We start from the raw sequence: 72089 nt of genomic DNA, 5'->3' as shown, positions 1-72089 counted from the left end.
TGTTTCCAACCTCAATGTGAAACTGCAATATATAAAAAATAAAACAATCAGAAACATTTTAGGGAAATGGGAAAAATAAAAAACTTACAATAACCTGGTCACATAAGTGTGCACACCCCTAAACTAATACAATTTTAACAGGGGTGTGTAGACTTTTTATATCCACTGAACAACTTCCTTTCTCAGTGATTTTTATTAATAAATGTGTATTACATGTACAAAATACCTGAATAACAGATACCTGTAAAAAAATATTTTGGTAATAATCAGATCAATGTGTTTACAAGCACTTCAGAAATCTGATAATAAGTCTGCACTTGTTTTATTTATTTACTCACAACAATAGCACACAGTTAGACCAAATCCCAAATGCCTTCTTATTTACTACATAATGCTCTGCACATAGTGAAATACTTCATAGAATGATACTTAGGCTTCAACCATTTTAGAAACTAGGAAATACTAGATAAATCTGACTATATTCAAGATATTTTTATTGCTAAGATGTTACTTTTGCAGGGTACATTTTCCACTAATGAAGTGGAGCACAGCCACTTTTTAAATCAAGTAGCTTGTAAGTAGAACGTAGATTAGTTTTTAGTTTCTAGTTTTTAGTCTCCCGCTCAAGGTTTCTGAACATGTGCAGAGGTAGAAATCCCAAAAAAAAGCTTTTATCTGATTTACGTTATGGAAGTATACTGTTGACATGTCCACTTAATCTGATAATTGATGCAATCCAGATTATTACTGTTCATGAAAATGCACTCAGCTCTTCATATAAAGCCAACCAACATGTTTATTAGGAATCTGTTCCTGTAGGAACGCTCATGCAGAGTGGGGTGCACCAAAGTGAGGCCAGTTAAACAACCAACACTTCCCACAAATTACCATTACAATAAAGCTAGAAGACTTCCACATGCTTCCACAATGCTATCACATGTCATGCACATAGCACTTGAAGGCTCTACTTCTGAAATGGCTCAACCACAAATGAGGAACATGAAGGTTTCTGAGGAACACAGAGAGTCAAATAGTTCAGCTTCTTTATGAACATATGGACTCTTTTCTTTTGTATAATTTGTGTGGCAGCCTGGGAAAACCCATCAGATGTCGTGGGTGAATCTGGGAGATTTAAAAAAATGGGTTGTGAGCAGGTTTTTTTCCCATGTGATGCTCATACTCAAGATTCTATTAATACAATTAGCAATTTTTGAATCTATAGTATAACGTTATAGAAGAGAAATCATTTATATCTGTGTCACCCAGATGAGTCTGGTTCCTCTCAACGTTTCTTCCTCATGTCTTCTCAGGGAGTTTCTCCTTGCCACTGTTGCCTCTAGCTTGCTCATTAGGGATAAATTTCATATTTTAATATTAAAAATTTTAAAAGCTCTATTTTTCCAGAATTTAGTTTTCCAGGTCGTCTTTCAATAAGTCTGGTTCAAAGCCATCGTCAACTAGATTCTTTTATAAAACAAATATTTATAAGATGAGATGTTAAGAAGATATTTTAGCGAGTGGAAATATCTTAGAAGACATCTCATATATATACATATATATCTATATCTATCTATCTATCTATCTATATATTCCTCATTTCAAACTTGAAATAGTCTTGTTCTATTAGCAGATAATTTTGCTAATTTTAAGATTAGGAAATACTAGATAAATTTGACTATGTTCAAGATATCTTCACTTGATAAGATGTCATTGTTTTTTGCAGTGCAGATTAATCATTAGACACCTTCTGCTGCCTTGGCTCTTCTCTGAGTGCTCCACATCAAAATCAACTACCTCTGTGAATCAAAATGCCCCAAACTTATTAGACAATAGTTAACTCGACCCAGCAAAAGGGCCCCTGTCTTGTTTTAGTGCTTCCATATCGACAGAATCTGGAGCCTGTCTAAATGCACTGCCATTATCAGGAACAGGCCTGTCAACCTTAATGCCCCTGAGGTAAAGTATGTGCTAATGTTGTGTTTTCAGTCTGTTGACTGCCGAACTATGAACCATGAAGAATGATCTTACATCATACTGTAGCTGTTATGGTGTTTCTGATGCCTAGTGAGCAGTGCATAATAGCGTGATTGATGGGACTGCTGGTGTGTATGTGTGTGTGTGTGTGTGTGTGTGTGTGTGTGTGTGTGTGTGTGGGCTGAGTTGTGCTCAGGCCCCTTTGTGGGCCTCTTCAGCCTTGAGGCCCTGCTAATCTCCATTGTTCCTCTAGTGGCTTCTCTCAAACAGAGCCATCCATACAAGCACCTTGTTTCCCGTAAGGCAATAAACAACACATACACTGCAAGGACATAGTTCCATCCCACAAAAGATACACTCTTAGGCACATTAGATATCTCTGCAGTCTTTCACAAGACACAAAAATTAGCATTAGTGGAAAAACAAGTAATAGTGCACTCTGTTTGCTCAATGTTGTGATCATCCTTCCTTCTTTCTCCTCTCCTAACATGTAGGCAACTTTTTTTGCACTGCAGAGGTTGACATCCACCTTTGGTTGCCTAGTTTTACAGGGACACTTGAGTCATTGTAGAATGAAAAACCTGTTGAATTTGGCATCAGTGTGTTTATTAGTCAGAGATTAGTCTCCATTTATTGGCAGGCTGCCAATGACAGCATGATTGCTACTGGACTTTGTGCAGTTAATGATTATGCTCTCTTCAGGTCAAAATGGCTCAATAACCAATAACAGCACTTGAAATGATTTGTCCAAAATAAAGCTTTATTTCTCTAATTGACAAAATCACAAAAATGAGTTCAAAAGTCAAAGATTACATTCAGGTCACCCGAGGGAAACATGGCAAAACTAGTATGTTTTAGTCTCACATTTCTCCATTTCTCACATCATCATGTAAAAGGTTTTCATGTGTGTATGTGTGTGTGTGTTTTTTTTAAATGTTACTTATATTACTAACAATTGAGGTAATAATATAATACACTATATGGCCAAAAGTATGTGTTCACCTGACCATGACACCCATATGTGCTTGTTGAACTTTCCATTCCAAATTTATTCCCCTTTGCTGTTATAATGAGCTCCACTCTTCTGGGAAGCTTTCCACTAGATGTTGGAGCGTGGCTGTGGGGATTTGTGTTCATTCAGCTACAAGAGCATTAGTGAGGTCAGGCGCTGATGTTGGTGAGGAGGTCTGGGGTTCAGTCGGTGTTCCAGTTCATCCCAAAGGTGTTCAGTGGGGTTGAGGTCAGGGCTCTGTGCAGGACACTCGAGTTCTTCCACTCCAACCTTCACACACCATGTCTTCATGGAGCTCGCTTTGTGCACAGGGGCATTGTCATGCTGGAACAGGTTTGGGCCTCTTAGTTCCAGTGAAGGGAAATTGTAATGCTACAGCATACAGAGACATTCTATACAATTGTGTGCTTCCAATTTTGTGGCAAGAGTTTGAGGAAGAACCATATATAGGTGTGATGGTCAGGGGTGCACATACTTTTGGCCATATAGTGTATATTGAATATATTATAATATATCATACAACTGGATTGCCATAAAATCAAAAAGAGATGGCCTGGGCCAATGGGGCATGCATTGCTAGATAGTGACCAGAACACGAGGTTTAAATTCTTTAATAGTGTTTTCATAGATTTATCTGTGAAGAATCAATTATATGTACATGTATGTATGAGTGAGAGAAAAAGAGAGTATTTGGGGAAAAAATGGAGGGTGCTTTTAATATCATGAGGTCATTGTTGAGGTGGGGCCCATATGGAGAGGGGCTGAGATAAATTATTAAAGACTGTCTGTTGTTAAACCTCATCCATAACACGCTCTCCCTATGCCAAGAACATGGTTCACAACTGAAGCACTACAACATTGTTGGCAGCTGATACAGACAGCAATATCAAGACACACACTACAAAAACATGCATTGCACCAATCTGGACAGCTGACATCTTACAGATGTTATGTAAGCCTTCCCTTGGCTTCCTGTTTCCTTTTCATCCAACATACCATTTTGCAGCCTCGTATTGCCAATGGGTTTCTTTGTGCCTAAAGAAATTAAGCAGAGCTGAGCTCTGACAGCAGTGATCAACAGAAATTTGCCCATTAGAGTAGCTACATAATAGAGAGTAGTTAGAGGTTTCAGTATCGCAGCTGTACAGGAGTGGGTGACACAGAAGTCCTGTTTCAGAGCGAGAACAATGGCCAGACCCTGGCCTCCAGCCCTCATGGAGCATCAGATAAGACCAAACAGTAAGCTGACTATTCTAGCACAGTTGCATGTAGGGAAGAGTTTAAATGTCAGTCGCCTCTACAGTTTGGACTGTGGTGCTGCTGGTACTAATGGTTGCATGCTGTTTATTAAATCAGAGAAGGCCTCAGTCAGCTTTCTGGCTCTAAATTGTTCACACTGGCACGGAAGTCGATTAAAGTCACATAATCAAGGTAGGTGGCACACTACAGCATGGATTTTTGTAGGCATTACTACAGCTTTTCTCCCCATAAGGTGCAAATGTCATCCACAACATTTAGCAATTCATAAGAGATAATGGTTTGGAAAAATCACCCAGCAACAATTAAACTCTTTTGTCCATTTATATAGTGATATAAAATATAAAAATCCAGCAAAAGTGCAATGAAGAGCAATAAAAAGGTATAATAAAAACTGATATGGGAATGTATTAGTGGACATTCATGCAGCTGATAGCATAATAATTGTTTTATTGTTTAAATAACACAAGCTTTTATGTGTATACAGGGTCAATCTGTGAAGGTGTCCTTTGCTGCAGGCCTGTTCTAGGAAACACCAGAGTGTTGACAGTCATATCCCATCATCTAGCAACAGACTATCATAACTACAACAAAACAGCATTTAAGTCAAGTAGGCCTTGTTATTTCTCTCATCAGAGACAGATGTTAGAAGTATATATACAGTATATACAGTCCCCTCTGAAAGTACTGGAACAGCAAGGTCAATTCTTCTGTTTTTGCTATACACTGAAGACATTTGGGTTTGAGATCAAAAGATGAATATGAGATGATAGATCAGAATTTCAGCTTTCATTTCCTGATATTTACATCTAGATGTGTTAAACAACTTAGAGCATGGCAAATTTTGTTTGAACCCACCCATTTTTCAAGTGATCAAAAATATTGGAACATGTGACTGACAGGTGTTTCTTGTTGCCCAGGTGTGCCCCTACTTGTTTAAACAAGTAATAACTCTGAATATCTCTGTCTTTGGGAGAAAAGCATGCCTTTTTGAAGCTGAGAAAAAAGGGGAAATCGATCAGAGCCATTGTACAAGCATTGAGCATAGCCAATATACCAATGTGGAATGTCCTGAAAAAGAAAGGAACTGTTGGTGTACTAACAACCAGACATCAAACAGGTCAGCCAAGGAAAACAACAGCAGCTAATGAGAGAAACATTGTGAGAGCTGTGAACCCAAAAACAACAGTCAGTGACATCACCAACAACCTCCACAGGGCAGGGTGAAGGTATCACAATCCACCATTCAAAGAAGACTTCGAGAGCAGAAATATAGAGGCCATACCACAAGATGCAAACCTCTCATCAGCAGTAAGAGTCAGAGGACCAGGTTGGAATTCGCAAAGAAATACAGAGATGATCCACAAAACTTCTGGAACCAAGATTAACCTCCACCAAAGTGATGGAAAGGCCAAAGTGTGGAGAAAGAAAGCATCTACTGATGATCCAAAACATACGAGCTCATGGGTCAAGCATGGTGGAGGTAGTGTCATGGCTTGGGCTTGCATGGCTGCTTCTGGAATGGGCTCACTAGTCTTTATTGATTGACTGCGTGTGTGTGTGTGTGTGTGTGTGGTGCCCTGCAGTGGACTGGTGTCCCGTCTGGAATGTGTTTTCCCCCTGGCCTAGTATTCCTGGGGTGGCCTCAGGTCCGCTTTGACCCTGAATGAATCTCTAAAATGTATTCTTCTTTGCATCATCTACTTTTTTCATCCAGGATGTTTTGTGTCAGAAACCCAAGAGTTGCATCATCTTGGGTTTCTTGTGCATCCCCAATCTTGTGCATCCCCATTCTCTTAACCCCTTTAGTAATCAGAGGAAAACTATTTCTGTTTGTGTGTGTGTGTGTGTGTGTGTGTGTGTGTGTGTGTGTGTGTGTGTGGTGGGCACAGACAGTTTCAGTCAGACTTTACTCAGCCTTCTTTGCTGGAAGCCATTTGGTAATGTTTACACCTGTGGCAGTGAAGCTACACATTGATGGTCATGAGTGTTGTCACAAAGTACAAAGTACAGAGCTCACTTATCATACTCTCCTAAGGCTCTAAGAATAATTTTGAGAGTATAAAGTATCGTATTTTGTTTTGCAGCTCATTGGTTGTTATTAATTGTTTCAGGCTGTCCGTTCACATGAAAGTCAGACCAACTCGACAGCCTATTTGCATTTATGTTTTTATCGTACAGCTGGAAAGCCTGTAGCCTTGGAGGTAGATGTTTCTTTTTCTAAAAGAATGCTGCTAAATGAACACTGATGAGTATGTGCGCCTGCTTTACCCTTCATGCCCTCTCTTCAAAGAAACAGGCGAGAAACAGAATTTTCAAAGAAACAGGCTTTGCTTTAATGTCTATTTTTCTAGGAAAACTTGCTGAAGGCTTACAGAAATGGCTCTGGGGGAAAAAATCACTGTTTCTGTGATGATCATGTGTATTCCAGGAAATCCGCCTGTAAGAATGCATCATCCAATGTGTGACGTAATGACCTAGAACTGCCGTCCACATGTACATATTACAAAATAAAGTTAGTAATCAATTTCTTCATACGTTATTTATACAGTAAAATTCTATGCTTACATGTATCTGTTCCTTAATGTAGGGAATGTATTAAATATAGTCATATTCATTAGGGATAAATTCACATATTTATATATTTTTTGAATCCATTTATTTCTTTAAAGCTGCTTTGTGACAATGTCCATTGTTAAAAGTGCTATACAAATAAAATTGAATTGAATTGAATATTATATGCCATAATATAATTTGTACTATGTTATTAAATTTCGGTCAAAACTAGATTTTTAGTCTGGTTTCCAGAAATCGGAGTTTTGCTGCCACACATGCAGTATTTATTACATTTTAAACTAATTGGATATAGAACAAAAGAGGTGTAAAAGAGGTGTCACTTCATCTTCACAGGACAATGACCATAAGAAAGCTGCCCAAGCTACACTGGAGTGGTTCAATACCAAGAACCTGAATGTGTTAGAATGGCGCAGTCAAAGACCAGACCTCAGATTAATTGAGAATTTGTGGCAGAACATTAACATTTCTGTTCACCAGCGGTCTCCAAAACAATCCGACACAGCTTGAGTAATCTTGCCAAGAAAAATGGACAAAAATATCAGGATCCAGTTGTGCAAAGCTGATAGAAACATTTTCCAGAAGACTTGCAGCTGTAATTGGTTGTAAAATAGTTTTTTTTTTCCCCAGGTATTGACCCATGCACTAATGTTAACCTTTGTGTCACAAAAGATATTTTTCACCTTGTAAATGTTAGACATAGTGAGTAAATCAAATGGTAAAATCTCAGTTAAGTTCATTTCAATTCCAATTTGTAATACTACAAGATGTGGAAAAGTTCAAGGGTGAAGGGGGTGAATATTTATGCAAGGCAATGTATATTCCCTCTCAATATATCTTGTATATCTGTATTAATGTCAGCATCAGCATCTATTCATGTGCCTTGGTGTACTGTGTTCTTGTGATGAGGAGTATCATATTTCGTCATGCGGTAAACAAAAGATAGAAAGACAAAACCGTGAAGATAATGAAAAAAATAGTAGGATACAGGGACAAGAAGGCTCCTATGGAGCGAAAAAAGGGGAGCGAAAGAGATTTAACCAGAACACAGAGGGGGAAGGAGAGATTTTGTAAGGGTGTGATGAGACTCTGCAGGGTGCCCAGCCTGATAGTCTGCTTGCAGGCATCACAATCCAGATGCTCTCCCAGCTGTGTTCTCCTTTCCAAACAAATATCCCCCTCGGAATTAAAGCCAGAGGGATAAGCTTTATCCGCGCACACACAGACACACAGACACACACATCAACCTATTATGCATGTGTGGTGTATACGGGGCATGTGATGAATCTCCCTTTTCCGTGAGTAGTTTTCAGACTGCACTACAGGAGTGTAACAGGATCCTGTTAAGCACAAAATGACAATAAATACTGCAAGCCTGGGAGCTGCAGCTGAGTGATTTCTAATTTTCCCTTATTTTTGGCCTGTGGTGATGTGAGTATTATGATTACATGAGTGGAGGTTCTATGCAAGGGGGTTTCGGTTCTGTAGAGGTTTTCTGGGCTGAAGAATGTTACGCAAGGTTTCCTTAAATAAAATGAACACAGAAAATAAGAAAACACACATGACTGCATTGTTTATATATATCTCATATATATACGCACTTAAAAAAACATGATAAGGCATGGTTTGTAAATGTGTGTTCAACATGGAAAATGTTCTCCATTCTCAGTAGGAGATGAGAAAGCTGAGCATGATCATTACTGAAACATTGTGTTTCTGTGTGTTTTGAGAGAATGCTGAAATAACATTTGGACAGCTGCTCCACTTTCCTCAGAAGTCTTCCACTTGCTCCTTCCAGCAACGCTGGTTGCATCAATGCCCCCTGGAGGCCAGCTGGAAAAGGGCAGTTTAGAGGTGACACTGCCATCTGGCTTTTGGAAGTAAAAGCAGATCTCTTCTGCTGAAATGTGCATCTAGGGTGGTTTATTTATTTATTTATTTTTGGTCTTGCAGCATCTAATATCTGAATCAGACCCTTGTGCACTTGCATTGTACTCGCAAGTCAGTGAAAACAGGGATTTTTTTCGTTTAACATAATTCTGAAGTTTTCATACTTGAGCATTCTCCTCAAGAACATTCCCATAGTTTCATGCAGTGGTCCAGGCAGGAGTCATCAGGGTCAGGGGAAGAAATGAAAGAAAGCTTTTCTGAGCCTATGCCTCACACAGCAGGAGGTTTTACAGTGCATTGTTTATGGTGTTTGTAATAAGGTTGCAGAGGATTGCTCAGATACACTTATGCTCTCTGTTGCTTGGCTACTGTGCCTGCTCCATTCAGTTAAACGTTATTGCATATAACAGGCATAAACTAGAGCAAGCCCAGTCCTTAATATATGGTTAGTTTAATTGTTTTTTTTTTTTCATTTTAAGTAAAATTCAATGACAAATGAAACAAAACACACTCCAAATCAAATATCAAATACACAAATTCAATAAGTACCGAAGGAAAAAGTAGACACTGATGCACATTTAAACCCAAGAACTACGACTCTGCTGTGTTAAAATATAATCAAATTAGACCCAAATATTTAATAGTGGCTATCACAGTGGTCTCTGGATTGTGCAGTTTTCTCCCAAAAATTGTAGTTATGTGTTTATTGTAGTTATGTATTATTGTGTGTATGTTAATTGGCTATTTTAAATTTCCTCCAGGTGTATCCCAACCAGTGTATTCCCACCTCACACCCAGTGCTCCTGGGATAGGTTCCAGATCCACCACCACCCACAAGTCTTCTTCTAAAGGCAAATTAATGAATAAAAAATTACCGTTATGTTACTTAGACATACAGTATGTGCAGAGTTTTCCGTACAATTTTTATTTGCTTTTTCATGTTAAGAAACAACAAATCTCTCACTGCATTCATAATGCTAATTCTTTAATTCTTTCTGTTTGTTCTGTTTAATTTATAACCTTTAGGTTTTTATTTGGTTTTGACAGCATTTAACGTTTAACCAATAAAGCACACCTTGAACTTGATTCGAAAAACTGCAACCTAATATGCATCATGCAAATGATTTCTTCCTGTTAAGCTAGTAAACTTGGTTAAAAAAAAAAGAAACGTGCCTTGTAGCATATTGATTGCCTCCTCTGTTTAAGTGTCTTGGGTGGTGTGGGCTGCTGAGGCTCTATAATGTTATATAAGGTTTCATAAGCTCCACCTGTTTATTTTTATATTATTGTAAAATTAAAAAACATGGGCTGAATATTTGCCTGTGCCTCATGCCGCTGTGTGAGTGCCTCTCACGTGTACCTCCTGACTCTCTGCTAACCAACGGCCACTTAAATTATTAATGTAATCTGCACAGTGCGCAAAACAAAAAAAAGAAAAGAAAGGAAAATAAAAGAAATGCACTTACTTTACTTGCTTTCAGATTTAAAGCAAACATTTCTAACCTAATTAGAATGGTTTTGAAGCTAACCGTGTAAACGTCTAATGCTTTCGCTTGATGAGTCCAGCCTTAGTGGAGGACGTCTGCTGACCTCAGCGTGAACCAGGAAGCTGCAGCCTTGGTGACCAAATTACATTCTTCTTCTTTCTGTGGTGGTGTTCATGGAGACCTTTCTGGATGCACCAAACATCAAAGGGAAGAAGCTGTGGATCTTTAGGGGCTCTGTGACTGACCACTTGACCCACAAATGCCCTCCTTGTGGATAACCAGGACAGGAAATTAATTCAAGATTACAGCATTACAAAAAAGGGTTTCTATGTACAAACTCTTCAGAAGACAGGTGGCGGATGGGGGTGGATGCTGGGACGCAATACAAGAGTGGTAGTCCTGCGGATTCAATTAAGCCTCAAGTGGCCCTTAGAACGGCAGATTAACGATTATTGAGTACATTTTTTGGAGTTAAGTTTAAAAAAAATGGGCAAAATGTCTCACCTGTTTATCATAAATTCAGTTTTGGGCCCACAATTTCAATAAACATCAGTGAATTAAATGTATTACTGTATTATTACCAAAAATATGGCCCAGATATGATGTGCTTTCCTGCCCATTTTAATAAGTGACACTAGTATAATTAGAGATAAAACACTCAGTTCTGGCATCTAGCACACTCACAAGGCCTCACGTTCCTGAAGAGGTTAAACCATTTAAAGCAGAACTTTTCAGTTCAGCAGTTAAAGTCCTGAATGCTGCTTAGTGGAGCAGAAGAACAAGCATGAGCGCATGATAAGGGAGGCAGAGTGGACTGGACTGTATTACTGTAAGCATTCATGTTCCTGATCCTCACAACAATATGTGTGGCAACCACCTTTGGCTCATCCTCTCACTCCACCTGGCAGAATATTAGAGTAGTTGGCTCAGACTTTACAGAGTGAGTTACTCTTGCTTTTTTTCTGTGCTTACTTTTCTCATTTGGTGGCTTCTGTTTCTTATACGAATCTTTTTCCAAAAAAAGTGGCTCATCTGATCTGATTAAAGAGAGTTCGCTGTTTACAGCTAAAAGGTTACACAACCTGAGTGCTCATGAGCCAGTGAACAGTCACACCACCTGGCTTATCCCATTTCAGTGCCAACTGTGAAAGAAATCATAAGGAACTTATGTGATTCTCCGTAAGAGTTATAGATGGGTTATGGATAAAATTTAGTCTCCTGCTCCAGACCTCATGACCCTCATACACACATGCAGGCTGTTAGAAAATGTGCTGCAACAAAGTACAGAAAATTACCATTTATTGTTCATTAAAACAATTTTTACTTGGACTGACAACATTAAAACCATGATTGCTTTCCACTGGTCTTAATTTGTGCCTGTTAGGTCATTTTATTAGAGCAGACTGATGTTACCTGAATTATATGTTACTGATGTTGTCTGTGGTATGAATGGTCATTAAAAATACAGTGCTGTGTTCCTGATTTCTTCTATTTTGACATATTTGTCCCTCTTAATTGTTTCAGCTAAAACAGTATAAAACAAAAAACAAAGACATTTATTAAACGCAAAACAGTTTTTAAACAATCATTTTATTTCTTCTTCTTCTATCGGCTGCTCCTGTTAGGGGTTACCACAGTGGATCATAGGTCCACATATTTGATTTGGAACAATGTTTAGGCCCGATGCCCTTCCTGACGCAACCCTCCCCAATTTTATCCGGCTTGGGACCGGCACTGGGAGTGCACTGTCTTGTGAAACCCCAGTTGCTGGTGTCGGTGCCCTGGCTGGGAATCGAACCCAGGCCGCGGCGGTTGAGAGCACTGAGGCCTAACCACTAGTCCTCCAGGGACAAAAGATCATTTTATTTATTGAAGGAAAAAAAATTATCCAACACCAACTGGCCCTGTGTTAAAAGATTAGTCATCCAATCAAACAATTAACCAAATTTAATTAATAATTGGGTTTAATTAGACTAGACACACCCAGGCTTGCTTACCGCCAGCCCTGCTGAATCTGAACTTCAGAGATGAGAGTGAAGCACTTCAGCAAACCAGAGTGAGAGCCATTATCTCCAAATAGAGAAAATGTGGAATGGTGTTGAATTTTTCCAGAAATGGCTAGCCTGGGAAAATTCCTACAAGAGCACACAAAGACGTCACAAATGATCCCAGATAAAGTCAGCATTCACGATTCCACCATCAGAAAGAGACTGGGCAAAATGGTGTCTATAGCAGCCTGGCTGATTAAACAATTTTGTTTAACTTCTCACTGATGATTGTGATTATCTTCCTTTATTACTCTTTCACATATAGTGAATCCATAATACACCTAGAGATAAAACAAATAAAATACAAAATGGTATTTACTGCATAGAAATATTCAAAATAAAACAAAACACAAAAATAAACAATTAGATAGCAGCACTAGGTATTCTCCAACAGAATTAGCCTAATTAGCAAGAAACTAATATAACAGCAAAGACATTTAAAATATAAGCACATTAAACAAACATTACTGACCTTGTGCCCTTATCAACCAGGTACTAAAGCAAAACATTCATTATTTTCCTCTTGAGGCTGCTGCAACAGAGCAGCTCCACGTGCTGTTCACTACTGCCTTCTCCTTCACTCAGAGTTTGTAGGCTTCTGTCACCTGGAGAGATCGTGCTTCAAAATAAGATTCCTCATAGGGAATTTAATGAACAAATAGCCAAATAATCAGAGGGCAAACACAAAAGCATATATTTTAAGAATTTAGATACAAAATAAATAAGGACAGAATTAAAGGTTATTTATCGTATCCATGGGAAAGTCACAAATAGAAAACCACTGCTAACCAAGAGGAACATAAAGGTTCATTTCACATTCGCCAAAAAACACCTCAAAGCCTTTGGGAAAATATTCTGTGGACTGGTGAGTCGAAAGTGGAGCTTTTTGGAAGAATTGCATCCCATTACATCTGAATTTCAAGTGCTCAGAGACCGAGCTCCAATATCTAAGGGAGGAAAAACCTCTCAATCCCTGACTGAGCCTGATGAGTTCTGTTTTTCAAACTGTTTTGTCTTTACAAAACACTTATGTTCACTTTTCACTGCATCTAGGAACACAAAGAGTGATGCTCTTTCACATCAGTATTGCAGGTCCTGTTAATGTCATTGTGGGCCTGGCATGCCTGGTAATGGAGGAGGCTGTCCTTCAGGTTCATGAAACCGACTCCGTCCCCTTCCGTGCCCAGGTCTTACATTAGCAGCATTATGTTCTTTTAGTGGGACATCGAGGGGTAGAAAAGACCATGAAGTACATCTCCTATTGTTTCTGGTGGCGCCTCAGATACACCAGGATATCAATGAGTACATATGTACATGCCCCACCTCAGCAACTCCAAAGGCATCCAACTTACCTCTGGCTGACCAACGTACCCCTAAAAACCCTCTTCTCACATCACTGTGGGTTTCATTACTGGCTTAGTAGTAGTAGACTGTTTCTCCAAAGCTGCACACTTAGTTCCACTGACTAAACTTCCTTCCAAGGAGATGATTGTAGTAGTCCAGGAGGTGATCTGGTACCATGGCATTCAGGCAGACATTGTATCCAACTGGAAACCTCAGTTCACTGCACATTTCCAGAAAACATTTTAACATGACTATCAGTCTATCCTCAGGTCATCATCTCCAATCTAAGAGGTGGCAGCTAAGAAGTACACGAGAGCCTGGAGGAGAATTCTCTTCCCTTACAGTGCGTGATAGACTGACTGCAGATTTGTGTTACGTTTTTCAAACATCCAGAGATTGGCACAGTTGCTTTAAATTATTAATTTCATCAGTTAAAAAATGTTTTAAATACTTGAGTACATTTAAAAGTAATAACTTTTGACTTTTACTGAGTACATTTTTGGCTGGATACTTCCACTTTTAACTGAGTAAGATTTTGACACTTTATTTATACTTTCACTTAGGGATAATTTCTCGGTACTTTTTCTATCCCTGGGAGAGATTGTATATACAAAGTCAGCTAGAAGAAGGTGGAGTTTCATGGTCTTTCTACCAAACTGCAGCTATTTCCCAACTTCATTTCTAACCACCATCTGCATTCAATAGCATAATTGGGTTACTAACTTTTCTTCCTTATAAAAGGCTAACCCTCTCTCGCTGTCACTTTTAATGACAGTGGCTTTGAGCTGCTCTCTGTAAAGAAGCCGGGGGGTTTCCAGTAAGAAAAGTCCAACTTCCACCAAGCGAGTTTCAACATGGCCTAAGCAAAGCAGCCTTGCAGTTAATGACAGCTCAGCGAGCATAAATCTCCAGAGTAAACACATCTGCTGCGATATCATGACTATAATCCTGTGCTTGAGGGTTGATACAGGTAAGAAAAGAGCAGCCCTCGTTCACTGCAGGAATAATCCCATAGAGGAAAGAAAAGCAGGACCAAGCTGCGTCACAAACAGCCTCTTTCAGTGTTAGATGTCTGTAGGAGGATTAGATTTGCTTCAGAGCAGAAGAAGTGCTGGAGGATCAGAGTTAAAAGCAGGAGCCACCCCTGAGCAGGGCGCTCTGCCAACGTTCCTCCTTCTCCCTCGTCTTACCTTAGACAGACCAATTTCTCCACACTCACTGTCATATCCCCATGTTGCCTTTCCAACGAATGAGAGGAAAAGATCTCCAAATACAAAAATATTTAAAGTATTAATTAGAAAGTAAAAGCCTGCAAGTTTGAGTTCCAGAGAAAGACAAATGAAATTTAGAGAAAACTGGGCTGTTTTACTTCTTGTTAAAAGATAAAATATGTGCCTGATTACACCCCACCCAGTCTTTAGAGACACTGATTCTCAGTACTGATATCATGAAAGTGGAATATTTGGTTTGGTATATACAGTGGGGTCCAAAAGTCTGAGAGCACTAGTGAAAATGCTTCTGTTTGGCATACTTTTTCAATTTAACACAAGTGATATTGTCAGCAATAACTTGACTGGAAAGTAGAATCTTAGAAATATTTACATGAATTTCAGAGGTTCTTAGTATTTGGTATGTCTCCTTTCTGATGCAGACTCCACAAGCACAACCTGATGATCCATGCTAGATCAAATCCATCGGTGTATCGTCTGAACACAGGCTTCAATGGAAGGGATAAGACTCACAGAAAATCTGAACTTTTGTACAGAGGAGCTGTAACATGGTCAATATCACAAATTTCCTTAAACAAATCTCAGATTTTCAATGTGATCTTAGACTTTTGGACCTCACTGTACATTCATGTGAGAAACAGGAAACATTCCTTTACATCAAGGCATGTCTCATTCTCGTTCACGCTTATTTACTCTATCTGAATGCTGATCTTCATTCATATTTCTCTGCACTTTGTCCTGGTCTCTGCAGAGAACTTAGTCAGAGACAATCAGCCTGAGCCCTGCATACCGGAGTTTCTTTACAGCACCCATACAGTCCCAGGAGGCATTATGCCTCTTTTCCCTCATCCTAAAAACACTCCTTCAGAAAGCCCTTTGCACTTGTATGTTTTATTACATAACAGGCCCTGGCCTGCTCCTACATATGTCTTAAGGTGTACCATATGTTGAGAGTGATCCTTCACTGCTATGATCCAGGGTGAAAATGCAATCCTAGCTTGTCATAGCTCCTCCTCAGCCAAACAGAATACGAGTATTAAAACCATGACATCTTAAAACAGAGACCGCAGGCTGTTGGTCATAGTGACAGTGTGTGTAAGCAGGCAAGGAGCCGTGTGGTGTCCTGGAAGGCCCACACACCACTTGTAATGCTTAGCAGGGCCTGACCACCAGCAGGAGCTACTTAGAACTTAATAGCCCATAGCTCGCTTTATGAGCTGCTCCCAGTCAGCACAGAAAACATGTAAAATCATGTAAAGAGAGTCTCGACAAACCATATTCCTCAGACATGCCTGCTTCAGAATGTACCACACTGGACCAGCCCCGAGTTTACAAATGATGAGAGATGAGCTGGAAGATTTTGAAAAAATTTCCAAGGCATGTCAGCAGTGGGTTCCAAGTAATTCAAAAAATTACACATTTCCCCACTGGTCACTACATGCTACACTAGTTTCTGCGTTTGTGCAAATCTAACATTAAAGGGTGGATTGCAAGTGTGTGACGAGAGACTGGTCATTGTGTAGCGAATGATAAACTCAACATTACAAATATACAGTATAATTATGATATTTTTTCAACATACATTATGTCCTGAAATAATGTGGCTGACAATATTACTGCATCGAACACCATAATATAAGCATTTGGACAGAACACAAACTCTCAAGCTGATATTCTGATCCTCCTGCCTTCTTATGATCATAAGCCACTGCTTACCCTCGCTAGCAAGTGTAGTAGGAAATCAGTAGGAAAAAAGGATGACCATAGTTCTGTCATATCCACAAAACTTGATAAGCAAAAATAACAAACAGAAGTACAAGTCACAAATATCACACTAACTAGCTACCTAAAAAAAAAAAAACAATAAATGATTAACACTGACGTATAACTAACTGGTTAACATTAGTTAGCTAGCTAAAACAACTTGGTAACATTGGGTACAAATTCAACAGCAAGGGCAGGTTGATTGGCTCACATTTTGGTAGCTATGTAGCTAACTGGAAAATAAATAAAATGTTCCGCAACACTCTTAAATCTTTGAATCTTCTCCTCCTACAGTCATTTTGCTTGCTTGGCTCTGTAGCTAATAATAATCTACTAGGCTGCTGGGAGGAAAATGTGATGCAAACAACAAAATGTCTGCAATTTAGTTTTGCCTTGGAGGGACATTAAAAGATATTTCAGAGGTTGTGATAGTTTGTCGTGTATTAGATTATTCAGAATTCCAAAATTATAGGAATGAATCATTAACCTTCGTTTTCACCATGGTATGCTTATCAACAACGTGATTTGAAAATAATTCTCACAAGAAAAATATTTATTTTATTAAAAGGATGGCTGGTGGTCATCAGTAGTTAATTAAAACCGTGTAGAAATAACATTCTCTTGATTTCGCTTTTGTATGTTTGTTTTTTAAAAGGTTGAGAGCTCTGTCTTTAATTCAGTTCTGTAATGTAGCTTGTTGTGTGCGCTGCTCCTGTAAATAATATTTTTTAAGTTTTTGCCACTAAGAAATAACTAACAAACTGCAGTCTTTGTGGTTTGGTGTGGATGTGTATTATGCAGTATATGATGCTGTTTTGATTTATTTTTCTGCTTTAATTGTCATTCAGTGGAAAACACCAGCAAAAGGGAACACCCGAATCTACACTGGAACTAAATTTCAGAGCCTGGTTAAATGGTGTGTGGTAAATAAGCACATCTCATTATTGTGTTGATATGTAGAGTCACAAAATTGGTGGCCAAATTGGGGGTAATAACTGGGTGTCTGCTCTGTCTTAATGTGTTTTCATAATTGCAATGCTGCTATGCACGTCTCACACAGAATGCTGCTTTACTTTCCAGTTGCGATGAAACGGTTTGCTGGAAAAAAAGAGAAAAATGTCAGACTAGAAAGTTTTTAAATGTTGTATTGTATAAGACAGTAAACAATAGTTATACACAGTTACTGTAAATCCAGGAGGCTTGTGTTACTGGAATACACCGTTGTTCTACTTCTAAATACGCCACCTAGTTTCCAGCAAAAGAAATAGGTGCTAGTCATTTCTGGCCCTTTGGGGACACCTGGTGGTGATTCCAGTTATAATTCTCATGCTTTGCAATGTGATCATTTTGCACTCGGACCACTTAATGCACTTAGGGGGAAATTACATTAACAGCACCTATAACAAATAAGCATTTTGTTTGGCCTATATCATTCTATCAAACATATTTATGTTAATACTGATAGTCATAATCAATCCAATATGTATGTACTTTTAGAACAGATATTTTTGGATATGGTATAATTTCAAACAAGGAATTAGATGTTGGGGTTTGAGACAAGCATGACCTGTTCGGCAGTGTTCATGTTCACACAGTCCTGAAGATTTTTGATAAAAGATATCATATGTGAGTAACTGCTTCAGTCAAAAGGCTGCGGATGCCTCAGCTGGTACAGTGCAGCCACTGTCAGCTCTCCTGAAGACCACATTTCTCAGAGTCTGACCTGGAGGGAGACTGTACACAGTAGAACTGGGAACTCTCCATCTCCACCTGAGCCCTCATAACGTTCCTCATTTACAACAGATTTCTCTAGAAGCCTTGTCGGTTGTTGTTTTTTTTTTTTTTTTCTTACTTTTTATTGAATACACGCACACATGCGCACACATAGTACAGCATTAGTCATATCACAAGGGACACATTGAAGTGCCGACACTTTCAAGTACTACCAAACGTGTTAAGCAGTGGTGCTGACGTGTGGTGAAAGCATATCTTTGCCCTTTATTTGATAGCAGTGGTGGACTTCCAGGCTTATTTGTGTCTTCACTGTATGGAAGGGAAAGCATGCTTAGGAAAAAGGAAACTGTAGAGGGAAAACAGGGATGGAGTGAGAAAACCTCCAAAACAAGAGCTTTGGTATTTGGAGTGAAGGGTTGGGGGGATATCGGTATAATAGTCTGACGGTATATCATGGAAAGGAAATCTAAAATCGTTTCATTGTCAATATTGTGCTACTGTTATCACAATAACATAATAAACCAGGAGGTTACGTTATACCTTCATGGTTCAATGAATGAGTAGAATACCACTAGGGCTGGAATGTTTAGTGAGGCATTCCCATTTGCTGGTTTCCTTGGTGAGTACAAATAGCAAAGCCATCACCCCATGACCCCACTTGGGTAGCTTATAAAAGGTCTGTCAAAGGTATGTCACGTCTAACCTCTGGCCATTCTCTGTGATCCAGGTGTCCACCCAGTCATAGAACCACGGTTATAACCTTCCACTGTACTTCCTTTCTGACACAGTCTTAACTGAGAATTATAATAATTGCAAATGTTGATACTGTTCTCCATTGAAGACAGAAATGATCAGAGTGCTAATACTGGTAGCTATTGAAGATAACAGTCACGCAACATTCTGATACTGCTGTCTTTGGAGCATGAGAATCACTCACTTACTACAGAGCACATGGGCTGCATCATTAAATTAATTCTATAAAATCTGGCAAAAGCAGACAGTAGAGATTGATATCTCTGCTTCACAAATGTCTGCAAGTAACACTAATATTAGTGCTGCCTAGGAAGCAGCCATAATGAGCGTCAGACTGCATTTAATAAAAGAAGGTGCTCTTGACCTGCATTGCAGTATGCTAGGTTTGGTCAGTCATGCACCAAAGCATCCTGGCCCAAAGTGTTTGTCCCTGCACAATAATGTTCCACATTAGCTGATCTACCTTCATGCCAAATTTACCATGGTACAGGACTGCTACAAGATGTGTAGCGTGTGCACTCGCTGACAACATCAGGCCAATAGGTAGGCAGGTCTTAATTCAGAATATGAGCATCTGTTCACTTCCAGAGCTTGCTTGCCCAACCTTGACATTGTCTGCAATTTTGGTGGTTTCCATGCAGCAACAATAGTATCTGGTGCCTCCTGGGCCTGTGCACTAAAGACCTTTTCAGGTACCAGTGGCAGGTGACACAGTGTGCTCTTATCAGGCTTTGGGCAATGGTGTTTGGACCAACTGATTTGTCTTCTCATCTGCATGAACAATCCGAGTAGTCTAGTACAATTCACTGCTATGTCTTCCACTGCTTGGTTAGGATTGCCTTTAGGATTTTGTACCCATTGCACTTGCATTTATGGGCATCTAATTAGGGTTCAGGAGCAACTGGATTCAACCCACATTCACAATTAGCATCATATGTTTCACAAACCATTGAGTCAGCTCCTTCAGTTTCACTCTAGTAACCTTAATATCAGCCTGTAGTGAAAATTAATCTGCACCTGCAGTGCCTGTGCTACAATACGCTGACACAAACAATAGGGATGAAGGAGCATAGTGGAGACCTTTTATAGCGTTCACAAGGAGACAACTTTGCTATTTGTACCCAGCATGGAACGAGCACTTGAGGATACTTCACCAGTTCGATAAGAAAATGCCCCAGTGGTCTGGGAAAAAAGGAAGTAGGACACAAATTTCAAGGGGTGCCTTGAAATATGCTCCAAGCATAAAAATACCCTACTTTCTCAATCAAAATACCACACAAACTCAAACAAATGGTGTATGTGCTTAATGTTTCAAGGCGTAAACAGTGAATAGGGGGCTGATAGTGACTACTGTTAAAACAAGAAATAAATTACAGCTAAGCTTAGTCACCCCTAACTATATATTTGTTCTTCCAAAATTCAGAAATAAAAGGAAACCACTTGGAACTATGTAAAATTTGAAGCCCTTTTTGTAAACTCAGCTGATACCCTTCTCTCTGCTTAATGCAAAACGATGAGAAAACCATCTGAACATTAAAACCAGTACACTGAAGAACCACTTAGCATAAATAAACATTCTTTCGGAAAGACAAGATCTCACAAAAATGCTACAGTAAAATTGTCAACATAGTCCAGTGTGAGTCCAGAACAAATGTTCACAGTTCACAGTTTTTAGACAGATTTGTGAAAGCATTTTCCTCACAAAGAGTTTTTCATTCATAACAGAGACCCTCTCAGTGATCTTAAAAGTACCATAAACACATTACAGTGAATAATCTTTTTATGTCGTTTGAGCGTTAATCGTAAACCATTTTTAGCCAAACATTGTAATATCTCTTAAACTTCAAGTCACAGAAAACTATACCTTAAATAACTTTTAAAATCTAATTTGACAGCTTACCATCTAAACATACTTAAAAATATACTATTGTTAAATTAATATAATTCTCACAAGCTCCTTTGGTGAGCCAAATACATTAAAACACAGCACACAGAGTGCTGAACAGCGACAAAATACTGATCTTTAAACATGTTTTCATATAGCTCACTTATATGTTTTTAGACAACAGTTAAAAATACACATTTAAAAGAGTTTCTTTTTAAATAGCAAACATAGTACAACAGGTATAAAAGCACATAGTTGGCAATATTGTAAACCACTGATGAAAAGTTACTCTTCCTCCATTGACTTCTCGATCTCCTTCAGCCTTCGCACAAACTCTTGAGCTTCTCTGTCTCCTGTCCTTGCCTCTAGCATCTTCATGATTGGTTTCTCTGGATCAGTAAAACAGATTGAGTCAGGAAGGAATTAAGTTGAACACACATAGCAATTGATAATTCATAGAAATCAAATGAGATGTTCTTAGATTTAGCCATAAATAAACAGATAGAGCTTAACCAATTCTGTTTTAAGCCCTATTCAGATTGGATTAGTTTGTCAGGGGGGATGTAGGTAATACATTTTTTTACACGTCTCCTCAATGATAAAAATCTTGCATTTGGATGACCACAGGAGGAGTGAGTTTCTAGCGGGTTGCATGTTCTATGAAACCAGATGTTTGTGTCATGTGATAATGCTCCATTCACAACATGGCGTCCAATCAGCACCAGTCAGCGAGGCACTGGAGTAGAGAAGAGATGCTGACTCTTATTTCAGTTTCAAAGTTCCAGCAACAATTCAACAATTTGAAAATACAATAAAACAATAATCACAAAGTATATAGTATAAGTATATATATGTTTAATATCTGGGATAGGGGCTCTGATACGCGTGCTAAAGGATTGAATACGCCAAGTAGCAGCAGCCAAACACGCTTTTTTTCCGATGCGAGGTGACATCTGCATAGAAAATGATGGGCATATGTATATCCGGATGACACTAAAATTATCAGGTTAATCAGCCTGTAATTTTCTCAGAGGAGGACGAAGGAAAACACCAACATGGCCAATCTAGACACAAATAAAATCATAGAGGAGCACCTGTATAAGAGGAAATTACCCCAGTACCCCATGTAATTTTAAAACTGCCCAGATGCTTTAGTGGTTGCTTTTTTATTGTCATGCATCTTCAGAGAGTGGGGAAAATAGCATACCGCTTGGTTTCTGACGGGACAGATGTAGGATAAAAGGCTGCAGAGTTTTCCCTGCAGCAGTGGCATTGGGTCGGCCTGGCCAACAGAAGTCACTCAGGGGGGCCACCGCTTCCCCAGCAAAATCATTGGTTGATAGCCAGTCATAATCCATCACAGTGAAGGTGAGGCAAGCACACCTGTGTCTGTACTGCTCAGGGCTTACATGACTGTGGAGATATCAAGATGAGAGAATGTTCATGTGGAAGAGGATAGTTTTCTATATACTACCTTGGTAGTCAGTCCTACTTACAAGTAGAAGAGCTCATCAAAAACTGGGTGCAGAGTTTTGAGCTTCACTTGTGTGCGTTGACTCCTGGAGTTAGGGAAGAGGTGGTGAGGGCAGAGCTCCACTATGACAAAGGGATCACTTAGACCTGAAAAAGCAAAAAAGAGGGGACCAATGATACAACCACAAACAAGACAACTGACTTATCAATCAAAACTACACATTTCTCTGGTGATAACCATATGATTTTGTAATCCCCAGGGCTAGAACAAATACCATTTACATTGCAGTTTACAAGTAAATGTCTGAGATTGGATTTAGCTGTGCAGGACAGGGCATGTTAGTGTGAAGGTCAGTCCAGGAGCAGGCTCACCATTGGCATCCAGGGCAATGAGATCAGCTGCATGCAGTATCTCCACGGTGAGTCTTTGTTCAGGAGCATCATAGTAACATTTAACACTAATGCGTCCAAATCGACTGTGCTTCAAGATTCGCTGAAATGTAGACACATTGCAGTAATGAACCACAGAAGAACTACAGACCTTGCACAATGTGTAAATATTGACTGGTTTATGTTTACTACTAACTTGATTGCATCTAAATAACTATATCTGTTGATAAAATAAACAACTAAGAACCTATTCAATGTTTTAAGCCTGGTGCAAAAGACATTTTACCGAAGAGGAAACAATCATGAGAGGATGGAAACTCTTTGTTTTGACTCAGTTTCTAATCAACACCTTTTCTCTCTGCAGGATGGGTGTCAAAGCCCAGCAGGGCTAGAACCTACCTGCTGGGATATCTTCTCCAGGAAGTACTGCTCGATCAGCTCGAAGGAGGTGCACTTGTTCAGTCGCAGCTCTTCCTCCAGGACCTGCAATGGTAAGGGGTCTAGTCACTAGCAAGTCAGCATTCCTTGTCATCAAAGTTCAAACAGAGAAACTAGTTTTTACCTTGTAGTCCCCAGATTTGAGGTCCTCCAAGAGCAGCCCATCACCACTGGCATGGAAGAACCGCACCAAGGTCTAAAGGAACACACCAGAGAAGAGATACTGGGTTTTCTACCTAGGGCCAGAGGATTTAGCTAAGGTTGTCAACCTTGTCCAAGGTGCTACTAAATGCCACACTATCTCTCATTAGAGTTAATTAGAAACCATTCTGCTATTGCTTTCTATCACACACCCTTGTAACAGCATGGGATTTTTGCTATGCTAATAGACCAGCTATATGGAGCGCAGCATGTTCACCCACGCACCCTAGCAACTCATGACTTTTCATACAAATCTGTCCTGCATTCCTGCCAATTCCCGTCACTTGGAATAGTACTACTAGCACATTGTCATTCTTGTGGGGTCTCCCTTTAATAACTGGACAAGTGGCTGCCAGGATGACTGATGATTAACTGATGGGATGCCATGATGCAGAGAGTGGAAACAATGAGTATTAAAGGAATAGTTTAGCCAAACATAAGTTAAAGAGTCAAAAATTAACGGAAGCTAAAGAAGCCTTTTTAAATGGAACCCAACACATAAGGAGCATTGAGGAGTTTTGCCACTGTACTGCTGTGTGTCTCCAGTTATTCAGTTTCTTTCTGGTTTTGATCCGTTTTAACTGTTCCTGACTCTGACTTTGCTTTTCCTGCATTGCCGTGTCTGCTTCATCTCCATGATCTCTGCCTGTTTGGTTACTATGATTCTGCCTGATGATTTGGAGCTATAAAATGCTTGCAACTGCATCCAACCACGTCCGTCTCATTGCCCTCAGTTGATGAGGTCGATTTTATCTGTACACAAATTCATACTCAAGACTGTTGGGGCAATCGGTTAATACAGTTAATACAGAGTTGTGCAGAAATGCATGTTAATAATCATGTTTTTACCAGCCAAATCATTGTTTATACTCATCGTACAAATTTCCTTAGCTGTATCTCTTGCCCCACTTCAACCCATAACTCAATAGGCGGGATTTGATTCTCTAGTAAATGGACTGAAACTTTTCAACAGTTGATTCCCCCAAGCATGGAATCAGATGCATAGCTCTGTGCCCCGATTACTAATATGGATCCCCCTGTTTAGCTGGCTCATTTGGACTTCAGCATTGAGAAGATACTCTCACAATTTCATTACTCCCATATTTTTTTAAATTATTGATATAGTTGTAGTTTATATTAGTGTTACATTTATTATTTGTTTTATTAGATGGATTTACTGTTATTATCAGTATAGTGTTAAGAACTGTTAGCGAAGTGTCGGCTAGGTATTTAATGTTAGGCATGCGGTATGGTGTTTTTATAATTATAATTATATTCAAATTTAGGTTTATTAAAACTAGCTTAGCTTGGTATTGACTTGGTATTGACTGAGCCATTTGGAGATGTGACAGCACCACGGTGCTCTCTTTCTGCACTGACACCAGCTTCCCAGTTGCTTATAGTTTTAGGGAAACAAGAGAATGCCAACAATGACGGCTTGAGTTATGTTCCGTCACAAATACTACTATAAAATTAAATAATGTTGGCTATTTTTTTCAGGATATACAGTACCTTAGACACATATAAAGAAATGCTATAAAGCAAAGATGCCTTGAAAAATAATGAAAAAAAAAAAAAACTACAAAAAATCTACTATAAAGAGCACTAAACTCTTTGCTTGTTAAAAATGCATCAGTAGTCTCAGGTACACTTTGTGCAGTTTTATAAGAAAATTGGTTGGTAAGTTTTTCAACACATCTTGGAGAATCTGCCAGTTCTTCTGGAGACACTGTCACAATTGCTTCTGTTTTTGCAGGTAAAACTTGATGGCCTTCATTATATATTTTGGCTGAAAAGTGGTTTATTGCATAATCTGTTACTTTCTTTCCTGACATTTTTCTGTAACATTTCATTTTTTTTTGGAAAAATTATGTTTGAGAATCTAAAATGTTTTCTTTTTAATGACTCAGTAATGCAGAAGTCATAAAATAAGCATCTAAGATCAATTTGCATGAAAAAATTTGTGTGCTTAAGACAGCAGCACGGTACTGTATAAGAATGACAAGTGCTGATATATCTTTTAATGCAGACATTAACAACAGTCCAACCACTATGACCCTCACAAACAAACACGCAAACACACACACACACACACACAGGGTGTATTTAACAAATCAGGGTGGATTTAACAAAGGATGTGTGTTATTATTACGGTATTATTGTGCACTAGGGAATGTCTACACCATAGGGATGTAAGGCATTGCCACTATCTGTATTTGTTAAGTGCTCCAAATCCGGTGTTCTTAGAATACAATTGCATTCGTAACTAGCATTCTATTTTACCCCTCTTAACTGCCAGAGGGTAGCGTTTTACCCCCCAGAAGAAGGTCATGAGGAACCGACTCACCTAGGGTCAACTGAGAAGGTTGATTCGGAGATGATTCCCCGATGATTTCCACACCATCAGGAGGGACAATGTTGATCTTCTAGAACCTGGAGTAGGTATACATTGAGGCCTAGATAGCTGGAGTGCAGACCTCCAAGAGTGATACACCTTTCAGTAATGCCCAAGAGGATGAAACGCTGCTCGTGGAATAGCATGTCACAGTAGGGGCTGGACTTCAAGTCTGTTCATAGGCTATGGACTGATGTGGTGTTCATAGGCTGTCCCACAGTGAGCCAATCTCTGCTTAAACAATGGAGTGCCCTGTGTCATTGCACAGAGGAATAACTGGTCTGACAAAAGAATAGCTGGTGCGCAGTACAAATAGCACTGGACACAGAATGGACTGGATGCAGACTGATCTTCATAGAATGCCAAAGTCAATCACCTGGTTCAAAAATTTGGGTGACATAACCTTAGGTAGAAACCCGGAATTCACTCCAGAGTCATCTGGCCAACAACATATGCAGGGTGAGATTATCACCAAGATATGGTCCCACAATTCCTGCTTATGATACCAGTGATACCCATTTCAGTTTAACATCCTGTATGGGTTCACAGAAAGAGGACTTGAGGGTCTTGGGGTAGTGTGGAGGATTGAGGCAGCTAGCTTTCTTCAGAAATGCTACTAAGAGCTTATGAGTTCCCAACAAGGTGCCATCTACTGTGTTGAAATGCCTGACAAATACACTTTTAGCATAGGCGAAGACTTGTCAATATCCCTTACCACTTTAGGCACTGGGTAGCACATCTAGTCCCAGAGAGTCATTTGGATCTGCTAGGGAGAATGACCTTTATTAATGAACCATCTCGGCAAAGAGATACACCTATGCCTGGCCGAACTTTTCCCAGATCTGCTTCACCACCTCCGGGTGCATATGTGCTGCCTCAACAGTGCATCTGCGGCCCCATTGTGCTGGTAGGTAAGTGGTTCTAAGAGATGCTAACCATTGGTGAGCCCACTTGAGGAGTTTCCATATAAGGCACAGAGCATTTTTTGCCTCTTTTTCTATGAACCTGACTATCATTCTGTTGTCTGAATGAACCAGACCATGAGGAGGAGAACTTTTTTAGAGTCCAAAAGTGGTGAGGGCTTCAGCCCTGAGAGAGTCGGGGGTCAACAGCAGAACTGGAGTTTGTACCCCTGCAACATAGTCATCAGGCTCCACTGGGCTGATGTAGTTGCCCTTCACTGACAGGCTCCATTAGCCACTTAGGGCCTGACTCATGCCCGAGGCACCCAGGTATTTGTTAGGCCCTTTGGTGCATGGTTTCATATGCTTGCAGCCCTGACAAGGCCTGTGGGCTTTCAGAGGACACTGTAGCATTAATTGGGCCCTTGGTAACATATTGGTGCCCTGTGGCCTGTCTACTTTGTTCTGTTGGCTTTGCCCAAACTCCCCTCTCCAGACATGCAGGGCAGACAGATTGGCAGATTGGCAATACCCTGCTGTCCAAAACATTGCTTTGATCAACTCCATGATGGGACTGGCCTCTACCAATTGGGGCAGCGGGTCCAATGCTACCTGGACGGTCACCAAAGAATTATCCTTGCATATCAGATGTGTGGCAATATAAGCTGTTAAGTCATCAGTACGTCTGCAGTTCAGGTCAGTCCTATCAGTACCTGACATACTCGCCAAGTGTACCACGAGGCCTCATCAAAATTGGTGGCAATCGGCAAGCAGAAGAGCGTGTTCAGCTTTACTGGTTGAACCACAGGGTCTCCTCTGGCCACTGCTATTTAAGGGTGGCTGTTGTGGCTGGTCTGGATCCTGACAGTTGTGTCTGTGCGAAGGCAGATGCTACTCCAGAGCCCTCACTGAATGCTATGGAATATGGAGCCACGCAAAGCAACTCAGTTGCCTGCTAAAGCTCTACATAGAAAAGTCTCCTGGATGTGGTCTTAAACATCCTGTCTTGGTTCTTCAGGAGGGCTCGAACCCTGAGCTATCTTAGAGGAGGGCTCGAACCCTGAGCTATCAGGAGGACTCCACCGAAGGCTGTGAGCTATAGTGTGTGGCTCCAGCCCTAAAATTAGTGATTTCAAAGTTAGTGATGCCATCCATACACTCGAAGAGAACCTTGAAGTGTTTGTAGATTTTGTTAGTGCCGTTAACTGCAGTATGTTAGGGAGACAGTAGAACATATATACTTCTATCCATTCATCTAAAGCCAGCTGAGAGAATAGCTCGGCAAAGAGAATGACTTGGCAAGGATGCAATCGGCAGCACAAGGTGATGGAGGGCCAGACAAAAGAAAATGAAGGGACACACATACACTCCTGTCCTGGAGTACCATGGAGTATAAGCTAACAGGCTAAGCTAGCAACTAGAGCACTCTAGCTAGCAATTCACAGTCAAGTGCTCTGACAGAGAATGAAATGGATACATTCACTGAGGTGGATTAAGAAGACAGAAAAAAATACCTATCTATCACAGTTGTAGAGGACAGAAAAACTGTAACTCGGACCGAAATCTCAAGCTGCACAGGATAGATCTAAACTCTACTTATGGTCCAGCAATCAGCTTTGTTGAGTAGAGAAGAGGAGCAGAAGTGACAGGGTATAAGGTATTTATAGCAAATACTGCGTCACTGTCAGTACGGCTTTTAGAAGATCTCAGCATGGTGCACACAAGCACAAGAGCATGTTCAGGGGTGAAACAGAAACAACCAGCAATAGCAATGCCAATTTGGTTTGCCTCTCAAACCAGTAGAAAAATAGGCCACTTCCTAAAAAGGAGAACCAAACTAGAACAGTGCCAGTGCAAAGGGAGAAGGTCTTGCACACTGATACCTCAGCACCGTGTAGGCTGCTTGGACTGAATAATCTCTATTTCAGCTCTATTTCAAATGATCACTAACCTCTATAGTATATTGGAACCGTGTGTAGAACTCAACTTGGACACCTCTGTTTTCTGCCACTGAGTCCAGGATCATCCTCAGCAGTAGCTCCCAGAGACTCCAGAGAACCCTGTGAGGGCAACAGAAAACCCACATCCATCACAGTAAACAACCAAGCAAACAATACTCAAACTCCTACATTGCATTGACTTACTATAGTCACTAATAGATTAAACACAACTCCTCAGTCTTGCTGTTATTTACAATTGCTACATGCCAAGGTATTATTACAAGCTTTTTCCTTCAGGGGCTGCAATTATATGGAATGAAAGAGGTAATTACCTTGCCAGGTTCTCCTTCACCAGTGAATCACTGAGAATGACTAAGGTGGAATCTAGGAATTTCATCAATGGAGACACAGCCTGGAAGAGATTTCAGCACAAGAGGTCACTGATGTGTATGTTCCTGCAACTTACAGTATATTCACATACAAATCACTCAGAAAGAAAAAAAAATTCTACTCACATCATCATTATTTATGGTGTCTGGAGAGAGGCTGATGTGCTGAATGTATCTCCTAAGCTCAGGAAGCATCTACCATAGTAACCCAAAATTGAGAATGTCATCAAGAGCTGGCAAATAACAAACCTCCACACCATGTGTGAAGCCAGGGGTGGGCTTAGTGGGCTGAAACTTTTTTCCCCTTTGCTTCATTATAGTATTTAATGCATGCAATTACAGATCTGCTTCTCGCTGGAACACTTCAGACGGTTAGAATGCGTTCACACCGGCAGTGATTTTTTTTTTGCCTCATGTCACTCTAGTCACATTAGGGTGGGTGGGAGTTACTGCCTGTTGCCATGGCATCATGTTTAGGGCCTTGCTAGTGCAATGTGAGGACATAAACTACATAGTTACTTACAGAACATATTCAAAACCACCCATTTTGAATATGAATCAACTGTCCTCCTGCTAAAAAAATGCTGGATGGAAATGCTTGTGTATAAATTGCATCAGTGTAGTGCATTATTGTCTACTTGTGTCAGAATTAACTCAAAACATTTGCTCTTTGTGGCTGTGGGTGTCTGTTTGCAGCAAAAGCACCATGCTGTTATATTTTAGGAACATCCAACACTTCAGGTCCTTGGCACCACCATCCCTCACAACCACTGGTAGCCGATTTGCTTTTTTATTCTTACTCTTTCATGTAGCTGGTGGTTGCTTTGCCTACTGTCACAACAGTGAGTTAAGCATTATTTTTGATAGATGCATAAACTCTTTTTTTACATGTCCAAGTAGTTATTGAGGTAAATGAAACAACAACAGGGGGAGCAGAGAGAAAGAAACGTCATGAGATAGATGACAATAGTGATAGACGGGTTAAAAGATGTAAAAGTTGATTCACAGACCTGCCTTACAGTCAGAAACACATTACATGAGCCAAAAGGAAGGACGAGATCTGTGGACATGCATGAGTGTTTTTCATTATTTCAGTCAGTCTTTGTTTTCTTAAACTTGTCCAGAGGGTCTGCGAAGCGTCACGAGTAAATGCAGGGGTTACAATGGGGTTCAGGAAATGGGATAGTCCTACTTCTTTCATGGTTGCAAATATAAAAACACACACGCTGATCAACTATAACATTAAAACCACCTGCCTAATATTGTGTACGTCCCCCTTGTGCCACCAAAAAAAACTCTGACTCGTTGAGGCATGAACTCCACAGGACCTCTTAAGGTGTGCTGTGGTATCTGGCACCAAGATGTTTAAGTTCTGTAAATTGCGAGGTGGGGCCTCCATGGCTTGGACTTATTTGTCCAGCACATTCCACAAATGCTGGAACAGATAGAAATCTGGGGAATTTGGAGGCCAAATCAACAACTTTTTGTCATGTTCCTCAAACCATTCCTGAACAGTTTCTGCAGTGTGGCAGGGAGCATTATCCTGCTGAAAGAGGCCACTTTCATTAGGGAATACCGTTGCCATGAAGGGCTGTACTTGGTCTGCAACAATGTTTAGGTAGGTGGTACGTGTCAAAGTAACATCCACATGAATACCAAGACCCAAGACTTCCTGGCAGAACATTGCCCAGAGTATCACACTGCCTCCACCAGTTTGCCGTGTTCCCATAGTCCCCAGGTAAATGACGCACACGAGCCCGGCCGTCCATATGATGTAAAAGAAAATGTGATTCATCAGACCAGGCCACCTTCTTCTATCACTCCATGGTCCCGTTCTGATGCTCACATGCCCATTGTAGGCACGTATGGCAGTGGACAGAGGTCAGCATGGGCACTCTGACCGGTCTGCGGCTACACAGCCCCATACACAGCAAGCTGCGATGCACTGTGTGTTCTGACACCTTTCTATCAGAGCCAGCATTAACTTTTCAGCAAGTTGTGCTACAGTAGCTCTTCTGTGGGATCGGACCAGACAGGCTAGCCTTAGTGACTTTCCCTGTTTCTACCTTTTCCCCAAGCAGTTCACTGCAGCCAAAATAAATGAGCAAATGGTGGCACAGGAGGTTTCAGGAGCACATTTGTTTAATTCTTGATAATTTTCTGACCAATGATTTGTTTATAAGACCAATAAAAGCTTCATATTTGCCATTTTTTCCCCCTATGAGTGTATATATATATATATATATATATATATATATATATATATATATATATATATATATATAAAAGCTTATATATATATATATATATAATTTAAAAATTTAAACTAAATACTTTATAATCATGATTTACATTTCCATCAAACTGTAGTACGAGGTCTCAGTTCTGCTTTCCATTTACATGTAAATTGAAGGTGGGAAAGCTTCACTCTCCCTTGAGCTTTCCTTCTAAATTAACCCACTGTGTGGTCAGGTATGTTCATTAATTCATTAACACACTTTTCATTTTCATCAACACACTTTTCATTTCATACACTTTTCATTTTCAATTTTCATTTTCACTGTGTACTAACTAGCTGTATATGGCTGAAATGACAATAAAAGCCACTTAACGTGACATTACTAAGTTTCCTAATCACAAAAAGAAAGATGTTGGTAAAGTATTTTGGGTCTGGTTTGGTAAGTTAAAACACCTGGTAAGCCCAGTACCAAGTCTGTCACATTTTAAAATAATCTTGCATCACAATGCATTATCTCTTTATTAAGGAAAATCGGTTTTGGCATGGGCGGCCCTCAGGCTTATAGTTCTTAAGCCCTAACCTGCTAGCACTGCTCCTGCTCTTCACAGTATAAGAATTTCAGCTACCCATGAGAACTAACATGGGAAGAAAGGCTCTTTAGTTATATCTTTGCCCTATAATTGCCTCAGTGGTCAGCTCAAGCACCAAAAATTAGAAGAAATAATAAAATATTCAGCTCAGATGTTGCTGTCTGATAGTGCAGGTTGAAGTACCTTATCAGTGAGGTGTGTGATTAGCCTTTTAGCCTCCCTTTGCAGATCCAGGTCAGCATTATATAGCTGGCCATTTAGGGCTTTGTTCACTTGCTCCTTGCCTTCAGCACCACATGACTCCTCCATAGCCTGCTCCACAGCCCGCCAGTCCAGCTCCCGTGGCAAGCTGGACAGATATGCGCGCACATGCTCTGTGTTGTTAAGTGCCACAGAGAGCTGCCCAAAAAGCAGGTAGGGGGAGAAAGAGGAGGAAGAGGTGGAAAAAGTGGAAGTAAGAAGAGTGAAAATTTAATAAGACAATAAGCAGAGATAGAAAGAACTGCCAGAATGGCAAAGGGATCAGAGACAAAAAAAAAAAAAAAAAACATGAGCAAGCATCACAGCACAAGAAATCCACTGAGAAAACAATGTTGCCAAGGAGAAACAGTCTGTACTGACATTTACTCCTTGTGAAATGAAAGCCCATTTCCCTCTCCAATACTCAGGGGCAGTACCTGCATGATGAAGGTCCGGTGGTCCTGACCCAGCTGGTTCCTCTCAATTTTGCGCTTCAGGAGCTCTGCATAGCACACCGCCTCACTGCACAAATTCTGCATTGAACAACACCATCCGGAGATCATTTCTGCACTTCTAATATGATTCACTTAAATGTCTTTTTAACTATGTTTTTGACTGAAATTTTCCAAAAATGTGAGCTTACATCAGTCAAGCGAGTGATGAAGATGAATGCCCCTGCTGAGTCAGGCCAAGCCAGCTGGGTCCAGAACTCTTGCACCTGGCTGAAGCATGTGGTGACGTCCACTGCCGACACACTGTGCTTGGCATGCTGCTGGATTGGCTCGAGCTGTGCCATTCACAAACATATACAGACTTATAATGGAGCTCTTGCTCTCTCACGCTCTCCCACAGACACTCACATTCACTCACATAAGATTGTAGATAAACACTTAAGGTTCATTCCACTTGAATTTTGAGATATATATGGCTTAATGAGAAGAAAACTATTCAATTTTCACACCAGAGGAAGTGGAAATCAGAGTGATTACAGGTTTCATATGTTGTTATGTAGATATGGACTATATTTACGCCTCTCAAAGTTGTGCAATCAATCCAAGGATTTTCTATATTTTCTCCAACTTGCCTGGTCCATCTCCACAGCCTTGCGGATCCTGTCAGTAGATTTCTCATGCACAATCTGCAGCCATTTATGAATGGAGGATTTGAACCAATTGTGAAAACCTGTTAGTGCCAGCATCTTAGTATCTCTACAAAGCACACACACACACACACACACAAAAGAGATGCCAGTGTCTGAATCACCACTTATAAATAGAACTTATGAATCGTGACAGAACATTCAGCATCAATTCAGAAGATTAGCTACAAGAACTTTCCATCTATCAGCCACATATGGTCACGATGACTCATGTTCTTTCATGTAGTCTAGTTTACGGAGCAGCAATCATCTGGTCCTTAGAGATGGATCTGAAGGGCTGCAGTGACTTACTTGAGAGGCAGGAACTCCCTGAATCGTTTGAGGGTCTTCAGAGATATGAAGACCTCGAACAAGGTTTCCCCCATTGTCTGGGAGAGCCGATAATTCTCCTGTTCCAAAGTCCCGCAAACACGCTCCATCGCAACACTCACGTCATCAGCCACCTGGATACAGAGCGCAATCTCTTTGTTAAGTCCATCAAATCATGTTCATCATTTGGAAGAGAATAATTGCTTTTATTCATGTTTGTGCACGCACCAGCTTCTCTAACTGCCGATAGGAGATGCTGAAGAAGTCCACCTTCACTGAGCTGAAAGAAACAATAAACTCAGTTTCTCTCTGTCAGGAGGCTTAAGAGGATGCTGAAGTATTTAACCTTAGCTCTTAAGCAGTACTCTCCTGCTTCTCAAGATCTACCCACTGAACGGTTTAATTCCAACCCTAATCAAACATGCATGACATGCATCCAGTGAGGCAAGACCTTTAGGAGTGGATTAATACTCAAATAAGAGTGCTAAATTAAGGTTGTAATTAAACTCTGTCGAAGGATTGATCTCCAGAAAGCAAAGCAATGTACTGCTGGTCTCTAGAGCATTAGAATGGTGAGGTGTTACTTATGAAAGAGCTTGTTGTAGACATTCTGCCCTCGTTGTACATCAACACACACCGCATCCACCACCAGAACCAGTCTCTTCAGCTGCTCTTCCACAGTCTGCATCAAAACAGCATAATCACTGAGTAATCAGTCAACAAAGACGTCTTTATCTCTACCACCACTCTCATAGCCTGAACATGAAATATGACTGATACCACAATGACATTTTTACAGCAAAACATTCTCTCAATTTACTGAATTTACAATAAATTGCAATAATACTGTAATGTGTTACTAAGATGTTTTAGTCATTTCTAGTAAAACACTGGACATTGGCTGGAAATTCTTCCCTGAAGCAATATGGTATTGACTAACAAGTAATGGTATGAGCAAATGGTATGAGTAAATATAATTACAGAGGTGAGATTAGTGTCTTGACTTTAGCCAGGATATGCTGCATTCTAACACTAGGTGAATTAAAATGAAGCCAAGAAGCTGTTATATTAAAGATAAGATAATATATCTGTTAAATGAGCTGGTGAAGTGTTTGTGGAAATCTTTTGTTATGTTGTTCACTAGGTTCAGGAGACATGATCCAGGCTTTTGCATTTGTCTTTAGTTAAACTGAGGATACTAGTGAGAACATTTCCGTAGTCAGCGTAGCTGCCAGGTCCAGCTTTTAAATGCAGAATCTGGGAACATTGGGCTTGTTGCTCAAAAGGTTTAGGGTAAGGCATTTAGCATAGTTAGATTAGTGAAGTATTAATGGAGTATTTTTATGCCAGCAGTAGGTGTTTGGACATGGTATTTATGATTTTGTTATTTCTACAAGAAATGTGTTTGTGTAATTAGGCGTATTTAAATGACACGAGACATACTGGTAGTCCCTCAGGTGACTTTTTATTTTATACTGCTTTTATATTATTAGATTTTCTACTTTGTTATTGAATGAGGGAACACTAGACATGAGGCAGGAATATACACTGGATGGAACGCCAGTCCATCGCAGGGCACTATGGACATACTTATTCACACCTTCACAATTTATCTCAGCCAGTCCACCTACTGATGTTTTTGGGAGGAAACCGGAGAACCCGGAGCAAACCCGGGCGAACAGAGGGGGAACATTCACAGAAACTCCACACAAACAGTAACTCGAGCTCAGGATCAAACAAGGGACCCTGGAGCCATGAGGCAGCAAGACTACAACTGATGCCACATTTCCCATTTCACATGTAAAGTATATAAAAAACTTGCTTTTTGTTTCCTGGATTTGTACTTACAGTATATATGCAATAAAATCTGTATTATTTTATATTCACTAATTTACTTGCAGCTTGACTTGCTAGTATGATACGATAAAATACGATTACGAGTTATGAGTGTAAAGATTACTGTGATGAGATACAGTGCATTTACAATAATAACTGAAGTGATGCTAAAGTACAGGACTGTATTTTTACACTCCAAAAATGTCATCGTAGTGAAATATCTTGAATATAATCACATTCATCTAGCATTTCTTATTATAAGATTATTAAATCTATTTCTGGGCATTCTTTTACTAATTTCAAGCTTTTTTCTTATTCTTTTGGCAGATAGTTTTGCTTCTTTCTAGAAATAAATGCAAAAAATACACAGGATTATTGGCCAATAGAACAAGACTGTTTCAAAAGTAAGAAAAGCTGGGGCTTGTAATCTTACCATAGCTTACCTACAAATGAATTGCCAAATTTATTGTAAAATCTACAGGATTTGAGCGCAGTGGATAGTAATATAAAAATTAATGGACTATAATATATTACACAGTACTTTTTATAATTTGACACTTACCCCTTCATCTGGTTTAAAGTGTGAAATTGTGGCCTCGTACCATTCAACTGTGCCTTTCTGTAGTGAGAGGGACAAACAAATATTTCTGAAAAATTCCAAAAGTACCCAATGCTTGGCAAGAATTACTTATTGTTGTGAGTGAGGGTTAATTATACCTTTATGACAGTTGCTATTTCCAGGTGCAGCTCATTGCGGTTAGGACAAACTGCCTTGAATGCTTGCATCAGCTGCATCTGTCCGACAGTCCTGAATCACACGTGGGCACAGTAAGTATAAAGCAGCATAAAGCGAAGACATTTTTTATGCAGAAACGCTAACCACATTTTCCTAACACGCACTTCTGAGTTACACTGAGCATGCAGTACTACTCGCATGTGCACTCTTTCACAGATCAAACAGACCAGAGGGACCCAGCTGCCATTTCTATCAGCCTATTTAATCAGACCGTAGAATACTGACATCTGTATGTGTATGAGTCTGTGTGTGCTCGTAGTATTGACTTGTTAACTAAGACTAGCACACTATACTACATTTAAGAGCAACCCTGGAAAAGGCTCCACAGGATATCAATTCTTCCTAGCCCCTCTAGCCGATACAGACCCCCTAGAGAATACAGAGCCAGAAAGGGCACAGCAACACAAACTTCCACACAGACAGCTGCCGTATTGACAGCTGGAAAAAATATTTGAATTTGAATAGACTCCCCAGTTCAGACCTTTCAAAACTCTCTCTCTTTCTCTCTCTCTCTCTCTCTCTCTCTTTCTCTCTGTGTGTGCATGTGTGTGTGCGTGTGTTTACCTCAGCATTATCTCACATCGCGTGATGGCGGCAGGGTTGGTGCATGGGAACACATGCCTCATGCTCTTCATAAGAGACAGGCAGTAATCACAGTAGAGTTTAAAGCTCTCAGCGAGGAGGTTCTCCTGTGCACACAACAATAACCACTGTTATTAACGCTCACATGAAATGTTAGAAATGTTGCATTTAGGTCGTAGTTAGCTCAAAGCACTAAAGGTTCGATAGCAAGAGCACCCAAGACTTTTTCGCCTCTTTGTAAGAACATTCCCTACCGTTCCGGATCAATGACGTTTTGTGAAAAGAGGACCTACCAGCTCCTTATTCACATCTCCAGCCTCCCACTCGGCCTCCACAGCCCTCAGCAGCCTGAGCAGTAGTGCGTAACACATCCTCTGCGAGCGATGATGGCTACTGTAGCAGTGCCAGCGACTATAAAAACACACCGAATACAGAGCTGACTAGCAGGTGGCCATCATGTGATTATTATCAGGACAACTTTTCTACTCTTTCAAAGAACAAACCAATTTGCTGTCAATAAACATCACTATATGGATTATGGTGAGGTGGAATGGCTATGGTTATCATTATAGGATCAACATTTTAATACACACATGACAGCCTGTTGCAGTGGAGTAAGATCGGCCTGCACAGCATGATGGGAGAGCACAGTCCATGCTGCTGGGCACACCTGTCCATTCCAGTTATAGGGTTCTTTCTGAAAAGGTTTTGAGAAAATAGCATGCAGTGACATCTTTTTCCCTACCAGTATGTTTATGTGTGAATGCTGAAGACTGTATAAATACAGAATCCAAACCTGAACTTGCTTGTGCTCATACTCCAGAATCTGATTTAACATCTTCTGATGAATGATCACATTTGAGACCACTTTGCTCAAAGCAGTGTCCCTCTGTAGGACAAAGCAGATTTCAGCAAGAAAGCATAAATGTCTCTTCTAGAGTGCTGTAGCGCTTTAATGATTTTGTGTTATTTCAAAACAAAAGAGATATTCCAGATTTGGCTTAAAATAGTCTGCCTTAATCTGCCTTTGATTTGTAGTACTCTGTACATTACCAGTTTACAGAGAACAACCAGCAATGACCAGTTGATTTATGCATAAATATGCTGCTTTCAACTAGAGGTTGTAGAGATGTAATTCACAAACTCTGATCAGAAAAGCTAAAGAAGACACCCCCCCCCCCCCCACACACACACACACCCCCGACCCCCCCAACTCGAAATTCCTACTTGGGAACTCAGTGTAGCCTTCTCAACTCCTCAGAGCTCAGGGAGTGACGTCACAAATCAAAATGGCTGCTCAGCGCATTAGAAGTAAACAAAGTAGTACTTATTCCCTTTAAATGAGTTACTCTACATACAATTACTTGCTTTAGTTCAATCAACATTCAGACATACTCACTTGTTAAATCTATAACACTGGATGTAAGCATACATCACTCATCACAGTTAGCTGGCTAGCTTTTTAGAAACAAAAGATGAACATGGAGGCATCCATGTTTTTTCCCACTTTATAGCTCGAATGCAAGGAGGTTGAAAAAGACATCATTCCGAGCTGCGACTTCCAACCTACTTCCGAGGTAAGTGAAATGCAGCAATGAAATTGAACATTTCTGTTTTCGAATTTTCTTATATCAAGTTCAATGCCACTTTGTTTATGCTATGGTGTAATACCCCAGTGTGAAAAATAGTCACAGGACTGTTCAGTGATCTCTGAAAAGGTTTGGACATTGTTGTTTCAAGACATCATTCTTTAAAATGCATTAGATGAAATGAATTAGAATAATCTTCAGATTGTATAAATTCAACAGCGAAGAGGGTGGGAGAAGTGAGAGAAGTACACACTGGCAACATTTTAATTTAAGGTTTGGTAATCAACTATTTATGAGCAAGTAAGAAATAGTCTTCTACTAGTTTAGCAAACAGATATCATCTAAATTATATTATAATATTATATTATAAAGGTTTTATTTTATTTTAATCACAGGAATCATTTTACAGGAATCATTTTTTAAAATTGATTTATTAATGACGATTTTATTTTTATTCAATCATTTTATTTTAAATATATTCTTAAATCAAGAGATCTCAACCCATGTCCTAGGGACCCACTACATAGTTTTAAACTTCGTCTGCTACCGAATCTTTATAAAGTGCTAAGAAGCCCATCGTGAGCTGCATCACATCAGGTGGAAAATCTCTGCAAGGCAGTGGGGTTGGAGTTAAGAAGCGCTGCTGACAAATTTTTGTTTTAATAATTGCTCAATTAACATTTACTAACATAACTAAAATTTACAATCACACTGTATTACCTGCTTATAAATAGTTTATTACCAAAACTTCAAAGTGCGGTTCAAAGTGCATGTTTTTCAGAAAAGGAATAGACAGAGATCTCTACCTGGTTGGTGAAGAGTCTTAAAATGAGGTGGCATTCTCCCTGCACTTTAGATGCACTAGACCGTGGCTCTAGCTTGAACCACTTATCATAGCCAATAACCGGGATCTCCTGTTGAGAGATATACAGCACTCAGTTTTGTTTTTTTTTAATCTTATTTAGTGTTTTATTGTTTTGTTATTGTAGTGGGTTCTAAGCAGGCTCCTGCAACATGCAGAACATTTCCTTTAAATAAAGGTCAAACATGATATTTTAAAAAATGTTTCTTAAAAGGTAGACATTTTTATATTTTTATTTTTACAAAGGTTTATGGACCCTTAAATAGATTAGTCTGTTGTATTCATTTCAACTTACACTTAACGGGATGTTCAGGCAACCAAGAAAGTCATCGGCATTCTCTTCACTTCCTGACGCTGACGCTCCGTTGGCCCTCACAGATTTGGCAATTTGCTTGAAGTACCTAATATAATAATGCCATAATCCATTTGAATATCAGTGAATTGAAGTTAGTTATTGTGTTTTTAATTGACCACGTAATGATTTCATGCTATACCTGCCCATTCCTCTGAACCCACTGATCTCGTTCAGCTTACGGCACGCTTCAGCCACAGACACGTCATCGTCGTGATCCCTAGGGAAAATGGGTTTTGTGGCTTATCTCACACTCCCAGCTAACATCTTTGGCATGCTGGGGTGAGATTGATTATTTGCTTGCACTTTAACCTTCATGAGCAACAGTTTGAGAAGAGCAGGCATAAACTATTTTAACAAATATCTTACCATATATCCAGATGCAGAAGATCATTCTGGACATCATCAATGTCGCTGTGTGAAGATAAACATTAAACTTCAGCGATGTATGTGATTATTGCTCTCAAAAACCTATTCCTTTAAACATCCAATCACCATGTACAGGCAGCAATTAAACAATTATCCTCAGCAGCATGTTCATCATTGTGCATCTCATGCTTTGTTAAGCAGACCAAAAAGAAAGTGCTTAATTCTAATTTTCTACTCACAAAACAAAATGTTCGTTCCACACAGGGTTGAGAGTCTCAGGTTTCACTTCAGTCACTTGGATGTCTCTTGCAGCCAGCACTTCCTTGACGCTGGAACGCTTCTCTAACTTCTCCTTCCTCTTACGGAAGCTGAACTTCCTCTCTTTTCTCTCCTCAGTCTCCCGTGGGCTTTGTCCCACGAGAATACCCAGCATGCAATAGGGGTCACTGTAACCTACCAATCCCCCAGAATAAATGTTCCAGAAATAACACACAAAACACCATCCTCCAAAACACCAATATAAAGACATATTTGTGTGTATTGCATATTTATCTACCCAAGGTTTTATCCAAAGGAAAGCACCTATGCAGGGATGGGCAAAGTACTGAGAAATTACACTTACGTAAGCGTATAGGCAATGTGTTAAAATCTTACTCAGCTAAAGTCTCCAGCGAAAACATCCTCAAGTGAAAGTAAAAACATTGCTACTTTTAAATGTACTCGAGTATTTTTTTTCTATAGCAACTTTGTAATTTTGCCTGAAAACATCATTTAATCTCTCTAAGTCTGCATTATTTATCATTGGCTAGAATTCTGCCTAGCCAGTTATCGTAGCTACTGTAATCAATGCTAGCCTGACATTAGCAAAGCAAACAGGCTAACGTAGTTAAACATAGCAAGTTAATATTAGCAAATTTGCCTCAACATGCTTTGACAGATGATTAGATGGAGTTCATAATTTCTAGAGAGGTAAAAGGGCCTTGTTTTATACGAGTCTTTGCTTACTCCAGCGAACTGAAACATTTTACTGAGGTAGAGTCAGGGACGCTCATCCTCAAGTTGCACACTGCATTCTGGTGGTTTAACCGTCTTTAATCACACACTGATAACTGTAGCGCTAGCTACTAGCTATCATGAGAAGGTTATGGCTGGTGATGAATTGTTACGAAGCTTGATATATTTTTTTTTCTAAAAAACCTAATGATGTACAGCACGCAGTCTTTAGCTATATGAAAAAAGACGAGAAGTTCGTGAAGTACTCTGAAGGTCTAAATAAAAATTTAAGGAGTAAAAAGTATGTTTTTTTCTTGGAAGTGTAACTAAGTAAGAATACAAATATTCAGATTTAATAATACTCAATCAAAATATATATGTGCCAAACTAATAATTAAGTATAATAACAAAGTACAACTACTCAAGTACTGTCCACCCCTGCACCTATGGAGAATTCTGATGGCATGTTACCCTCCTAAAAGTGCTACAGTAATTAGAGACTGCAAAATCCAACAAAAGTCTCTCACCGTTGGCATCTTTCGCCATGAGATTCTTGCCTTTCATGACAGAGACCCTTAGAGAAAAGCCTGGTCTCTGTAGAAGAAGGGGTCAGACATGTGAGTTACAAAAGAGTTGGAAGAGAAACTAAAGCTCTCATTAGCAGCGTTTGTGGTTGGTGGGGAATTTTCACAGTCAAGGCTACAGTCCAAAAACCAAAAAGCTGTTTCATTACTCACTTTAAATTTCATTTTCACAATATGACAAATAAAATGACTTTGACTTTGACAGGAAAATGAATATGAAAAGAATTAACATTAACACTCTTTTTTCACACTTGTTTCTTCATGGCAGCCCTACACAATTGTCCACTTTCTTGGCAGTTTCTAATTTGTTTTGTTTTTTTAACACCTTTAGCCATGTGTCACAGTCCACTTTTAGCATTCTGTGGGTTAGACAATGAAGCCATAGAGACATGGCTGTTTTAAGTGCACACCAATGTAGATCTTTTCACTTTCTCCAGAAGCATTCATAGGTTTTTCTTTAAAAGACAAAAATCTAATAATGAATGAAAAAAGTTTGCAGTCCTGCAACACCACGACCTTTCAGGAGAGGAGGAATCAATAGGGGCGCTCTCTGTCAGATGCAGAGATGCCGATTATTTCTTGTTGAGATTCGGAGTGAAGGGTTGGATAATTGTGAGATGCATAATCGCACAATATTTCGCTGTTCTTTTCACTCAGTTTATCTGCCCAAGGAGCCTGGGCCTGTTTCATGGTGACTTTTGAAATCTCCTTGACAGTTGCATGACACAGACAAAGAAAGAATGAATTAGGTGGACTTCTATGAACAGGTATTCAGCTGTTATTTCTACCTCCACTGTAATATAAATTACAACTGAGTCTACCAATTTCTGCTTAAGGTGCAATATTGGATATTCGGATGGTCATTGTGTGTTGTGTTGTCTGTGGTGTGTGTGTTGTAAACTGGGATGAATGTATCATGTTTTGACCAAACACCAACAAAAATTCCTAACACATGTAAATGTATATGGTGAATGAAAATGATTCTGATTCTGAGTTAGAGTTAAAGACAAAGATTGTTGGAACATATATGATGTTATAAATGCTTATAAATGACAGAATAAACCAAATCCAGATGAAAAATTGGAAAGAAGAAATAACACAATCAATCTTCGAAGACAGGTCTGACTGTCTACATTGTGCTGATGGAAGTAAGGAAAAAAAGGAAGTGGACACAACATGGCTGAGGCTGAGAAAAACAGCAGAGATATCTGTTGAAGAATAATTCACCAAATGCCTCACCTTAGACTCTCTCACTCTCTGGAGAATGATTTCGTGCTCCTCTTGGCTCATACCAAACACCTGGGGTGAACAGGAAAGATACTGTTATCTAGAGAATAGACAGGAATAACTGTCCTAAAGCCGACATCCGAGATGCTGCTTTTCTACTAAATGTGGAATAAAGACGCATCTGTGATTCGCCAAAAAAAGGGACAAATTCATAGATCAGTGGTCAGTGTTTGAAGTGTTTATGTCACCACTTTCTAAAAGAAGATGGAGACTTGGTGTGACAGCGTCTGAGTGGATATAATAGCAGCACTGAACATCAGTGACCAGCAGGAGAAGGCTTTGTTATTTAATCATGTCTTAGAGCAACTGATCCAATTCATAAACCCCAAGCCAAAGCAAAAAAACACCATGAATCAGTCCCTTACATTGTGTGTGTTTTAATTTTACATTTACATTTTACATTTTTCTTTTTAGCAAAAATGTGTTAGTGTTAAAAATATGTTATTACATGCCACTGAATGTCTGTACATACAAACTACTATGCAGAAATCTAACACCATATTTTTATTATATAGAAATATTGTTTGATACTCATTTCACATCTTCTGCATTTGTGTATAAGTAGAAAAGTTTTTTCCAAACTTTCATTTCCAAAAAAAGGAAAGTTTTTGTGTGTTTTTGTGTATATTATGAAAGCCTTGAACTGCAAGGTGTGATCTTTTTTTATTGCTATCTAATTATTTTGACTTCCAAAGTCATTATTTTGTCTTAGTATCTCAATATTTAGCCTTAGTAAGTCAAAATTATAAGATATTAAGTCAAAATAATGAAAAAAATTTCACACCTTACGGTTCAGGGCTTCCATAACATATGAAGCAAGGGACCACTGTTAAGATAAGAGCATCATCCGGGCTGCCTTGGATTTTACATAAAGACTCAGAAGCAAGAGAAACAGTCTGCAGAACAACTGTGACAAATTCTGCCAGGCGATTTGTTTATAAAACCGCACAACAATGTACCTAAGAGGACTCATGCAGTATTACATGCAAAGGCTTGCCACACTAAATGCACAGTTTACTACAGTTTACTACTCTTTATATAGTTTTTGATATTTTATAGATTTTCATTATTTCTGAAAGCATTGTTGCTTTACTACTTGCACAGTATTGTAGATGTGTATGTGTAAATATTGCTTTAAAGTATAAAAAAGTATAAAAAGTTAATAATTTGAGCATATTATGGGCCAAAAAAACAATTTTTTCAACAAAATTTAAATTTGTTGGTAATGAAAGACTACTAACTGTTTATATCCAGGAGTGGACAATACTTGAGTACTTGTACTTACAGTAGTTACTATACATTTACATTTACGGCATTTGGCAGATGTCCTTATCCAGAGCAAATTACATTTATCTCATTTATACATCTGAGCAGTTGAGGGTTAAGGGCCTTGCTCAAGGGCCCAACAGTGGCAGCTTGAACTCATGACCTTCCAATCAGTTTTCCAACATCTTAACCACTGAGCACATTACATTTTTATTTAGATTAAGAACTCATTGCAAATCTCGAAGATCTCTTATCCAGCCAATGACTGTACGCTATACATCAATGCAATGGGCTCAGTTTAGCATCTAATCAAGTTCATCAGTGTAGAAAAAACTGTCAAGAACTCCTCATTGGCCGTGACCTTCTCATGCTACACAGTGTAGTTAGCGCTATAGCCATCTGTGTGTTTATACAGTAGATGGATAATCCACCAGACTGCAGTGTGGAACTTGTGCATGAGTGCCCCTTGAGGAGGCTATGTTTAACTACATTAGCCTGTTTTCCTTGCTAATGTAATGTTAGACTAGCATTGATTCCAGTAGCTAACATAATTGGCTAGGCAGCAAGCTGAATTCTAGCTAATGGTAAATACTGCAGACTTTGGATGATGTTTTCAGGCAGAGTTGCTGTAAAACGAAACAAAACAAAAAAACACATCTAACAGTTTTAGGTAAATAATGTGAAAAAAGTTACTTAATTTCATCAGTTAAAAACATTTGCTTTTTACTTTTAATACTTGAGTACATTTAAAAGTAGCAACTTTTTTTACTTTCACTTGAGTATATATTTTTAGTTGGATACTTCTACTTTTAATATGCAGTTGTTGTGGTTGTTCTTTTGGCTGCTCCCTTTAGGAGTCGCCACAGTCACCTTCCATTGTCCGCATATCAACTTGGCACAGGTTTTATGCAGGTTTTCCTGATGCAACTCTCCCAGTTTATCCGGGCTTGGGACCGGCACTGAGAGTGCACTAGCCTGTGAACCCCAGTGGCTGAGGTTGGTGCACAGTGTGGAGCTCAAACCCAAGATCCTGAGATCAAGAGTCCCATGCTCTACCAACTGAGCTAGCAGGGTGCCCCACTTTTAATATACAATATACTTAGAAATTATACTTAAGTGGAACTATACTTTCACTTAAGTATAATTTCTCAGTACTTTGTCCACTCTTAGGCAAACCGGTGAAATAGCATATCAAGACAGTGGTTTGTTGCTTTGTTGTACAAAATAAACTAATGATTTCCATCATAGAATGCATGTGATGTTCAATCCCCTTGTGAGAGAGGAAAGGAGGTCTCTACCTTCTGTAGGTAGGTGAACAAGTCTTCTTCATTGGTCACATATTCGGGTGATGGCACCCCGACCCGATTAACCACAGTGTAGACCGCCTCCTCGTACAGTAAATCAAGCTGAAGAAAAACAATTTCTATTTCACTTCTTATGTATAGGCTTTAAGGTCAACACTACAATGCAAAAAAAATTGAAGGGAAATCAATTATTACAGGTGCCGTTATAACAATTAAACTCCTGGTAATATCAAAGGTTATTTCTATTTCGGTCTAACATCATTTGTGAGTATTTTGAAACACTGATGTATGCAGCAGATGTATGTTGTACTGGAATATGTTTGGCTTTTATACTGTGAACACCTTGAGCAAATGTCACACTCAAGTTTAAACAAACCATGCAAATATTTTGTAGAAAAAGCACACTGAACAAGGATGAAGGTCTTTTTTGTATTACAGTATTTTTCAGAAGTAGGTAAAAATGACTCACTTCATTCCTAGTGGTTTTCTCAGGAACAAGCAGCTGGTCCGTACACTCTGGCGGCGGTGGACCCGCAATAATCTCCTCCTTGTAGAGTGTGACAAAGAAAAGTAAAAAAAACTGATTTTAGGTTTAGGTATTTTAATTAAAAAAAAAGATTTATTAAAGGTTTGCATGTGTAAAACCCTGCAAACTCGAGCGCTCACATAAAACACGCACACTGATTCACTTCACCGAGGTCTGCAGAGGATTGGGTCTTTCATGTGAGCAAAATAACACAGGTTATCCATTTTGCCATTTCCCCAGTTCCCTTTCTGAACCTTCCAGACTCACCTCTTAGCACAACGAGCTGAAAGAAATCCACCAAGGGTCATATTCGAAGTTCAAAATGTATACCAATGCTTACATGGAGACCATTCTGCATATTCAGACTAGTTGCAGGTACTTAACATGAATTTCTGAGCTGCACACTGATATTAATAAAATTACCCATGTGCAGAGCATGCCTGAGGTTGCCTCTTTCTTGTGTAGAGCTCTCGGGACAGGAGATCTTCAGCTGTGTCTAGACTACTAACATTAAAGCACTTTCCTTTACATAGAAATGTACACTCATGAAACAGTTTCTATATTTCCCCTTTGCTTTCTATTGCAATATGTATAAAAGCAAAAGATGACATAAAATACAGTTTAGTATGATATACTGTATATGATAATATATATGAATGAGAATTAGATAAAGATTCAAATAAACCTCTAACATCAGTTGTCTGATATGAGGGAAGGAACCTAGTCATGATTATCAGATTGATCATGTGATCACTGTAAATTTAACAATTTAACAATATATAATATGTATGAAATATATAAAGTAGCACTTGATACTTCATACATCCTATTTTGACTAATACTTTGTACTGACAGTGTACAAACACATAATGCGTGAAGCTTAGGCAGGAATGAAAAGCAGATTGACCGAACCGGTCACAAAAACAATTACTGTTTTTTATTTTGGTTACTGACTTAAATTGGACGCACAAATTAATGTCACAGTTAGGTCAGGAAATCATAACGTGTGCACACAATGTACTTTTTTCATGGTTTCATTGATGAGCTTTTGATGTAATGAATTGTGCCCATGTTTTGGTTAATTTGCACTCTAACCAAGCAGTCATATACATTTTAAGTAGGCTGAGGTGAAGGTACTAATATTACAGTTATAATCAACGTTCCTGAGGATACATTATATTGCCAAAGGTTTGTGGACCCCTGACCATCACACCCATGTGCTTACTGAACATCTCATTCCAGATTTATTCCCCTGTGTTTGCTGTTATAATGAGCTCCACTCTTCTGGGAAGCTTTCCACTAGATGTTGGAGCGTGGCTGTGGGGATTTGTGTTCATTCAGCTACAAGAGCATTAGTGAGATCAGGTGCTGATGTTGGGATGTCGAGGAGGTCTGGGGTTCAGTCGGTGTGCCAGTTCATCCCAAAGGTGTTCAGTGGGGTTGAGGTCAGGGCTCTGTGCAGGACACTCGAGTTCTTCCACTCCAACCTTCACACACCATGTCTTCATGGAGCTCGCTTTGTGCACAGGGGCATTGTCATGCTGGAACAGGTTTGGGCCTCTTAGATCCAGTGAAGGGAAACTGTAATGCTACAGCATACAAACACATTCTATACAATTGTGTGCTTCGAATTTTGTGGTTTGGGGAAGAACCACATATGGTCAGATGTCCACATTCTTTTGGCCATATAGTGTCTCCAATTAATAAGCCATCTCTGACAATCACCTTCATGCTATTAATTAATTTACAATATCATATCTATATATTTAATATTGTATTTACATTGTCCTCACTACACCTGTGTAACTCGCCTATGAATACAGACTTTTGTTAGTGTGCATACATTATCTTCCTTTCAGCTCTTTCTTGAGAGCTGGAGTAGTGAGAGAAGAGTACCGCACCTTGAACCACTCAATCAAACAGATTAAACCAGACGCTTGCTTTGTGTGTAGGTGGAGCAAAGGCCACCAAGAGCAGCCATTCATAGCTGAACCTGCATCTATAACCAGCCTTATGATTCTTTCCACACACACAATGCTATTTACAGCTCTATGAGCCATCCCTTCACTAATTTGCCTTGCTCTAGTAAGGCTCGTAGGGGGTGGAAGAGAAAGGGTCTTGCTGGGTCTTGGGAGTGTGTGCGGTGTCCTGTGAATCCTATACTCACCTCGAGTTGAGTGGAAGCCAAGAGACTGTCTTGCTTCTGGACAATTTTATTCATTCGCTCAAAGAACTCCCCATTTCCCTTGGCAACCCTGCAACATGTAAATGGATCTGTTCAGTGAAAAAGCAACTCACAATTGTTAAAAAGATCTTCCCTTCAGAATGCAATAGCAGGGCAGGACAGCACTTAGAGGTACCACTTGGCAATTGTTAGCAGAATGTTCCATGCAGCTGATTTGGGGCTGCCAAGTTGTCAGTCACGTACAGCAATAAGGCAAGCCAGAACCGGGGGATTTATGTAAGGCGTTGTTTTTTGGTAACTGCAATCCCTGTGGTATTTCAGCACTGACCAGAAGGATCAGATGGAGTTCAGATATAAAACAAACAAGAGTACACAGCCTCCCTATCACGAGAACTTTCTCAGTCAGGCTGTTTTATCTAATTTATCTAGTCTACTGTCTTACTGGGGAGCCAAAAAGCTTCCTCATCTCCGTTATAAACCTGAAAAAAATAACAGACAGAGGCTAATCTTGCAGAAACTGCTTCCGAAAGACGAGACAAGAAGATGGACATATTGTAATTCCTGTCACTGCTTCACTAAAAAGGAGCACAGGTAGTTTTTCGACTCACAGCAGCAAGAGCCCTGTGCTATCCAACTCAGTTCATTTTATTAGACACCGATCCACAAGAGAGGGAGCTGATGTATTTCTCCTGCGAAGCGGGATGAACTCCTGGACCCCTGCCACTTGCTAATTTCCCAGCCTCCGTCGTCATGGTGATGATAGCACGTTCATGGCAGGATCAGTTGGCATGGTGGAGAACCTTGGGAATACCCCCACCCCACAGACCATCTCCCCCAGCTCTATCTACCCCCCCACCCCCCCCCCCAATGCCCCCACCAATCATCTAACTCCCCCCACCCCCCTACCCCCCCCCCCCCCCCCACCCCCCGGCATCCAATCTACTTTGCCCTTCTGACTTCAAGAGTAAGTGCGGGAATGAACATTTCTCTCACACTATCTCTCACTGTATCCTTCTTTCTCATTATTTACACAGAGCGTCCACGGAGGCCTATGATGCTTTATTAATGTCATCATCAGTTCATTCTGGCTGTCGCCTGCACAGAGGAAGGTGGTGCCGAAAGAAACCTTAAGAGACTGAAAAGAATACTTTAGACTTTTTCTTTCTTAGACTTTTTTAAAGACTTAGTTAAAACACGGCACTTCCAGTTATTTTAAAGACACTTCCAAATCCAAAGCACTTCCATTTTCTGAAATTTAAACTATGCTAGGAAACCCATTTAAAGCAGTGTGGTTTGGTAATTATTAGCTTATTATTAGCTATTTTTCTTTCTTGTTTTACTCATTCCCTTGAAGTATATGAGTGGGGTTATAAGCCATTTAATGTATCTACTTTTTCATCTTACAATTGGAAAGAAAAACAATGGGAAATAAAGCAAAAATAATTGGATATTACATTTTAAACTAAAAGCATGTGATTTATAAATAATTATTTAGATGACTTATGAGGATTCTGAGGTAGGATTAAATTTTGCCTTGATAATCTATGTCTATTCACTGCAGTCGAAACTGTTAATTGATCAGCCACCAGCAGGCTTGCTTTTAAATCTAGGCTTCTTCAGCTTTATTATACACCGCCTTTATACTTTCTGCACTAACATGTAACCCTCATTGCTTAAATGATCAATATCTTTGAGCCAGTGCTCTAGGTTCCCAGAGGAAAAATCACAAGAAAAGGTCTCGATGATGACTGTTTATTCTTCTGCTCATTCGTATGAATCCCATGAGCTCAAATGTGCAAGGCTTTACCAATCAATTTAGCTTCATAATTACAAAATGCACAAGGTTAACCAACAGAAGAAAAAAACAACCAAAAAGGCTTTCTCTGTGATTTCATATCTCTCCAAGAGCAATTGATCAGCAGTGCCCTGCTTTAATGATGAATGATTTTGGATTATACGCACATCCATTTAGGAGCAAGTATAAGACAATCACCAAGTCTTATCTTTGAAAGAAAGTTAAGAAATAGGACCTGAGCAAATTGGCAAGTAAAGAATGAGAAATTTATATATATATATATATATATATATATATATAAATTTGTAGGTTTTGAAATATGACATGCAGCATGCATTTTTTTTTATGTGCAGGGCATAAAGACCTTACTGCAGAGCTGTTTTTTTCGAAGTATTCTGTATTTGATGAACCCCTATTACTTTCTTTTCAAAATCAGAATAATGTATAATTAAACTGTTTTTTTTCCTTTCATGGAACTATAGATGTCACCCATTAAATCCCTACATTAACATAATAAGCCTTTTTAATGTAAAGGAGACTTTTGTGTTCTGTGTAAGAGCAGAAGTATAAGGTTTTCATCTGCCTTCAAGCCTTCAGCCTACACAGGCAGGCAAATGTTTTTGAACAACATACTGTATATTATTAGCATTTTTGTATTTTACATGGTGTAAAATAAAAAAAAAAAAAATTAAACCAAGGCATAGGTATAAGTGAATTGAGAAATGTTTGGGGAATTGGGAAAAGGTTAGAAATGACAAGCTAGCTCCAATCCAATCACAAAATTAAGCACTTTAGGCACACCACATATTTATGTTTCACTAAATAAGTTAATATTAGCACTGTGTATGAGTTGTTGTTTTTTTTATCTACACGCTTAACAGGTTTATCTTCCAAGTGCACATGTCTTACGAACAAAAAAAAAAATATTCATAAGCATAAACAAAGATGTGTTTAAAAAAAATAAATTGTCAGGGAAAAAAGGTTTCAAACACCACAAATTGCCAACAGTGTCGCAAAGCTGTTGTTGGCAATTACAGCTTCGAGTCGTCTACAGTAGGAAGTAATTAGCTTTTGGCAGCACAGTGGTTCAATTTTGGCTCATTCCTCTTGGCAAATTGTCTTCAGTTCCCCAAGGTTACAAGGGTCCTTCTGATGGACTCACAATTTCAAAATCCTCCATAAATTTTCATTGGGATTCACTGGGGTGCAAGGCCAGAGTTATTGTGGCTGTATGTTTGGGGTCTCTCCAGGTTCAGTTTCTCGGCCAATGAGATTAAATTCTCCTCTAATATGTCCTGCTACATTGCTCCATTCGTTTTTCCTTCTATGATGTGTAATGCTCCTGTACTGTTTGCAGAGAAGCAGCCCCAAAACACGATGCTCCCACCACCATGCTTCACCGTGTTCTTGGGATTATACGCTCAACGCTTCTTTCTCCAAATATGAACAGATGAATTATTGCCAGAGAGTTCTAGTTCATAGTTTCATCTGACCTGAAAAGAGTCTACTTTGTCTACATGCTTTCAGATTTGCAATTTTATGCTTTTTTAGCAGATGAGTTTTGAAAGAGTTCATTGCTTATTGTACTCTGTGTAAGAACAATGCTGGCTTCTTTTCTTACCTTCCTTATCATTTGTCTAAGAGTGATTTTGTGTGGTGCACCTGGCCAAGGATGATTGTTTGTGGTTCCATGAACTCTCCACCTGCATATTATCGAACCTCCATCACCTGCACTATGATTACTACGTCTTGCTTGCAATCTTCTCAACCAATGGCAACGTCTTTTATAAGGACACCAGGTGCAACTTGCACATTTATATCTAGAACTAAATTTAACCTATATTTTTTTAATATAGTGTCCGTAGACATTTTTTAAACATGTCTTTGTCTACGCTTATGAATACATGCTTTTTTGTTCATATTGATAAGTACAAAGCAAAGCAAGACATTACGTGTGTGAATTTAAAGTGAATATATACACTGGAAGTACAATGAATAACAAAAAAACAAAAGTGTTTGAACCTTTATTTTCCTCTTATTGTATGTCGAGGAAAATTTCTTTACAAATGATTACATTTGGAATGTATGGATTATTGCTGCTCTTCCTTATGCACCAAGTCACACAAGTGACCAACACATGCACACACATACACACTTTAGAGAGCAGCCCCATTCATGTTGCTAGGAAACAGACTCTCCCCATAAAGCCAATTCATTCTTATTATGTGTTTTGATTTATTTATTTTGATTATTCAGTAGATATATGAGAGTGTGAGTGTGTAGAGCATAAATGTGTACTGTAGGTGATCATTAATATAAGCTAGCATGTAGATGCATAAGCTCTTTCTCTTTCTCTCTCTCTCTCACACACACACACACACACACAAAAGTGTGTGTAAAAGCAGAGCTGTGCTTCAGATGAAGTGCACAAATTGAGATTTGAACTTATGAGTGTACCTTCTGATATTAAATGTTAAGTGTGCAATAACCATTCTTTGAGCTGGGCAGCATTTGGAGAAAATTATTTCTGTAGGTTATTATAGAAAATTGAGGTAATGCTTGCCCACACAACAGGAAATAAAATTAGATGGAATTCATTTCCTCTGGATCCTGTATGGCTTTACTGCACACTGTCTGTGATTTAAATTATTTCTAAGGCTGGGCTCAATCTGCTCCTCACATCGTCTTCCCTCCGTACAGCCAGGGTTACTTAACTGGGATTTTATCTTGTCTTGTATCACAGATCTAAGAGCTCACTTTTCTGAGACTATTCCTGTTAACTGACTTCATAATACGGTTGTTGTATGGTATATACAGTATAGGAAACCCATGGTTCAGCCGTCAAATGCAGATGTGGATTAACTATAAATATAGCAGGTTGCTGTAGCACATACAGTATCTTGGTCCAATTCATCAAGCAACCAGAACTAAGAAAGATGGTTTGCTATTTTAGGGAGGTGCAAATGCTGTTAAGAGCTATTTAGTTAAACTGCAATTAGGGACACAGGAACCGATTCTAAAAAACAGCAACCAAAAAGGAACCAACCAGTCCTGGGGCTTTCATTTAGTTTTTTCTCTAATGTAATTCCATTAATTATGAACTCTACATGAATTAAATAAGGTGGTTAAAGCAGAGAAAAGAGATCCCTAGGACTGGGATTGAAAACAACTGCATTAAAGTCAAATTGTCAGTAGCATCATTTATGACTGTTCTTTCCACATCTTAATATTTGCTATATACTGTAATGTAAGAAACCTATTCTCACTTTGATGTGACAACCTGTTGACTAAGCTTGTGTTACAGAGCTAGAAACTTCAAAAGGTGAAACAACCGACCACCAATCACCCCCATCCAACCCCAAGCACACACACACACACACACATACACACACACACCACCGCCAGTCAAACTGATGACAAATTGCCCAGTCAGGTTCTCTAGGTGAGCAATTTACTGTCTCGAAATAAATAAAACCAGCTCCTTATGATCAAAGCAAAACTTAGACAGGAGAGAAGCTGGAAAAAAAAAGATAATGAATCTCCCACGGTGTTTACATACTACAGCCACTCTTCTTCCTGCCAGTGGGAAACATCTACATATAATTATTCCAAACATGGCTGCCAGGGCTCTGGACCTTCACTAAGCTCTGCTCGGGGTCTTCCAGGCTGCACATTCTCTTAATTGCTCAATGTTAATATGCAAGCGTCCGGGTCAGGACATTAGTTTTCACTGGCACTAATGAAGGATACAAGCAGCTTCCTGAAAGTGTAATGAAGGCGGCTACGTCACCTGCATCCTAATGCCCTCCTTTGGTATCGGTTACAACTTAAAAACAAAGATGATCAAAGTAAGAATAACTGATGCTCTGCAGGAAAAATAATGATCCCTCAAATGAAAAAGTCCTTGTATATGGTCAAATCTGATTAAGCTATTCACTGAACATTTGCATTATTTAAGAGGACCACTTTTGACACTCTGTCTTACCAAATTTTTGAAAGAGACAACAACTAACTGCACCAAGGCAGAAGAGCAGTCACGCCAATCTCACAGACAGGAACAGACATTTACTGCTCATATCTGCCAAGGTTTTAGAGCACAGAGCCAAGGTGAATGAAAATATACCAAATCAAACAAGAAATAATCACTTTTTTATTTGTAGCAAGTGTAATTCCTCCTTAAGATGAATAACAGTCACTCATAAAAAAATGAGACATCTCTTATTTTTAGATGCACCTGCAATAAACAGAAAAAAAAACACATTCTTGGTTGCTATAGAAACCTCAAGGTTAATTTCCCTTTACTTTCAGTACTGACATCAGCCATGTTGAAAATGCAATAAATCAAGGAAGACTCAGACTGAGTGGCTGGTTTAAGAAAATGATTTTGCTTAACTCCACCTGTGTTTGCTCAACAAATTGTTCTCATTTGCTGAAATTACTCTTGGACAAACATATCCAGTTCTCATTTAATCTCATCCAGATCCTGATTTAGGCTAATTAAGATGTCTATTTGCGTGTATTTTACAAAAAAAAAAAGCCTGACAGGCTTGAAATGGTGTACGTGACATGGCCCTGACATCTTCACTTTTGCTCACAGAATAATCACAGTGCACGCTGTTTTGAACAGAAACATGTCTCCATGGGGAGAGCAAAATTAGATGCGATGTCTTAAACTGGTTCCGCTTTTTTTTTCCACACGAACCCCAATGTGTTACGACTGTCTCCCCGAGCCTCCCGCAGCACGTTTTCATTTCTCCTCCATCTGTGCTGTCTAGAAATGATCTGAAGATGAAAGAATAAATGTTGCTCACTCTCCTAACTTCTCCCGTAATGAGCTGCAAAAGTGATTGTTACTTAATCTTTACAAAAGGCCGTCTCTGTGCGGAATTCAAAACACCAGTTAATTTGAAATGTGCAATAGCGAGGTGTCGAAATTGAGTCACTTCCAGAGCATGAATACAGTAGAGGCCCAGTGGGCGTCTGTGAGGTCTGTGATTCACTGGCCGGCTCGCTGACAGTCATCCTGCCATCTGTTTTGATAGGTGGGAGAAAGTAAATACATCAACACAAACCGTGGCTATCAACAACAGTACGGTTTTGGGGAACTGGGGGACTGGCCTCTCTGTATGCATGTGCATGGTGCGGACTCACCCGAAGGCGACCCTGTCAGATTTGTGTGGGAGTGTCGGCGGGCTCGCGGTGGCAGGCGGAGGCTCCCTCCTGCTCCTCAGGGACTGGCTCCTCTGCACCTGCCTCAGCACACTGCTCTTTAGCTCCAGCAGCGTCGACATTGCTCGTTCAACACCTGCGACAGAGACAGAGTCATATGAGCAGTATCTCTTTCTGCTGCATTTCATTTCTTTCTCTAGAATGGAGGGAAACAAAAGCAATTAACCCAGTGTCCACCTCGCCGACCAACCTTTGGCTGTGCACGCAGAGAGTATAATGAATAATTACTGTAATCACAGCCTGCATCCAGATCTGCATGCATTCTCTGCAGAGCTCGAAGAGATCCTGTGTGGTGTTAATTGACGTGTGTGTGCCAGGCACATTTGTCTGTGCCACAGTGAGTGATCAGTGGTGTAAGATCAAAAGGCAGCAATTACGCACCACCTCCATTATGCTTGCAGATTTCTGACTAACCATTTCCAAATGCGGAGAGATGGAGTATGAGTTCAGTACGCTCTTGTAATTCCTGTGTATCTGTGAACGTGCACTCTTACGAAGAAAAAAATACTAAACTGTACCTTTTCTGTATCTACTCTAATAAAGTATATTAATTGTACCTGTAGTATGTGAATGTAGTGTGCCTTTAAAATGAAGGACCACTGTTGTACTTTTAATTAGCTTTTTAGAATGTACACGTCACAGGTGAAAGATTGCACACTAAATACAGAAAAGCTGTACCTTCGATGGTACCACCCCAGTGACAAGGAACTGTACAGTTTAGTACCTGATATTTTTCAGCATGTATTCATTTTCCTTCACCTATAGTGTTTAAGTGCTGTGAAGAGCAATGCCTCCTCCAGTCTGTGACAGGGCAAAGCAACAGAGAGACAAAAGAACAAAAAAAAAAAACAGCAATGAAACAAATGCTTCAAAGAAACAGAGAAAAGAGGAAGATGACAATTACAATGCGAAGGGTTTTGATGAATCGAGATGTCTCTAATAGACACACAAACAACCCTTTCAGAAAGCTGACAGTAAGTGTTCTCTTCTGTTAAACCTCTAAAGGTTATGGGGAGGAGCTCTGAAGCCTACTCATGCTTCATCATCTACATGAAGACTGCGTAAGAGGAAATAGAAAAAGCACAAAAGTGATAGCACAAAAGACTACAGTCACTTGGAGAGCATTTAGACTCTGTTCTGCAGCTTCATAGGCAGACAGGCATGTATTTTAAACTGCAAAACAGGAATCGATTCAAGGTTTTTAGGCAACTATACAGCAAAAAAGATAATCTACTAGATATGTACAATTTGTACATTTTTGGATAGACTCATTGAGATACAGATCAAGGGTATTCAGTTAATGTTCACATCTAACATCAGGGAGGAAAACGTGATCTCTGTGACTTTGTCCATGACATGACTGTTGGTGGTAGAACTGGTGATTCGCAGCATGAATCTGCAGCTGACAAACATGCAGCAATTCTGCAATTCAATTCAATCATTTCAACACGGCCCAGAATCTGGCCCAGTATTATTTTGATGTTCCTAATAAAGTTTATGGTTGTGTGTTTCTGGGGTGCATATTACCCCGAAATGTCTCTAGATCTACTCGAGATCAGGAGATTTTTAGTAATCAATTCAACTTTGAGCTGCTGTAAAGGCGTGACATTTTCCCCATGTTCCTCATGGCCGAGTGGAAGTGAGGTCAACTTTAATTTGTTCATTCCAGATAAACCTCAGAAATGCCATTATTTATCCAGGGGTTCGTTCTGACCTTCAGTTGATATCTATAAATTAGAGCAAGTTCACATATGTCATTTAATTTTTCTTTTAAAGCACTGAAAGCCTGCCTGACCCAGGTTTTTGTTCCAGAACAGGAACAGCAGTTGAGCATTTAAGCAAATGTGAAGCTCCAAGCCTCAATGCCATTACCCCAGCGAGACAAAGTCCAAAGGCGACAGCTCTCCACACCATCCTAATAGAACTGGACGTGCATTAAGAAAGGTCAGGTTCCCAGAGTGAGCTGCACAGTTTTCTCTCACCTAACAGCTCTTTTCTCTTTCTACCTCGAGAGAGAGAGATAAAGAGAAAGACAAGCAGGGCATGGAAATCCTATAGCTACTTGGAGCCTGTAGTTTTGAGATCATGGCTGTTACCGGTGGCAATTAGCAAAGGCACTGTAAGCAGCTGCCTCCAAGGCAAACTGGTTTCAATTAGGCATCACCCAGTCCAGACGTCAGCCGTCAGCCCCCGTGAAATCTGCCCCATGAAAGCACCCAACACATGGCACCAACTGCCAGGGGAACACTGGCACAAACCAAAAGCACAAACACTGGCGTCAACAGCCTTCGCACGTGCACACACATACACTCCTGGCCCATGTGGATGACAGTGTTGCTTAACAGAGTATCTTCTATGAGAGACAGCCAGGCAGCCCCAGCTTCATCTGCTAGGGATGGAGGGGTCTCTATGGTAACGGCTGAGCCAGACACAGGTACACAGGAATCCACAAAGAACAGACTTCGTGCTATTATATCAGTATTTCCCAGCTAGTTAAGCCGAAAAGGAGAAACAGTGGATCTGACTGGTATTCAGCACAATTTGTCTTTTCGAAGCCTGAAAGAATTTCTGAAAGGTCCCCCTTATCAACCACGTCAACAAGGCTGCTTTTTTTTGGTTTAGCACTATACTTCCAAATCTTCTTTCACAGTACTCAAATTGATATGTGGCATGGATTGGCAAGATAGAGGCAGTCATTCTCATCGGAAAACCCACCACCCCCTGCCATGTTGATCATTCATACGGATTAACCTACTGGTCTCTGTCAAATGAAATCAGCCACGGCTCCTGCATAATCCCCTTATTGGGCTGACAAGCTGGAGTCAGCAGCATATATTTCTTCAGTCTTGTGTGTTTACAGTCTGAAGCGAATTCTTCCTGACATGATGTGACATCTAAAGTAGGAAACCTTTCACACAACGAGTCTTTTCGATTTGCCGTTTGTCTTTGAAGATGCAAAAGTACTGATCGACGTGCTGTTCAAGGAAAGCGGCGAGCTGTCTAATCCTGGCATGATCACAGATATTGTGCATTAACAATATCACACAAAGCTAAACATACATATTGTAAATGCTTTTAGGGTACAGATGTCCGCCTTCTCTCCATTTAGCCCTGTTTTCAGTATCTGTCTGTATTCCTGCTGTTTGTGCAGTTCTCTACATCCTAATTCAACAGGCATATAATTTTCACCAATTATTTATAACAGCGTGGCCTGTGATTGTCGTGAATGCCAATTCTCCTCTCTCCATCTTAAGGCTGTCAGGATAAACAGCAAGGGTGAAAGTCATGCCAGTGCTTCCAGAATTTGGAAAACAGCCCAAATGTCAAATAGCCTTTTTTTAAATTCTGAGCCACTAAACAGTGGCACAAAAAGGTCAGCAGTGAGGTGGTGATTTAGCCCAAGCCATAACCAAATGGTATGTGCAAACATTTTAACCTTCAAGCCACTCACCAGGTAACCTAATCAAATGTAGTCTTGAAAACACAACACCTTAATCAGACCACACATGCGCTCGGAGGGCTGACACACTTTGCTCAGGGTGAGGGGCCCGACTGTGTGTTTTTGCTCCCTCTGATGACACCATTGTGTGCAAGAATGACTCAGTGCCACCATCTGTTTTGAAACCTGAGTGGCACTTAATAAACATACCAGCATATCAGCATGCAATTCTCAGATTACAAGGGAAAGGTTGGGTGATGGAGTGATGGATAGTGTGTCTCTCCCACTCATATAAAGCTCTATATGCCAAAGATGAAGCCATATTTACATTATCTAGGGTTGGTTCCTATGCTATATACAGTATATACAGTATACAGCTACATTCATTACATTGCACATTGATTTGGAATCAGGACCTAGAAAAGTATTGTTGATTGTATTGTTGACGTTTGGTATAAAACACTGTCTCTGAGACTCTGTCAGGCATGTAGTGCAGGCACAAGGAACCACAGCACTTATCATTAAGATCAATAAGCAGATAAAGACTATAATCCCCTGGGCTGTGATAAAAGTTCCGAAAGAGCATTTGGGATTTGGTGCTCTGTTAAATCCTTGCTGGCCATTTCCTAAGAGACTATCTCCGACCACAATCAAGCCTAACGTCAGCCATGATACCACTCACACTTTGCAACGGAGATCGATCTACAAAACAAGAACTGTCAGTCTAAGCATGAGAGAACAGAAAGTAAGAATACTAGCAGCAGCTGTTAAGATTTACTACCATTACAGTCGTGATGAAGAAAATGCTGAAGGGCAGCTTGACACGCCTTTGTGGTGTAACAAATTAGAATGGCATTTGACGCTCATCTTTTTGAGAGCGCAGTGTAAATGATTTTGATAGAAATAGACAGCCAGTGGAACTTGCATCTTCAGTGTTTCTTGCCTGCAGCTGTGGTGAGATGGTAGCAGTACAGCTTTTGTTAGAGACTGAAGCCCACAGTGACTGGCGACTGATACCTCTGCTGAGTAGAATTTTACTCATTTATAGTGCCAACATGATAACAAATTATGTAAGGAAATTTAAGTGTTTTATTTTTTTCTAGCTCTACAACAATGGATTGACTGAAATATGCCTATCAACTTCTGAACAGAAGTGATCAGACTCCTGATAAAGCAAAATTAGTGAGCATCATTCTCTGATTAAAGGACGGTGTTGAATAATGACAGTGAAATGCAGTGCTGGAGAAGCTATTTTGCAATTGCACTCCACTACTCTTGGTTCACTTCATTTCTGGAAATATCTAGCTAATGTTAATTGACATATTGTAATCCATTTAATAAGGAATTAAACAGCTACTTGTCATCACAAAAACAGTTATCTATTTTGATCATTTTCTGCTTCATGCATTAATTAAACAGAAAATACTCAAGACCAAACACTATCACTCGCAATCACCCTCTTAACTTAACCAGCTAGGTATTCAACACCAAATAGAAAAACAGATAACGAGCTCCACAGCTTTATGTGTCCTTAAACTGGTGCTTAAAATTTTGGATGTCGACATTACTTACCTTGCCAGTTTGCACAGGTTACAAACAAACATGTATCCTATACTGCGGAAATCTATTACACTCATAAACATTGATAAATACGGTCATGGATGTTCGATGATCTTGTTTTTACCACTAGTAGAATGCATCCTCTGTACATGGAGTGTAATGTTGTTATTCCCTATTTTACACTAATTACTGAAGTTGGTTCTTTATAGATAGAGTAGTTTGCATATTGTAATTTGTTTGATTAGAAAATAACATTGAAGTGGTTATGTAAAAAAGGGATAAATTTGCAGTGTAGAGCAACAAAATGTGAAAAAGTAGCTTTTTACATAGTACTATTTTGCTATGTTATAAGCTACATCATTGTGAATATGTCTCAGCTACTGCTACGCTACTGAAATATGTAGTTAAGCTAGAAGCATCATTACTGCTCAGCTGTTCCATGGCCAGGTGTGTGTTATTCCCTCATTATTTCACTACAAGTAAGCAGATAAAAGGTCTAGAGTGGATTTCAAGTGTGGCATTTGCATTTGGAAGCTGTTGCTGTTAACTCTCAATATGAAGTCCAAAAAGCTGTAACTGTCTGTGAAGCAAGACATCATTAGGCTGAAAAAGCAAAAAAAAAAAAACCATCAGAGAGATAGCAAAAATTAGCTGTGGCCAAATCAAAAAGAAAGAATGCAATGCTGAGCTCAGGAACATCAAAAGTCCTGGAAGACCAAGGAAAGCAACTGTGGTGGATGACAGAAGAATTCTTTCCCTGGTGAAGAAAAACCCCTTCACAACAGTTTGCTAGATCAAGAACAACCTCCAGGAGGTAGGAGTATCTGTGTCCAAGTCAACAACCAAGAGAAGACTTCACCAGAGTAAATAAAGAGGGTTTACTTCCCGAACACAGGAAGCCCGGATTAGAGTTTGCCAAAAAAACAAAATCTATAAAAGACTGTACAGTTCTGGACCAACATCCTACGGACAGATGAGAGCAATTGAAACCATTTTTGAAAGACACATACTGGAGTAATTTATGTAAAACAAATTAAACATGTGATTCCTAAAAGATACAATCACAGCTTTTGGTGTCAGCATGTCTAGACGTTCTTTAGTTAATCACTGATTTAAAACAAACAAAAACAAGCTGTAAGAAAAAAAGTGTCATGGTTCCCTGTTGTCTTCTCAAATGTATTATATTCTGTACTCTGGAAGCCACAGAGAGAGAGTGCCTTTAACTATTAGCACGGCTCTGTTTAGTTTTTCTGACAAATTTCTCAGTAAGCCAAGCATACATTTAACGTGTCAGAGCTGGATTTGAGGGAGGCTGCCCAGCTTTCACTTTCCAGTACAGTCAGACACAGTCTGAAACGTTTCAGACTGTCACCCACTCACTTTTATTCAGCCGTGTGGACACAGTTCACCTCTCCACTAAATATTCTCCCACATATTCCCCATGTGGTTAGCTCTAATTCTCCACTGAAACACTATCCTGTGGGAAACTGGCTCCTGAACATCCATCCACGCAGACTTAAAAAAAAAAATCCTGACACTTCAGTTGACACATATCACGAATCTCACCGATGCTTGACAACATTTTCTATGATTTATTCGTTAAACCTGTCAGCCTTGCCGTAAAATTGGTATCTTGAGACCCCAGAAAAAGGGAACTTTTCTAAAGCTTTAGAGTATTTAGTTTCAGAGTTTTAAATATTCCTGTATTCTGTTCACTTTTTAATGTGGAATCACAAAACCATAAACAAACAACAAATACATAATTTTTTTTCCTCTTTCGGCTACTCCTGTTCAGGGTCACCACCCGTCCACGTATTTTGATTCTGGCACAAGTTTTACACCAGATGCCCTTCCTGATGCAACCGTCCCCATTTTCCAGAGCACCGCATGCGAGCCACTAGTCCACCAGGGAAACAAATACATAAATTAAATTAAATTAAACAGATATTTATTATTTACATCTGTTTAGCACAACACTACATGTATATAGCAGAAAATGTGCTAAATTTATAAACCTAAACATTGTACCAGGCTACAAAAAAGCATACATAACTCACAGAGCATCCTATCACACCTCTGGTAACCTACAGTATGCTTGTTGAACTAGTTAGTATGGTAGGTCACAGATTCAGATGTAGCCTGAGTCTTATGTAGGGTTAGCGCATGTAGAAATATGGTTGGCTTGGCAACAAACCCTCCTGCACATTCTCTAATGCCCCTTTTCTAGCAGTCACTTAAGTGAATGTGCATTTCCACTGCATTTTTTTTTTTCCCAACAAACAATTTGAGCCCCAAGTTGTAGAAAAATATTGCTTCTGAAAAAAAAAAAAAAACCAGAAATGATACATGTCTAAATGATCATTTATGTCACAGAATTTTTTTTCACTGCATTAATAGTCTATAAAACATATTTTATGAGGTTTGTTTTAAATACCTGTCTGATAATTACTCCTAAGGTAATTTGTGCAGTAGCTCAAAATTAGTTAGGTTTTCTAGTAAATTTTGGGCAAAAAAAACATCCAGAATTATTGGTATGCCCTCAAATAAATAAGCTTTTTTATTATTTATTTTTTTAAATAAGCTGTTTTTTTCATGCTGTCTAATTTTATTTTGCCATAATAGTTTTTTCCCGAAATAAACCTGTTTCTTAAGCAGTGCACATTTTTTAATTAATCCCACTCCTACAATTAATATTTGTTGAAGCCTCATCTAGACAGAATAATAGTACTGAACTTCTGTCTGTCAAAAAGAACCGCTTAAAAAAAAAAACATTGGTGCATTGATGTTTGATTTTTTTCATTAATTTTATGTTCCCACAAACATCTATGTGTCCAAATGTGTTGCTTTGGAAGTATGGTTGAGATTATTGTTTGGGATTTGTCAGGTCTTAACCTTCTGGCAGAGGCAGCCAAGTCTTGGGCTAAAATATCTTGGTACTGAGCAGAATTCATGACGCCATCAGTGTTCCATAACAAAAAGCTCCTGGATCACCAGCTCCAAAACAGGAACGATCCACCACTTGTCTATATTTTACAGTATCAGGGTAGCAGGTGTTTGTTTGTATGTAGACATTTCCAGCAAACATTTCCACCAAAAATGACAATCATCTCATCTGACCACAAGACGTGATTCCAGTTGGAGTTCTAATGACACTCGATGTTCAGACACTGCTTTCTGTGAGATGCTCTTTTACAACCCTGAGACTCAAACCCGATCTTTGTGCCCTCACTCAGCATCCTCCTCACCGTGTGTTCATGCATTCTGTGAGACGCTCTTTTAAAACTTCCCTGGAAAGTTCTCAACAGTCACACAGTTCTAAGACTTCGTGATTAATAATATTTTAATATCGATGTGCTCGTGGACTTTTTATATCCATTACTTATAATATATAAGTAGCTGAAAACTCTTTTGTTTGCATCATTATGATGGATGGCAAAATTATGCAACCTTATATTATATCCTAGGGAAAGAGTTGAAGGTAACTATAGAGCAATGAAGTTTCTAGAAATTGGAAAAAAAATTAAAGATGTAGAAGTAAATTGATTGGATTTCTTTCTCTTTTTTGGAATAATTGTGAGTAATGTTCATTGTATAAGATCATTTCACAATCACATGCTGGAACTGACTGTAGGCTTGATGCTAGAAACAAACCTTTAGGGCACAGTGGTCATGTTGTTTTGTGTACTGTTATTCATCCAGTGATATGAATGATCTTTTAGCCACTTGTCATTTCAGTTATTTATCTATAAGCAAGCCGCTTGACAGTCTGATGGACATTTGGAAAGAAAAAAGGGCAGAACACCATCTTACTTCAACAACAAAGACACAAAACAAACAAAAAAAAATCACAAAAATCACAGAAAAGTGTTTTTTAACCTTCATTTAAGCTTTTATATGGTTTTATGGGTTTTTTTTATGTTTGTTCTGTAGTTTTGTTCCTTTTCTTTTCTTTATATAGAGCAGAAACAGAATATTTTGTATCCATGTGTTTACATTATGGACTAAAAACGAACAGTGATGCATGTATGATTTTTTCTTCTGCTTTTTTTTTTTTTTTTTTACATTTTTATGGCACTCACTTGATGTTCTGACATTCAGTGGTTTTATTTCGACGTTGTTTATTTACTTTTAATTGTCAGAATTAGAGCAACAGGTTAACAAAGATTTTTCTGGTGGTCATCACTGCTGCGTATAGCTCAGCATTCTTGGTTTTGTTTTGTTGTTTTTTTTGGCACAACATAAAAACCAAACGATGAGACAAACTTGCAAAAAAAAATAAATTTGTAAATCTTTTCTTAGTGTAAACCATTATTAGACTACTGGAAAGACAAACGCCAGCATGGTTTGCTTAAATACCGCTAAGATAAGAAGTAAACCTCGCCCTTGGCCAGCTGTCCTCCTGCACTAAACATCTGCTGGAACCCAGCTACAGGTGATGCAATGGAAATGAAAATCCAGTGCAAACCACAGCCAGAACAACAGAACAATACAGACAAATCTAAAGATGTTAAATGTACGCGATGGACAGTAAGGCAGAGAGGAACAGGACGCAATTCTCAGTAAGACGCAGCGCACATCTGTAAACAGTGTGAGGAGAAAAATCAGTTTGAACTGAAAAAAAAAATCAGCTTAATCCAACACCAGTTATAATAACGCACGACTCAAACTTCCTGGAGCTGATCTGGGTCGGAGTGAATGAGTGAGAGCTGGCAGCAGCTGCTGTGAGATGCGGAATGAGGGAAAAGGCGCTCACCTGTGCGCGGCTCATGCGGTGCTGTGCGGTGCTGATGTGCGCGCCTCGCACTTTTCTACGCGCATGGAAAATGTGCGCCACTAGCTGGCGACGCTGCTTTAAGATGATGGTGCTGGGGAGATGCGGGGAGGTGGGCTGGGCTGGGCTGGGGTGTTGGAGAGACGAGACGCTCAGCGAAGCAAAAGCCTTAATTTGCCTTTATTCGATGAAAAACGCTTCATTCCCCGAGGCAGCTTTGTCTCTTCCCACTCTCACCAAGTCGCCGCGGATCCATATATGGTCAAGGGAAGTGCAGCCAGACTTGGCATGATTTGGTCTGTTGCTGTGGGGACGTCAGTTCTGCGCTCAGGCCAGATCAGACGTGTGCGTGCGTAATTATACGTTTAACCCGCACATTTTCTCACCACTGTGCTTTATTGTGCTTAACTTACTGGCAACAACTACACTATATGACCAAAAGTATGTGGACATCTGACCATCACACCCACATGTGCCCATTCCAAATCCATACAGATTTATTCCCCATTTGCTCTTATAATAACTTCCGGTCTCCTAGGAAGGCTTTCTACTAGATTTTAGAATGAGCGTGGCTGTGGGGATTTTGTGCTCCTTCAGCCACAGGAGCATCAGTGAGATCAGACACTGATGTCAGCGTTCGCAGTCAAATTCATCCCAAAGGTGTTCAGTGGGGTTGAGGTCAGGGCTCTGTGCAGGACACTCAAGTTCTTCCACTCCAACCTTCACACACCATGTCTTCATGGAGCTCGCTTTGTGCACAGGGGCATTGTCATGCTGGAACAGGTTTGAGCGTCTTAGTTCCAGTGAAGGGAAATTGTAATGTTCTATACAGTTGTGTGCTTCCACCTTGTTTATGGAAGAACCACATATGGGTGTGATGGTCAGGTGTCCACATACTTTTGGCCATAGAGTGTAGGTTACCCAAACAATTAACCAGCGTAGTGCTCTCAGTCAAAGGTCCTCAGTCAAAGTCAACACACACACACACACATATGTATGTATATATATATATATATATATATATATAGATAGATAGATAGATAGATGTGTGTTAGTGTGTTGACTTTGATCTATCTCTCTATCTATCTATCTATCTATCTATCTATATATATATATATATATATACAGTAGTTTGAAGGAATCTGCTTCTGCTTCGTTCATTGGATGATTTTCAAATTCATCAAGATGAGAAAACATATGACCCCTGGTGTATGAAGCGACCCATAAATATTGCCTGTAGTGCTATGTTTTTCCTGTCATTTTATTAAAGACAGCATTAAAGCATTTGGATAAATTCAGTGCAAATAGATTCAGCGCACAAACACACAAGCAGAGTAATGGATGACAGTGCTCATTTAGTGCCAGCTAATTTAGTATATGAATGACTATTTCCTTTCACTTCTAACAAACAACATTTAGAACAGGTATTTATGCATTAATTCTGCAAGTTTCTACTAAATAGGTATAATGTTAGTTCTACAAAATGGATCTTAATGTTAGGGATACAAACTGTTGCTGACCCCCAGCCTTTTTTGGAGTTTCAGGTCTTGTTGATAATCAGTTGCTGGTCAGTCCCAAGAAGTTCATTCTCTCTTAAATGACTGTAAAAAAAAATTCAGTTCTGTCATAGTTGTTACTTAGTGACTTTGGCTTTGAGGGCTACAGTATGAAGGCAAATTTTGTCCTGGTCACCATAGCCATCCCTACAGCCTTAAGCGTAAAATTGACAAATGGATCACGTTAGCAGCAGCAGTGTTACTGTACCAGTCTGTGGTGGTGAAGCAGGAGCTTCACCTCTTCACTTCAGCTTTATCCTCATCTATGGTAACAAGCTGTGGGTACTGACCGAAAGAATAAGGTCACGAGTACACATAGGGGAAATGGGGTTCCTCTCTGTGATGCAATGAGGAGTTCGACAGTCCAGGAATGATGGGAAAGTAGAGCTACTGCTCCTCCAAATTTAGCTGGTTTAGCCACCTTGAAAGGATGTCGTCTGGTCAGTCCAGCCCAGTAGGGGAATCTGTGGCTGGGGATGGAGAAGTCTGGACTGGCCTTCTCAGCCTGTGGTCACTCTTCATAGGAAAAGCAGAAGTAAAATGAATCACTGAATGAATTTATAGCTAGCAAAGGGGAAATAATTAATAATGCTAAACATTCAAGTGCTGTTGTTATTTCTAGGAGTCCAAATAACAAGCTGAAAAGTCTGCAGCTATGGCAGCAGTGATACTCAAGCTGATGCAGTTTATGAGATAGTCTTTGTTATTTCTAATATCTCCCATATCTATTTGTCAAATCCAAATCAAAATTTGTGTTTTGCATTGAATATTCACTATTTCTCACAGATCTGAAATACACTTGGGTTGGGGCTGTGGGACTGAAGGTTGTAGATACAATGAGTTTGGAAAAGATTTAGACCCCTTCACTTATTGCACCCTTTATTGATTTATCTTGAAGTGGATTAAATTTACTTTTTAGGTCATCAATCTACAAACAATAACCCATAATGACAAAGCGAAAACAAGTTTTTAGAAACTGCAAATTGCAATTATAGCTTTGAATCGTCTTGAGTAAGTCTCTACAAGCTTCTCTAAGATCCTCTCAAGCACAATCAGATTAGATGAGGAGCATCTGTGAACTGCCATCTTCAGCTCTCTACAAAAGATGTTCTATGGGGTTCAAGCCACTTAAGAACATTCAGAGACTGTCTCAGCTGTATGCTTCAGGTTGTTGTCGTGCTGAAAGTTGAACCTTCGTCCCAGTCTGAGATTGTGTGCACTCTGTGGCAGGTTTTCTTCAATTCAATTTCAGTTCAATTCAATTTATTTGTATAGCGCTTTTAACAATGGACATTGTCACAAAGCAGCTTTACAGAAATAAATGGCTTCACAAAAAATATATTGTAAATATGTGAATTTATCCCTGTGAATTTATCCCTAATGAGCGAGCCAGTGGCGACGGTGGCAAGGAAAAACTCCCTGAGATGATATGAGGAAGAAACCTTGAGAGAAACCAGGCTCAAAAGGGACCCCATCCTCATCTGGGTGCAACGGATAGTGCAATTATAAATAAATCCCTTCTATTGTGTACTATATGGACAAATAGTGCAATTGTGCAACCAATAAATTCATCACAGTTTTTGCAAGAAGTCCGGCTGGTTAAAATCTATCCACTGTCCACTGATGGAGTCCTGAGTACGAAGGTGCTCGCTGCAACTGCAGCCCCAAAGCCACTACAGCAATCGCAGTCCCAAGCCATTACAGTACAGCTCCCCATTTGTGATCCCCAAGCCATCTCCACAGCCCCCAGGTGGCGCCATCCCCAGCAAACCAAATGGTTCTTCAGGCCATCCATATGGGGCCCCAGCAGCAGCGAGCGACTCAACCGATGAGAACTCCAACCAGAAGTAGGGCATCAGGATGGGTCAGGCAGCGAGGAGGAGCAGAAGGGGTCAGGATCACTGGCATCTCAGAAGTAGCATGTGTAGCTCGACAGAGAGTGAGGGGGAGAGAGAGAGATGGAGAGAGAGGGAGAGATTGCTAGGTAAGCTTTTGTCCTCTAATAGTTAAGGACAATGTACTTTACGTGCAGAGTGCAAGCAGGGACTCCGGCAAGACTAGCTATGACAGCATAACTAAAAGGGAGAGCCAGAAGCTAACACAGACATGAGGGCACCCTGGGCCATAAGGCAGCCAGCCGCTCCACCGTCGACAAACCTGAGTGAACATGTGACAGGGGGGGGGCGACAGCATCCAAACATCCCAGTTCACCACAACACTCTATGCCTGTGAACCCTCCAGGGGTTTTCTTCAAGGACCTGTCTGTATTTGGCTGCATTCATCTTTCCCTCAATTCTGACCAATCTTCCACTCATTGCTGCTGAGAAACACTCACACAGCATCATGCTACCACCACCATGCTTCACTGTAGGAATGGCATTACCAGTTCATGAGCAGTGTAGCTCTTGGAGTTCAAATCAAAAAGTTCATTTTTTGTCTCATCCGACCAGAGAATCTTTTTCCTCATGCTCTCAGAGTCCTTTAAGTGAATGCCATAATCCTTTATGGGGTATTTCTGAGATGGTTGCAATCTGGCAGGTTCTTTGAATCTTGAATCTTGAAGGTTCTCCCATTTCTGCAGAGAACTTCTGAAGCTTTTTTAGAGTGGCCACTGGGTTCTTGGTCACCTCCCTGACCAAGGCCCTTCTAGTCTGGTTACTGAGTTCGGCCAGATGGCCAGCCCTGGGAAGGAAGTCTTGGTGGTTCCACACTTCTTCTACTTCTCAATGATGGATCCCGCTGTGCTCCTCAAAGCTTTAGAAAAGGAAAATTGAATTTTATACCATCACCCAGATGTATGTCTCCCCACAGTCTGATCACTGAGGTCTATAGTTCCTTGGACTTCATGGCATGGTTCTTGGTCTGACATGCACTGTGAATTATACACACAGGTGTGTGCCTTTCTAAATCATGAACAATAAATTGAATTTGCCATAAGTGGACTCCAGTCAAATTCTAGATATAATCAAAGCAAACAGGATGCACCTGAGTTCAATTTAGAGTGCCATAGCCATGGGTCTGAGTAATAGGTCAAGTCTGTTTTTTGGGTTTTTTTCTCATTTGTTTGCTACTGCTGCTGTGCGCCTCCCCCTCTCTGCTCTTACGCTTAGGGCCGTGATTGGGCAGCGATTGCATTTCAGTGTGGCAGGACTGCAACACACTGATGAAAGTGAAATGCAATGCAATAGAATATTACAAAAATCAATCCCCTGCTGATTGTTTTCACACTAACGGGATCAAGATACGTAAAAAGCAATGCACTGAATGTTTTGCTTTTCAGTGTGGCACGTTGCCCTTAAGTCACAAATGAATAGCAACACCATCTGCCACCCCACCCACCCCCCCAATCCCCCCCACTGTGACTGTTTCTCTATCTGGCACAGAATCTTCTCCATACATATCCTTTATGAGTGAAAGCGAAAGATATCATGAAGGCATCATTCAAAATATCTCCACACATCATCCATGTATAGCATCTAAGTGAAACCATATTGTGAGATATATGTGAAGATTGGTAGCGGAAAGGAGCAATTCACTTGTGAGCTGTCAGGTAAGTGAAATTGGAAACAAGATGAATGTTTTTTCGCAATGTTTCAAGATGCAGCCTATTTAGATATATCATCCACCTGCTTCCCAGGAAAATAAAACAAAATGGCATCACCTCCCTAAGCATATCAATCCTCAGACCACTATGACCACCATGTGTAACCACCCACCCATCTGCAGTGCCTCTCTCGCTATCTTGCTGCTATAAATAGACTCAGACACATTAATTACATGGCTGCTAGAGTGAGCTGCCTCACTTCTCTGAAATTAGCCAATACACAGGCGTTAAACTAAAGGCAGGCAGTTGCCAAATTGCCAGTGAAAACTCTTAAATGGCTTCACCTCAGCATGAGTGAATGCTATGGAATCCGCAGCCACCGGGGACCAAACTTTTATTGTGAATATGTCCTATGCCACTGGCCATCTCACAGAGGTACATCACATTTTCATGAGTTAATGAAAATTATACCACAGTGCTGCTGAATTCTTGAATCTGATTGGTCAGAAGAGCTGGCTCTGACAGCGTGTTCAAGCTACAGAGAGAGAAAAAAAACATGGATGCCTTCATGTTTGTCTTTCGTTAGCAACAAGCAAGAGAACATGTCTGTATGTGGACTTATCTAAAGCTAATACTTACCTTTAATACTCATTTAAAGGTAAGAAGTGCTGCTGTATTTACTGTTCATGCTGTGAGCAACCATGTTGTATTCGACATCACTTGCTGAACTCGGAGTTGAGAAGACCGTCCTGAGCTCCCAAGGAGGAAATCTGAGTCGTGGGAGTGTTTTCTTTGGATTTTCCTAGTAGGTTTGAGTTGTTAGCGTTGTTATTTAATAAAGATGTGTAATCATTGATATGGTGAAATTTTTTGGAGACATGCGTTTAACATTTATGGGAGGAGTCACTGTTGTCAGTAACAATTAGTAAGATTCTTCCAGCAGAGTCTTCAAGACAGAGAAGTTTGTGGTTTCTGGTTTGTTGATAACATAAAAATCTGAGTATTTTTTTATCTTATTAAATTCAAGAGGTAGAAAAAAAGAGAGGTTGGTCAGGGAATGAATGTTTATAGCTACTACAGCGTAAGTGCTAACTAACGCTAACGAACCACAACATTAAATGTAACTAAATGGTTAAAAAGCATGACGTGTCATTATGAAATTTAAAATCGTCATCTTTGGCAAATTGCTGTGGTATAAGAGGAATGAAGCACTTTGGGACATGCATCACACCACCACAATGTTGATTATTTTCCTGCGTATTTTATTCCTTACACACGAAGCTTTTGGAACACGTTAATTCAATACCAAAATACTAACATTACGAGTAAAGAAAAGTTACTAGACCATAGGGAAAACCATGGCAACTGGTAATGCCGGCTTTCGTCCATAAATAGATGATGCTGTCATGCGTCTGGTGGCTCATAAGAGGCTCTCTAAACTTCACATCCCACAAGTGAGCCTTTTTGCTGTTTTCATATTCAAATCTGCAGAGCTTGGTTGAAAAGATCAAATGGCAATATCTGTTTTAAGATCTCTTTATTGACAACCCCTGCAGCATTCAGATGTAAGGATGGCATCAAAAGATTCGAACCATTAAGTATTCGTGTGACGAAACTGTCTTTGATGATATTTTTATTAGATATGCCTACGCTGAACGCAACAAAATATTGCTAAATTGCTTTTATTTAAGGATTGGAGCATCAGCTCTGCTTTCTTTTAGTTTATTACATACTGAGAGAGAACATTGTGTCTTATGGATGGTTGTTATGTAACCTGTGAACCTTTGTTGGGTTAAAATGATGTTCTTGCATACGGAATACATGGCAGAAACGTCTCATTATTGGCACACATCATTTGGTCAGTATTGGCTGTGCAGTCGCAGTTTGGGGAATGGCTACAGAAGGACGCTGGCTGTTATTTTGATCAGAAAAAAAGGCTTATAATGGCCCTCTGCTCCGTTTCCATGGGCACATCATTTACCCACCCAGCTGGTGCGAGATGCATGAACTGGCTGCCTCATGGCATCTTCAAAATAACTGTTCTTCTA

At 39.7% G+C, this 72089-nt stretch overlaps 1 protein-coding gene across 1 annotated transcript; it reads right to left on the bottom strand.

Annotated features, from left to right (window-relative positions):
• Positions 1–16603: 16603 nt before the first annotated feature.
• On the bottom strand, positions 16604–65107 carry baiap3 (BAI1 associated protein 3). Its single transcript, XM_026930226.3, has 34 exons — positions 64924–65107; positions 55094–55247; positions 48130–48217; positions 45906–45983; positions 45431–45538; positions 42819–42878; positions 41523–41589; positions 40242–40455; positions 40003–40047; positions 39776–39853; positions 39577–39682; positions 39226–39333; positions 37627–37719; positions 37424–37527; positions 37124–37241; positions 36813–36937; positions 36170–36260; positions 36015–36071; positions 34201–34298; positions 33845–33896; positions 33599–33750; positions 33233–33356; positions 32792–32935; positions 32586–32681; positions 32092–32307; positions 29206–29274; positions 29023–29102; positions 28702–28810; positions 23377–23448; positions 23214–23297; positions 22797–22917; positions 22448–22571; positions 22159–22364; positions 16604–21340 (listed from the first exon to the last, which is right to left on the bottom strand). Exons 2-34 carry the CDS (start codon positions 55231–55233, stop codon positions 21237–21239), a joined length of 3531 nt encoding a protein of 1176 aa, XP_026786027.3. The 5' UTR covers positions 55234–55247; positions 64924–65107; the 3' UTR covers positions 16604–21236.
• Positions 65108–72089: the final 6982 nt, after the last annotated feature.

Source organism: Pangasianodon hypophthalmus, chromosome 23 (assembly GCF_027358585.1).
Source record: "Pangasianodon hypophthalmus isolate fPanHyp1 chromosome 23, fPanHyp1.pri, whole genome shotgun sequence".
Lineage (NCBI taxonomy): Eukaryota > Metazoa > Chordata > Actinopteri > Siluriformes > Pangasiidae > Pangasianodon > Pangasianodon hypophthalmus.
The sequence above is the reverse complement of the archived record's forward strand: the minus strand, read 5'-3'. Positions and strand labels throughout refer to the sequence as shown.

What these genes read in the sequence shown, in the direction of transcription:
- baiap3 (XM_026930226.3), bottom strand. Translation starts at nt 55,233, where the DNA reads ATGTCGACGCTGCTGGAGCTAAAGAGCAGTGTGCTGAGGCAGGTGCAG. An exon ending in CCACTGCAACAGGCTGTCAT is followed by an intron (nt 37,242 to 37,423) that starts GTGTGTATTAAA and finishes GTGTTTTTATAG; the next exon opens with TCGCTGGCACTGCTACAGTA. An exon ending in ACTTTAAACCAGATGAAGGG is followed by an intron (nt 34,299 to 36,014) that starts GTAAGTGTCAAA and finishes GTTTTGATGCAG; the next exon opens with ACTGTGGAAGAGCAGCTGAA.